The 72089-nt window shown below is 44.4% G+C and overlaps 1 protein-coding gene across 1 annotated transcript; it reads left to right on the top strand.

The window, feature by feature from the left end:
• Positions 1-43438: 43438 nt before the first annotated feature.
• LOC8023601 (cytochrome P450 2H2) lies at positions 43439-70981 on the top strand. Its single transcript, XM_042290262.1, has 9 exons — positions 43439-43450; positions 43572-43789; positions 47877-48007; positions 54739-54845; positions 57007-57308; positions 61284-61399; positions 65634-65892; positions 69235-69425; positions 70803-70981. Exons 1-9 carry the CDS (start codon positions 43439-43441, stop codon positions 70979-70981), a joined length of 1515 nt encoding a protein of 504 aa, XP_042146196.1.
• Positions 70982-72089: the final 1108 nt, after the last annotated feature.

Below are 72089 nucleotides of genomic sequence, written 5' to 3'. Positions count from 1 at the left end.
CTGTTGCCCATTCAGAAGTATGAATAGTATGGAAAAAGCTATGGCTATTCAAATGTTGGCTATTATACTTTGAACTTGAAAATAAATAAACACAATTCTGGTGAGGCGGGCTAGCTCTGGGTATCGGGACAGATAGTCGACAACTACCAAGTAGTCAGCACCGTCGATTTGGCACAAATTGACACCAACCTTCTGCCAAGGCAGTTTTGGCGTTTCGGTCTCAATCATAGGTTCCGCATTCTGTTCGCGGGATTCCGCGCACACCCGGCAGTTGTTTACCAAAGTGGAAAGGTCCGAGCCCAAACCTGGCCACCACACAGACTCACGTGCCCTCGATCGACATTTTACAATTCCTTGATGGCCGTCATGCAGGTGACGCAGCACCTCGGCCCTTTGACACTGAGGAATGATGAGCCGTGTGTCCTTCATCAGTACTCCATTACAAATGGTGATTGTCGCTCTGGCTTGCCAGTACGGTTGTAAGAAAACCGGCAGCGACTGATAGCTGGACCACCCTTTCCGGCAGAAGCGAACTAGAGTTTGACAGATTTCATCTGCCGCCTGGCCTTGCTTTACTTTTTCGATATGGCTAACTTCGGCCACGCTGGCGATGCAGCCCTCCACGAACTTTGTGAGATCCGATACAGACATTCCGCTCGAATCTGTTCGCCTCTCTCGGAGGGGTGCTCTCGATAGAGCATCCGCAGTGACAAGGTTCTTTCCAGGCACGTAGACAACGCTAAAACTGAAGCGCATGAGCCTCATTCGAAACCGCTGAACTTGCGGAGGAAGCAAGTCAAGTGGAGCTTTCCCCAGCAAGGTCACCAACGGCTTGTGATCCGTTTCAAACTGCACTTCGAGCCCTCTCAGGTATCCCTCAAATCTCTCCGCCGCCCAAGTCAAGGCAAGAGCCTCCTTCTCAATCTGAGCGTAACGCGACTCAGCCGGTGTTAAAGACCTTGAGGCGAACGCCACTGGACGGCGTTCATTCGTTTCTTGCTCTTGGAGCAATACTGCGCCTAGACCAAATGCAGAGGCGTCTGCGGAGAGTATTGTGGGATACCGCGGGTCGTTTTAGCCATGCAGCGGTTTGAACATATCATTTCTTTTATGCTAGCAAGTGCATCTTCCTGGGCTGGACCCCAGGTCCACTCGCGACCCTTTTGCAGTAGTTGCCGCAAGGGAGCACTCGTTTCCGACAGATGCGGGAGAAATCGTGCGAGGCGATTAGCCATGCCAAGAAACCTACGCACATCAGCTACTTTTCGTGGCGTTTCTAAGTTTTTGATAGCAGTTACCTTGTCCGGATCGGGTTTTATTCCATCCCTGCTGACGAGGCAACCCAAAAACGAAATTTCGGTGACCCCGAAACAACATTTGGATTTGTTCAAAGTTACGCCCGCCTGTGCAAGTGTTTCAAGCGTCTGCTGGAGGCGCTTGTCATGCTCAGCCCCTGTGGCACCATAAACCAAGATATCATCCATGAGGTTAACAACGCCCGGTGCACCCGCCAAGATTTCTGACATTCTTTTTTGAAAATATTCGGGGGCCGAAGTAATTCCGAAAGGTAGACGTTCGAAGCAGTACCTTCCGTAGGGAGTTATGAAAGTGGTTAAGAGCTGGCAGTCTTTTGACTGTTTAACTTGATAGAACCCTGAGTTGGCGTCTAGTTTTGAGAAAACTGCTGCCTCACTCAAAAGACCCAGAGTGTCATCGACGGTGGGCAGTACATAACGCTCCCTGAGGACACATCGATTCAGCTGAGTTAGATCGACAAAAATGCGAACATCGCCCGAGGGTTTCAATACTGGGACCATTCCAGCGCACCACTCTGTAGGCCCTCTACCCTTCGTATCACCCCCTGACGTTCCATGTTTTCGAGTTCGCGCTTGACCGCGTCCCTCATCGGAATAGGAACTCGACGTGCCACATGGACTGAGTGCGGAACAGAGCCCGGCTTAAGGCGGATAGCGTACTCTCCGGTGAAAGTTCCTAGCCCCTGGAACAGCTGAGGGTAGCGAGACTCATAAGCTTCGCTAGATCCCACTCCATTCACAAATTTTACTACTCCTAGTTCTTCCACCGCTGGAAGTCCCAAGAGTACTGAGCGCAACGACTCAACAACGTATACCGTCTGCCTTATCGTTGCCTGTTTCCAGCGGATGTTTGCGGTGAACTTTCCCAGAACCTTTAGGCGTTCGTCGCTAGGACCGGTCAAGAGAGCACCTGTTCTTTCTAGTCTCGACGGGATGCCAGGAAATGTAGATGGCACCACGGATACCTCTGCGCCCGTGTCTACCTTCGCGAAAACAGGGGTCCCATTAATGGAAACCTGAATGAACCCGGCTTTCGCGGAATCATTTCCAACAGAACCGAGGAAATGCTCCCCATTGTCCGTTTGAAGCAATGAAAGTCCTACCTTCCTAGGGGTGACGGCTTTCTTGCGGCAGACCACACTGAAGTGTCCTTTCACGTTGCAGTGGTGACACTTCGCTGACTTGGCTGGACAGGCCGACCTTGGATGCGACGCTTTTCCACAGAACAAACACCGCTGGCCACTGCCTTGTCGAGGCGTCGCGACGCCGCGACGGGTTGAGTCTTGCGTCTTGTACCGGCCCTGTGCCGAGCTGGACTTCTTGGCGACGAAGTCCACTTCCGTTTCCGCTGCCGATATGACTGCGTTGTCACCGGCCCCCGGTCGAAGTTCCTGCTGTTGCTGGTGGATAGTTTCCTTGAGTCGCGCTTTGGCAAGCGCGGTCGCCAGCGTGAGGTCTGCATCCATCTGGAGGGTTTCGGAGAGTTTCGCGTCTCGAAGTCCGACGACGAAGCGTTCGCGAATCATCCGCTCCTTGAAGTTTTGGAAGTCGCACCTCTCTGCCACAGTGTGCAGAGCCGTGACAAACTGGTCAACGGTCTCGCCTGGCTTCTGACTGCGGCGGTGGAAGCAAGCACTTTCGTACACAATGTTGCGGGCCGCGACGAAGTGACTGTCGAATCGTTCTTTGACGACCTGGTAGTTCTTCTCGTCGTCGGCTGACAAACCAAAGGTTTTGAATATTGCCCTTGCCTGTCGCCCCATCGTGTACAGCAAAGTTCGTACTTGGGCTTCCTCGCTGCGCTCGTTCAAGCCAGACGCAAACAGGTAGTCGTCGAAAGCTGGCGACCATGTGGGCCATTCCGCCGTCTTGTTGAAATCGAAGGCTGGTGGCTGCTGGACGGCGAACATGCCCGATGAAAGTGGCTTCCGCTCGTCGCCTTCCATGCCTGCTGAAATGCGAAATTAACTGGCCACTTCTGACACCATGTAGCGTTAGGCCGCTGCTCGGGCCTACGACGCCAAAGACCGAGACCCGCTCTCAAGGCCCAACCAGACAACCCCCTTTATTCGTCTTCCTTACGTATATATACATACAGCCGGGAGCCTGGCAACAGGCTGCGATCTTTCTAGAACATTGCGTCATCTTTAGTCGACCCGGCGCAGCCTTGGCCGTGGCCTTGGACTCCGACTCAGCGGCGCCTCCGGCCGCCGGCTAACACGAAACCCCCTGAGGTCTCGAAACGGCCGCGTCCGCTAGGTAACTCGAACCGGTCGCATATGCTGGTAACACCACAGTATGGAAAAAGCTATGGCTATTCAAATGTTGGCTATTATACTTTGAACTTGAAAATAAATAAACACAATCTAAATCTTGATGTCGGTTATTTTTAACTTTGTTTTTTCGTTGATTATATAGCAAAGCACAGCCGTGCAGTCGTTGCACGCCGCTTTCACACGCCGCCAGCGGACACAGCGCTTTGCCAGTCGCCCCAAAGATGGCGCCAGAAGGAAGGCTGGGCCAGAGCCGTATATTGGGGGAGTTTGGCCAGTGGGTGTGGCGACGAAGGCGCCGGAGAGGAGAAAAGTAAATGAAAGGGAGGAGAGCGCCGAAGGAGCGAGAGAGAAAGAAGGGAGCAGAGAGGAGACGACCTCCATTTTTTAGCAACGCTGTCGGAGACTGGTGGGAGAAGAGCACTGCTGAGGCTACGCGTCGTCTGTTACGGGCCGACTTCTTTTTCGCCTGAATAAAAGTTTGTGGCCATACGCCGAAAAATCTTTATTTATTAGCTTTTTAACCCACCGAGGAATAACAGAATGTCATTTTCTTGCCAGAGCCAGCGATATAAAAAGCAATAATCGAGATTTAGATGCCGATCCCATGCATTCCGCGGGGAGAATGATCGAAGATGGCGGCCCTCCCCACTCAGGTGGGAGCAGCCGGGAGTTCACGCGCATGCGCTCATGCGTCTCGCTCTACGCCGCGTGCTGATTGGCTCATTTGGGAGAAGAGCGTTACGGCGGTGAGATCATAGACTGACCAAACTCTCCCCATATACGGCTCTGGGCTGGGCAAATTTTCGTACTGTCTATTCAACTCAACTGGACCGCATTGTGGTGCGAACCTCTCATTAACATGCGGATGGCAACAGAAATCTGGCGGCCTCTGATGTGCATGTCCCAAGCGCTCCTTTGTCCACTGGTTAATGTCGGCTTGAGTGTGGCAGGGAGGCAAATTGGGTCTTGCAAACAAAGCATGGATCGTCAATCGCTGCCACTATAAAAAGGAGATTTTTCGCACCATACCTTAAAGGGATACTGAAGCGAAACTTGAAATACACCTATTATGGTCAGAAATAGGTTCAATATGATCAATGATATTCATAAATCATAATCGCGCGTTTGTATTTTGAACGGATGGCTATATTTTTCACCCTGATGGGCCCGATTGGGCGCGCGCTCAAAAATCGGCCATCGGAGAGCGCGATGCGTCTTGGGATATTGGGCGCATTCGTGACGTCACTTGTGCCGGTCGGGAAAGGCTACGGCGTGAATGTTGTGGTTACGAGCGTTGCCACCTTGTGGCGCGTCGACGATTTACGACCTGTGACAACGTGGCCGTTTGAGATGTGCAAGGGCTGCACGCACGCTGCACCACGGGACCACGGCAAGTCGGCAACCACGGCAGCACTGACAAAACCAGCTCTGAGGCCGGATTCTCAAAGCGAATTCACGACGAAAAAAGTGCGTACGACAAATTTGAGAGAAAACCCGTGCTCTCGAAACGAAATTGTCGTAACCTTTGCGCAAGTTACGACAGAATCCTACGACAGCTCCGGAGCTGTCTTACGCACTTTTTACGATCAAATCAACAAGGCCGACAGCGTCGCTCAGTTACTTGGTATCGGCCACCAACGGACATTTATTTTTCTTCGTGCTCTTCTCGTGCGTCCCGACTTCAACCAGCAAGAAAAAAGGAAGGAGTACTTAAAACAGACCACGACGATCAAGAACGCAGGATTCACGAACACACGAGAAGAGCTACAACAGCCACGATTCTGCCGACCGAGCGAGCTCGGCAGAATATAGTAGGCCTAGCAGCAACATTGACTCGGCGCACGGTTGCTCCGGCGGTCCTTGGCCAAGACCGTCTGTCCATGACCAGCTGGCCTGCTGAATGGAATATGCCCGTGCGACCCTTGTGGACCCTTACCGGATGAGTAGTTTGATCCCTGAACTAAATTTCAGAGCTAGGTCAATATTTTCCCCTTGTCATCTCCATCTCCTTGTTTTCCGAGACAGCGGTGACGAACGCTGTCGTCGAAAAGGGACTCTCATTGATTCTATCTCCTTGTTTTGTGTGATATAGAACTCAAATACACGCCATACGGATTACCTTGGCAACTCGGTATGTACACTCTGTTATTAGTATGCCATTTTTATTCTGACTCGACGCTACGTCAGTGTCGAGCTATAGCAGTTCGTGGGAGCTACGCGATGTCGGTCTAACCTTTCTTTGCCGAGTGTCATGTCAGTATCGAGTTGCAATCGTAAAAGATCGGTCCAGAAGCGCTTACCGAAACGCGGTCTAACAGAGCGAATCCAGCACTTCGATCAAACGCGCGTGTCCGCTCTGAGTGTGAACAGGTATTTGGCATTTGCGTGGCTCCTGCTGACACCCTCGTAGTTCAAACATATCCTTTTTAACGTCGGCTTGCAGCTCGCGACTCGCAGCAACTAATACCGGCCGTGCCAGAAGCATGCTCGGGCCGTGTCGTGCAAAGAGCCGCAACGAGAACGAGCTCACTGTGGCCAACTACGCTTTGGCTTTCTCCGCCAAGGCTTTGCAAACGCGTTCAGGCCTAGGCGAATCCTGCCGGCACGCCGTATTGCCGCAGAACGGCGCTGCTATTTTGGCACAAGTGATGTCACGAGAACTTCCCCCCATCCACCAGATGAGAATTTGAAATCGTTTAATTATGTTTAAAATTAGTTCTCCTGTGTTTTACAGCGCAATATTTATATTTCCGAGGTGGTGCCTGTCCCTAGCTCATATTTATGCAACAAGATCGGCGCTAAAATTTCGTTTCACTACCCCTTTAATATCTGTCATTGAAATTAGAAAACAAAATTATGTTTCCCCAACTCGGGCTGCCCATAGCGTTGCTTTAATCTCACGAAATGCAGAAAATTTATGTTTTGGTATTATATGAATGGCATGATCTCGAGATGAGCTAAAGCGCATATTTTTAGCAAGTGACTCACACAAACATTAGCTCTATTAAAGCTCGAAGTTCATCCACTTAAGCTACAGACATTTAAAATACTCATGAAGTTTACAACTCTTGGAAATTTTGCATTGTTTAGTATACTGCACATTTCATTGCACTAAATGTTTCATCGGCATCGAGTAGAAGAGGCAAGTATTCTAGAGGTACTTCCATAGATCTCGTGGAAGATGTACGTCTAGATTACATGCAAGTTGTCTTGCTGGGTGTTATAAGCAAGCTGCTGCTGTTCTGGACTCGTGACCCAAAGTAAGTAAAGCTCGAAAGCAAAGTGTGCAGCGAGATGTCAAAAAGAAATCTGAAACTAACACAGTTTGTTTCTTGCGATTTGAACAGAAAGTCACGAAATTTGTCCGAGCTGGAGCGCTGGAAAATCACTATATTTCGTTTTGCCAGTATAGACAGACCCGGCACCACTATGGCTCCGGGTCTGTCTATACTGGCAGCCAGTTTGCTTGCCGATATGATTCGGTGTGGCTGGTATGATTTTGCGTCCGATGACGTAGACGACCGCCATCTTTCCAACAAAATTGCTTATACCCCAGGACCACCGGTATAACCAAATCATACATGCAGAAAGACGACCGCCATCTTCCAACTAAAACGTCCATCGTTTACCACCGGTATCTTTACATACACCATACATATCGAAAAAGAACATAAGCCGCGTTTACATTAATGCGACTTAGTCGCATTGAATGCAGCTGCCGCATTCAATATGTAGTCATGTAAACGGCGTAATGCGCAAAGAAAGCACATCGCATTAAAGTCCCTAGGCAGAGGTGGATCCAGACTCGTACCGTACGCATTACAAGTAATCAAATTACTTGTAATCGATTACTTTTTGGAGTAATTTTGTAATCAGGTGATTACTTTTATAAGGCAGTAATCCCAAGAGTAATCTGATTACTTTTTGAAGTAATAAAATTACTTGTAACCGTTACAATTTATCCACGCCCCCCCCCCCCCCCCCCCCGGGCACACGCCTTTTTTTTATGAAATGACAAAAATAAAATTTGCTTTTTTTTTTTTTCAAACGGAAAAAAGAAAGATTTTTGCGGAGCTGTAGGAAACGAGGTCAATCCCTTTCTATGTACAGTTTCTGTGGTATGTCCTTTTTTTGTTTTTTTGTCGAGCTGGGACGGGGAGTGGGAAGCCCCAGGGAAGCCACAGTGCGTGACAAAGGCCATTCAGGGCGAAGTTTGAGGGAGCAGAATGTAGCTTTGTGAGTCCTTCGTTCAAACTAGCCGCCTCACGCACACAGACACAGAAATAAAATAATAAAAAATCCTGCGTAGGGTACCTACCCGCAGCCCGTAGGAGAACCAGAACCGAAGAATGCCTAAAGCGGATGCAAAATATAACAAAGGCAGTTGAAATATTTCCCAATTTCCCCCACGTGGTCTTTGTGACAAACAATGTTTCGAGTTGAGAAGTGGTCGGGGCGATCTCTTCCGCTAATGGATACTACACATGATCCGTTTCACATCCTGGAGCTGCTGCTCTTTTGTATAACGTGCGAGCTCATCCACATGTGAATAATAAAATGAGCGACGCAAACTTTGAGCGACAACGCTTGCTCTAGCTTAACAAGATCTAGAATCCCCCTCCGCTCCCCCCCCCCCCCAACACACACACACACACACATTAACAGTCTTCAAACGAATTCTATGCTTTTGTCCGCATTCTGAAGTTTTTCTTCTTCAATACTTGTGCAAATTTGAAATATAGGTTGGAAGTAGTTCATTGCTATGAGCGCTAAAGATATGTCTTCACACAATAAAGTAATCGGAAAAGTTACGATTACTTCTTTAAGTAATGTCCAATTACTTTTGCCGTCGAGTAATCAAGCAGTGTAATCGAATACTTTTTAGCCAAGAGTAAGAGTAATTGTAATCGATTACTTTTTTTTAGTAACGTGTACAAGACTGGGTAAATCGAGATGGCGAGTGCGCATTCATTCAGCCCATGTATACGGAGGTGGCATCGCATTTTGGAACGGGGAGGATTATCGGAAGGCGCTCGCTGCGGGAGCGGGTGAACAGCTGAGAACATGGCGGCGGCCAACCTCGTCGGCGGCGCGGAGAGCGGTCCCGCAATTTTTTTCCCGAGAACAAACGCAAGCTTTTATTGCGATCATAAGTACGCGGAATATAGCGGAGCTGCTCGGTGAGGGCGGCCCCGTCCAAACCTTTGCGAAGTACGACTTGCGCGTCCGAAGGGGTCACAGAGGCTTCGGTGCAAGCACGAACAACACGGAGAGCTCCGAGCTCTGTAGAGCACTGCATGGTAGCGCAGAACAATCAGCTCCTACCTCAGTGCCGTTCCTGGCTGTGCAAGAGCCTCTCGGACTCGGGGTCCGGTTGGTCCGGTCGCGATCGGCGAGGTCTGACGCGGCGAAACGCAGAGGCTTCCTCAAAGCGTGCGCACACACGTCGCCTCTCGTTCAGAGTGAACCGGCGGCCCGGCCTGGAGTCCTAAACGCCTTGGTTTTGATGCTTCTTCCATCTCGCAACTTCTTCCACAGCACTGAAGACAGCGGGCACGATCTTTACGTTCACTGAATGCGTCGAAAGGCCTCCACGTGCGATGCACCGGAAAACGTGGTGCGGCTGGTGCCGGAACGGAACTGCATAACTTCGAGCTTTGAGTCAACGTGCACGGTAACAAACCGATCGTGACAGCAAGCCGCGGATACCGCATCGCCGGTCGACAGCGGCGAACGGCCCGTTGCTCGTATCGTGAGCCGTGACTCGTACTTGGCCAACTCGGCGTCTTTTCGTGGCCCCTCGCGTCGTCGCAACCAGCCGCAAACCCACCAGCCCGCAACCGTACACTCTAAGAAAGGAGGGGAGTTCGAGGGAGTTAGACGGCGTGACAACACCCACAGCGTGCGCTAGCACCCCTTCGGAAGGAATATCCTCTCTCAAATAGAAAGAGCGAGCAAGGGGAAAGAGAATGGGGTGCTACAGGAGTCCCCTGGGGATTCGAAAGGATTATGGGAAGGGGAAGACTGCCCTCGGGCCAGGCTTCCTTTGCGAAGGGGGAACGTGGATGACTAGCCTTGAGAAAGTTAAATCCGATCCTGGAGTTTATGTTTTTAATTTACTTCTTTTTTTCTTTTTTGCTTCACAGATTCTTTGAAATTGGTGACGTTCCCTTTTTCTTCGTTTTTCTTTTTTACGTTTTCCTATTTACTTCCAAGTTCAAAAAGTTGCCTGACTGTTTCACAGAGGGCGCTGGCGGGCAGCTACGGGAGCCAGAGTTGCGCGTTCATGCATGGCATGTGGATACAGCTCCTCACGTGACTGAATTCGGCGAATAGCAGCGCCGCGCGTTCGAGGCGCGCTCAAAAGCCAGGGAACGTACGCCGGGGCGCGTGCAACGTCTACTTTGCTGCACGACACTTGATACGGCTCCTCACGTGATCGGATCTCGGCGAATAGCGGCGAGGGCGGCACGCGGCACGTGGAATCAAACGCGCAACTCTGGCTCCTGTAGGGAGCCTATACAGGAACTCTAGATCGACAGACCGACACACCATGCCGTGGCTTACATTTTGCGAGATCGAGTTTTTACAAGCTTACGGTTGAGCATGTAACCTTCAAAGGAGGTTTAGATTGGTCTTGTTTACGCTTCTGACACAAATGTCTTTGTCGCTGGTCTGATCCGGTAAGATAGAGGACACAAACCAATGTGGGACAATCTGGGTAGCTAAAACGACAATAAAAATATCTCGCCATTAATTTGTTTAGCGGTGGGAGACACTGAAAGGTGCATTCCGGTGACAACCAATTTAGTCAGCTGCACGCGCTGGCGACCGAAAAACTTTTAACTTAGGAAATATATAGCAAAAAGTTAAAATCGTGGAGAAAGCGTGAAGACAGCATTTATTCTAGATTTGAAGTTCCGCGGGCACGACGTTTTTGCGAACTCTCGAAGCTTACCCGATATTAATTTATGCCGCGTTTTATATATCGTACAAATAAATTGTGAAATAAAAAGCCCGCGACCATACTCATTCAGGGCACAACTTTTCACAAAGTTTTTGTTACACAGCGCCCTACCTCGCCCAACCGAAGTTATTAGTGCTGAGGAGTCAGGACATCGTCGGAATTTTTCACTTGGTACGATGACCCTCTCTGTTCGCGTTAGGATATTTTAGGGTAAAACCTTCTGGGAGCCATCCTTTTTTTTATTTTGTCAGTTTGAGAAGTTTCTTGACTGCTTCATGTACGGCGCTGGCGCACTGCCTGGTGGGCCTAGACGCCATTCCGTAAATTACATTTTGTGTGTTCCAGTTTCGACAAGCTTACGGCCCTGGCGTAAACTGCGAGCGGATTTTAGGTCGTTTTCGTTTATTATCTCCCTGTTATACGAGGGTTCCGACCGAATAGAGGTAACATTACAACGTGAGACGGGCTGTGCGGTGGATCGAAAACAAGAATATTTAAAGGGGCGATGGAATGGTTTTAATGCTGAAGGAATTCGCAGCATGTAATTTTTGTATCGTTTACCTTAAAAAAAAAAAAGATAGAAATCACGTCTATTTTTTTTAATAAATATCGCGATTCCGTTTCGTAAAAATGCAAAGCAAAAAACGGTAATATCTCGGGTCTTTAAACCACGCGCGGCGGCTGGAGTGACGGATATTTGGGTACATCTGGGTGAGTTTTCGCGACGCCATCTGCATGAGGCGCACAAAACCATTCTATATATGATGCTGTGGTGAAAGAATGCGAACACGCACACGTTCAGACACAAAAGGGACGATGAAAGGGGGCTCGACCTTAAAAAGACTATTTACAGAACCCAGACACACAGGTTAAACCTGTGCTCCTGCTTTTATGAGAATGACTTTGGTATAGATAGGTGTGTCTATTTCCGCTTTCAAGTCCAACAGGATGGCGCCATTCCACGCGGGTACGAATGAGTGCAAAAGGGTCATCTTGAAAAATCAGTTTGTTGGAACAGTGTCGTGTATGAAATATCTCTAGCTTGCGGGTCTACGCATGTAGGTCAAACATAAAGACGCATTAACGACAGATTAAATGAGCATAAAAGGAATGCCAAGACCAATACAACGACCTCTGAAATAGCTAAACGTGTTCGTGAGCAACTCTGAAGTTGTGGTTGGGGCCCTTTTTAGGGAATAAAATGTACAAAATGCAAAACATTACCTTTTTTTTTTATTTCTTTTTTGCAGGGTTGTGTTTTTATATTTTGCTTCACGATTCCGGGGTCTGTTAGGGATTGTCTCTCTAAGTTTTCGATGAGTCACGGTTAGAAAATTGGCTTACAACGTGTTGTACTAGCTTTAGGGTTTCATGACGCAAGTTATCGGGAAGGGGCGCGGCATGGGCAGCACAGGGAGGCCGCTCCTCAACGATAGATGGTGGCCTGCAGGCGGACATTCCCCAAGAGAAGCAAAGGTCACGAGCCCCGCAAGTTCACTTTTCCCCTCTTCTCTGGCGTTCATGTCCGCCCATCGTCTTTTCTGCGTCCCGATCAATATTATAGCGTTAACAGAACGCCCTTCCACATTTCGCTTTAGTGCGATGACCGGCTATTCAGATGCTTGTTTTACAGCAATCTAGGAATCCCACGCATTCATCGAAAGTTCGAAACACATGCTCCAAAAACAAAACGAAAACAGCACCGTGATTAAGTTTAACAAATTCAGTTCATGTTTTCGGGTGTTTGCTGCAATGCACTCTATTTGACATGTCACAAACTCAAAGGTATGTACATATTTTCTGTGAGGAGGTCTAGGCAATCAAAAGTTGTTCTGGATTGAAACTGTTCCTACTGTAGACGGATAGTTTTGCCACCGCAGTGCGGAAGTTAACGTGGGATCTTAACGTTCATCATGCAATAATAATAAATTTTGCCATGAAACGATACTGAATTTAAAGATTAAGCACTTCAAAAAAGAACCCTGACAGAAGTAGGTGAACTTCATGCTCTCATGCAATGCCTCTGAACTGTGCGTTGTTTTTTTTTTTTTTTTTTTGTATAGTTTTAAAAGCACAAGCGAACTCCTCTTGCAGTCGCTCCTACGCAAAGCTTGCTGACGCAGTTTCGGGAAACCACGACGTTGATATACCACGGGTATACCTTCTGAACTGTCGTGACTGATATTTGAATGGGGTTCATGTGTTGGACTCGAGCACTGCGTTGGCACTGCACTTAGGCTTAGCCGCAATTGATGCCTTGCGGGACATTCAAATTTTGGCTCGAGCTCAATCACTGCAGTGACCGCCGGAACAGCCAAATGTACAAAGGGGAGTGCGTACGGAGTGCGGAGTGCGGCGCGTGCACCGTTCATGGACAACCGCTGCGCGCATTGCTGTAATGATCATTCGCGGCACATCATCTGCAAGAAATACATAGGGCAGGCGAGCTGGTTGGAAAAGAACATGCTGTATTTGTAAACCCTGAAACGGAGAGAATTGAAAAAAAAAAAAAAAATAGACAACACAGCTCATTGCCTCAAACTCGTGGCCGCTTTTTCTGCTCAAAGTGCAAGAGCAAGTTGTTTTTATTAAACATTTTCTGCGACTACTCGTGCGCGGCCAGAAGTGCTAATAAGTGTTTGATAGGCTATAAACTGGAGGTATCCGACGATAGTAGGAGAACAGTTTTATTGTCCCTTTATCGCACTCCTGTACGATGATAATCCGAATCCAATGGGGCAGTGGTCGGGATCTAAATCAGTAATTCTACAAAAATTCACAACCTTTTTTCCCATTATATAAGCAATATTACGACTTAAAGTGAGAAACCAAAAATTAATTTTAAAAACTTCCATAAATATTCGTTTCTCAAAGCGGGAGTTTTTTTTTTTTTTTTTTTATGCACAAGACGTGGATACAGGACGTCAGAGCAAGTCTGGACACTGTTTTATTAGTTGTTCTGCTCTCCCATAAAATCACGATGTAGAATACAGAGCGCGGCCTAAAGAAGACGAAGTAATTATGAAAACTAGCGTCAAGGTGATTTCTCCCGAGGCTCTAAAATGTTTTCGCTCAAGGTTTCCCAGCGTACGCTGACAATGGAGGCACGTGCGCCAGCACCCGGCCGCTCCTCTATAATTCCTTACGTCCTCCAACCCGATTTCGCTAAGCTAGGGAAGGACGGACTCGACAGGTTTGTTGTTCCCTTCTGCCCTTGGATGGGCATTGACTTTCCTCTAAAGTCCGGTTCACAGCCGCGTCATCCCGTACCCTTATGGCGTCACCGGCGACGTGGTACGGCTACGGGTGTTGTAAAAAAAGAAAAAACAAAGTTATAAAAAATAAAAAATAAAGCAACAGCTAGGGGTTCAGGGCGAGGGAAAAGTACGCTGGGGAAGGGGAAGCAGGCGGAATGGTGCAGAGAAGGGATGTTCCTTCCTCTCCGCTAGAGCAATCCGTCTGCTTCCTCCTCCCGTCCTACCTTCAACGGCGTGCGCCAGTGTTACTTGTTCGTGACTTACAAGACATCTACAAAAATTATCGTTGTTGGTGGAAGTCGAACAGAGAAAGGAGTGCGCCAAGCGTTTTTAGAATCGGCCCTCAAGGTGTTCGTCAACGAGACTGATGATTCAGGTAAAATGTGGCGCTTCATATTTCTCTTAGTACAAATTGCTTAGAGCGCACTGGTTCCGTCAAATTATATTTAAGGCCATCGGAAGAGTCTGCTGTCGACTGGTGTTATAGTCGAATAATTCGTGCTAGAAAACAAAAGTCGCATAGTCAATGGCTTGCCGAAATTGGCGAGCTCATGTTGTAAGCAGGAATATTCTCGGAATATTTATTTAAGTTCCAAAATGTTAAATACCGAAATATTGACATAGATATTGGCTTGTCTAGAAAATTCTTGCCTAAATAAAAAGACTACAAAATGAAAGAGCTCTCAAGGAAATTCAGTAAACCATTCATGTATTAAAATTTCAAAGCATCTCAATCGCTTGGTTACTAGTAGGGCTAAGCGTCGGTAAAAAACATGTTAGCACGATTAAATATTTTATCTTACTCAATTAACTAATTGATTAATCGGTTTCGTTTATTACCATGAATAATAGACTAAAAAAGTCAAAATGGGATATTTTGCTGTCGCTGAATATTGTTATAAACGGCGCGATATACAATTCAGGACTTTAAATCAACCTTGATGTGTAGTTGAAATCAGCCAAAAGGCATTCACACTCCCAATTCATTACTCCAGCCGCGGAGGCAAAGAGGTTCCTTCATATTCTCCGGCAATAGCGAACTGCTTTGATTATGCGCTAAACGGACTCTCGCCAGGCGTTGAACGTTACTGGGACACGTATACCTTCCACTTGCATTACGGCGAAGACGTGTTTATCGTTGGTGATCTGTTCAGGACTTCGAGGGAATGCAAAGAGATTGTTGTTTTATTCACTAGGTAGTAGGGTCCTTGTTTTATCTATGCTTAACATCTACTATATTCAACCTTTTACGCTTCTTCAGATTTATACTAATTATTTCTAAAAACAATATTAATTTCAGACAATCATTTTTGTTTCCACAGATTCTCAACAAATTTGAGCAGCGCAGTGATAAGATGTTTTATGGAAGCCTCACTGTATTTTTCGAGCCAAAGTCCTAGCATATCCTTGAACTGACATGGAGAAGGTGGGCTCACGAAGGACGCCTCGCTATTCCTCAGACATGCGCAGCTGGAGCAGAGCATAGCTAAAGCAACTGATCAAGAAAACCTACCCATCACAAAACTGCAGCGAAACCCGTGTCGATGTCCTCACAGAATACGCGGTGGGTTAATCACTTTGATCTACAGAGCTCTTCAAACGAATGACGCAGCTCATAACACTGTTTAAATCGAAAACGCGATCTGCGCAGGACAATATTTTCCTTTTCCTTTGCGTGCCTGGCGGGGTTCCTTACGAGTCGTGACAAATTTCGGAGTTAAACTGGCCCAGTTTTCTAGCTTAGTACATGACCAAATCGTGTGCGACGTTTTGAGAATTGGCGTTGCACTAATTGGGTCCAAATTGAGCTAAATTCATATTCGAATTATATGCATCCCCTAAACATGTGCCCGCTTTGTACTAGGCACATGAAGGTCATATGTAGGTTAAAATAATTTAAACACTACGTGTTCACTTCATCTTGTGATATGTGAGCATTTGGTGAAAGGCCTCAACAGTCTATGCAAAGTTAATGGCTGCGAACATTGAAATCATTACGTGACATTAAAAGAAACATTATGCACTCACACAGCATACGGAAGCAGGCAATCTCTGATTATTATATCTAAATATGAAAAATAATAGAACGTATAATCATATGACCCATGTTTGCATACTTTTTTTTTAAGTGTGGTACTTTATTATATTGCAGGTTGCAGGAGAAAGATAAACTCATCTGACGGTCCTATTCTCTACAGAGGACGCCTTCTATTCTGCAGCTGTCCAAGTCCAGGTGGAGGACCTGTCGGTGGATGTTGGCGACGTCATCCATGGCTTCAGCCTCATAATCTATTGAACTTTGGATATTCAATATGCAACGGGGATCAAGTCCGCCTTGGCTCTCTCTGAACGTACGATCGGGCTGAAAGAAACACCACTGGAAAAGGTTGCCCTGAAGCTTCTTGGCAGGCTACAAGCTTTTACTAATTATTTTTTAAGCTTTTGACCTGTATCAAGTTTTTGATTTTACAATAAAAACGTGTTTGACAATATTGTTGGCTGACATGACTGGCAGGACTTTTTTTCAACTGTCTGGATTGTGTGTTTCTAGAAGTTTTCAGTTAAATTTTGATGCCGGCACGTTGCCCGTGGGTATTATTCTCTTATCCCTGAAACCTCCTCGAAGTGCCTCCTTAAGGAACTTGACACGCAAAGAATTCAGAACTATCTCGTATGACAGCAGGCCTTAGGAATCATCGCCCCTCCAGCACACCTGAACAAGCCAGTTAGCTGAGTCTCGGGGTCTGAAAAAGTGCCTTCACTATTTGGAGCTCCGCGAGACCCATGGTGTACAAAAGCGACCCCAAAAGTGGGGAGTCGCGGAAAACCTCGAAGGTTCTGTATAGTGTCTGACAACACTCGCAATTAGGGGGATCACGCGAGTCTGTAGGTATAAAAACGGGCACCACAAAGCACCCAATTTAGGGGCGATCAAGTGATTCCCTGAGAGTTGTTAGCGGTACTAAATAATGCCTGGATTTACGGGTGTCACATGAGTACCTGGGTGTCGCAAAAGGCGCCAAAAAGCACCCTATTTAGAAGGGATTCGTTGACTCCCTGAGAGTTGAAAAATGTTTCATATAATTCCTCTAATTAGCAGTGTAATATAAGTACCCGAATGTCACAGAGGGTGCCAAACAGCACCCGAAGTAAGGGGTGTCGGTTGAGGCCCGTGGACTTTGAGGGGGGTGCTAAGTGATCCCGTATATCTGGGGAGTACTTGAATTCCCCAACTTGAGAGGATACCACAAACACCCCAGGGGAGTCACATATGGGACACGGTCTAACTCCCCTGAGGGGAGTACCCGTATACACCCTTTTTTCTTAGAGTGTAGCCGGCGTCGGAGAAAAGCGAAACCGAAACGTAAAGCTTCCGCCCAGTGGCTTCCGCTGCCGCGGCTTTTTTAACTTCACGGCTTCCACCACAGTGAAATCATAACCAGTGGTCCCACTCAAGGCCACTTCCGGTAATCGCGCATACACAGCGCTCCTCAAGCTGGATGGCGACAACTGAAGGTGTAAATCAAAAACAAACAAAAAAGAGGGTAAAAAAGAATCGCAATTAACTAAATTGAGTGCGTTAATGTTAATATTTTTAGAAAACATTATAAGCTATGTGATAATTATAGACCACCATGGAAACAAAAAATCGAGCAGTTACCGTTAGCTTTAAAAAGTTCATTACCCTAACCGAAGCCATGTTTTTAAACGTTGCCGGTCGCGTTGTCGGCGTCATAGAGTTATTATAATGTACGCTAGAGGTTCAACTGGCGCTAGTGTGCTGCTGCAAATTGAAGCAGACAGCAACCAGTCTGAAATTGACTTCCGGTAATGCATTTCTATGGGAAAAAGCGAGTGCATTTTCTCGCTGTGCTCGATTATAATAGCAAATATCACGAATATTTCGTACGTACTGGTACATTGGAACATTTCTCAGTCACGCAGACAAAATTATTGGTCAGTTACGGCGTTTTTATTTGAAATTCGTGGCATGAAAAACGATGCTAAAACCGCTTCGTACATGTATTTATGTGCACTGTCGGACACTGTTAGCGCGAACACGGCATTGGCGCTTTCCACCATGGGGGATATGCGTGTCAAACGAACGAAGGACACGTGGAAAACCAAGAGAGACGGCAAGAACTACGCAGTAACACTGGATAAGTAACTCGTTGTGCATGCAGGCGATTAAAATAAATTGAAAGCCACGTAATATACTCCGATTTGCAATAAATAAGTACTGCTCTATTCTTTCAGCTCATGAATATGTCCAAAAATGCATGTTTTGGGTTCAAATCATCAACTGCACGCTCTAAATATTTGCAAATAGGGAAAAGTCGGAAAACAGGTGCCCGATAAAAACTGCCCGGCATAGGAGATAATAAAAAGGCACACCTTTCGCAGTCCACGTACTTTATTTCTTACATTCGGATGTTTTTTAACCGTAGTAAAGATGCACGACGGAGTCATTTTCATAGAGTGACCGGACGGGCATATCAGCAATATGTAAGCGCCACCGCATTGCTAGCGAACCTTGAACACACTCTACATTCTCTTCGATCGTTAGTTTGCTTAGAATCGTCGCTTGTTTTTACATACCTGCCATGGAACATAGCTTTGGGCCTGAAATATAGCGAAGCTTAACATCGTTCAGTGGTAATGAAAAATGCTGTAATTAAAGCAATTACACTTTTACAATATTAATAAATGTACATGCTATCCGGTACAACCGAAATAATAAAAGTTATTCATGTTATTTTCCGGCGAAGAGACAAAATGCACGCGCGTTTTCCCATAGGAATGCACAGGAGCACCGCAAAAGTAGACTGGTTGCTGTCTGCTTCAATTTGCCTCCCGGAAGTCGCTTAGACACTAGCGCCAGTTGAACCTCTAGCGTACATTATAATAACTCTATGGTCGGCGTTGCCGGTGTTGCTGTTCTGCGAATTTCTCTTTCCTAGTACATTTCCCTTTCGGTTGGATCCTCGCTTGGCTTTTAATGTCACGTGAGTTACCGAATCACGCTATGAATGTGTTCTAAATGGGCCTGCTCAGGCAAGAAGCCAAAAAGCCGGGGACTCGCTTCGCCGTTCGAAATTCCGGGATTCCGCTTCAAGTTCGTTGCTGGTGAGTGCAAACATTTTAAAGTGCTCGTGCTGTCCTTCGCGTCAGGCCATGGCACGATCGTCTTTTCTCCAACGCAGTGTATGTGACTCGGTTAATTTCTTAGTCGTATGTACGTCGGACGTGACATGTAAAACGGTCGAACGTAATGAATTGCTTGTTCACGCGCAACCTCCACGTATCGAAACTTTCACACCACTTTACTAGAAAAATATAAATATCGTGGCAAATGACGCGGATCAGGACCGTACCTGGGATTTGCTAATCTGTAAAATCATAAAGGAGAAGTTGGCGTCATAGCATAAGATATAAAAAACAAAACAAAAAAAAAAAAACACGCAACTTTATAAAAAGTGTATTTACCAGTTGTTATACATTTGCAAACAGGCTAAGCAAGTTGACTGGGTACATTGAACATAATTCTGAATTAAATAGTCAGATTGATGTCCCTTGAAGGGAATTAACGGGAAGGCACCTCTAAAAAAAGTGTTGCTCAAACATGCCAATTTCCCGGACTCACACTTGTCATCTCTCTCTCCGCAGGATACCCTGTGGGTATGGCAGCATCTGGCACCTGTCGTTCAGCATGCGTCGAGACCCCCCCCCTCCCCCCCCGTCAAGCTCCAGACATCATTTATGTCCACTTGGCACGTCATGCAATAAGACCCACAGTACTTATCTAATTTAGAAGTATAAGCAGGGACGGATCCAAGGGGGAGATCGAAGGGGTGGCGACGGAGGCAGCCGCCCCCCCCAAACAGAGTCGACCCCCCCTCCCCCCTTCTCGGAGGGCAATTTGACATTGCTGGACCCCCCGGTGCACACGAAAGAAGGGGAGAATAGTATCCTTACAAATGTTCTGCCCCCCCCCCCCCCCAAAACGGAATTCTGGATCTGCCCCCCAATATAAGGTGTGTCTCACTTCGTCCATTCACTGTATGCTGTTACTTTCTTGTTCCAGTACGATGGTTCCTCGGAGAATCACAGAGAATACCTCGAGGGCGACAAACGCGTGGAGGCAAGCTGCAAGGGACGGACACCAGAGACAAGGACCATCGGTAACCAGGGGGATGAAGTGAGAAAACTCAAGAGGCAGCTCATCATTTGGGCCACAAGAAGAAAGTCGGAGACCGTACGCTCGGAAATTTGTCGACCCTCATCCTGGTCATATTCTGGTCATATTCGTAATGGTCATATTCGTACGAATATGACCATTTTCTGGTCATATTCGTACGGGAGGTGAACCGTTACTGGAACTAGGTTGACTCATCCTTCTGCAGCTTACAGGGTGTTACCAAAGCTACAGCACCGAGACAACCGGAAGATTTGACTGAGGGACGGGACAACATATTGTCGGAGTATACTCCTCCTACGGAGAGCTCTCACAAAACTTGCTTCATTACTCTGATTAGCTCCAAAGGGCGGCAGTGTTTTTTTCTTTGTAAAGTAGGCTGAAACAGATTATAGCTGTAACGTGGCCACCGAAATTGACATTGCGGCATAACATTCCTCATGAGGGTTCTGGCGTCTATTCAATGGTCTCTTATGCAATTATGAATGTCGCAGGCACAAGTGATCACTTGACAATAATCTGCAACTCGTCATATTACAAACCGCGTAAATGGTTGGGTAAGTGCAGTAACGGCAGTTCTGCATATCTGAGAAAAAACAGTGGCTGGGAGGGCTCTAGCTCTTCCTCATCACGATCTGTCTTAGGGAGGGCTGTCTTGAAAACCCTTTTCAAGTTATTAGTCTGAAAGGGAGTTTCTGGGATACCGCTGACGCATAGTAGTTTCCGGCATCTATGAGGCACTTGAGAAGGAAAACCTTATGGAGTTGCAAGCTGCGAACCAGGTTGCAAACTGTGAGGACGACTTAGATCAAGTCCTGCTTTGTACGAGTGGTCTCAGCATTTGGCATGCAAGCTGTGCAGCAGTTCTGGCAATTGGAACTTCAAGCTCCTGAATACTGGAACTGTTCCCATCAGCACGACAACGACAGCTGGTTGTCGTGCCAGTAGACCTCGTCCTGAAGTCACCTTAAGAAAACAACAATAACCAGTTTCTGCCACCATGTTGTGTTAGCCAGTGGTAAAGAACTAGATTTTTTCTCTTGAGCTTCGACAAAGTGTTCTTCAATTAGTTTTCTCAAAGCCCCTTTGACACGCAATGGCACACATAACCTATCTCGTTGGGCACCCTACCTGTTAGTAGTGTTTCCAGTTTGTGCTAATCACGAAAAGAGCCCTTGAAGAATAAGGTAGTGTTGTGAAGAAGTAAATTTTTTTCCTCATTCTGGAGATTTTTATCTGTTGGAGTTTGGATAGGAGCAAGCTGTGGTCTGCGCTGTTAAAAGCCTTTCTGAAGTCTAACTGGACGATCTCGCACAGAGTTCGGTTGTCGAGGCTGGTGCTGAGCGCATGGGTGAAAGCTGCAAGGGCCGATTCGCAGCTCCTGCCGGGCGGAAACGGTATTGGTGGGGGCTCCATTGTTTGGCATACGATGGAGGTTATGGAGATTGGTCAGTATGAGTGGATGTTAGACTTGAGGGGACACCGTGTCCCTTTTTGAGAGGCGTTACTGACGCAACTTCCCAGGATTTAGGAACAAAGCTGTGGGAGAGAAAATCGTTGAAGGGGCGAGTGAGGACGAAGGAGATACGGCCAACACAGGATTTAAGCAACGCGGGGTGGAGGCTGTCTGGTCCAGGGCTTTGAGAGGAGTTGACACAGGCAAGGGCGTCGTAGGTTTCACTTTGAAGAATGACTATGGAAGAGAGTGTGGTTGCTGGTGTGGCCTTGACTGGCAGAGTTGTGGGTTGGGTGGGACAAAGGTTAGGTACAGTAGGGTCAAGTAATGCTGCAACCTGAGAAAAGTGGTAAGAGAAGAGCTCTGCTATGTCGTCAAGATTAGAATAGGGCCTGCCGTGATGTGTGAAGACCGGCGCATGGAACATTTTTTTTACAGTGAAAACATGCCCAAGAGTTTGGGCTGGCAGGTTGCTTTTGCTCCTATTTGCTGTAGGTAATCGTTATGGAAGATATGGATGAGATACTTGACTTTGGTACGTGCCTGGTGGGCTTGGTTAAGATGAGTGGGATTTAAAGGCGCTTTTTTGAATAGTCAGTGTTTACGTCTGATTAAGACTGCAATCTCCTTTGTCATCCATGGAAGGCTGCCGTGCCTCCTGTTGATTCTTAGGGTGAACACATTTGTGCTGAATTGCTGATACGTTGAGCGAGACGTCGTCGGCCTCGTCAGCCGATGGGTGATCAAACACGATGAACCAGGGAGCGAGGTGGATGAGCTGATTGAGATGAGGGGATTCGGTTTTCTAGAACTGCTGGAACTTCTTGGCTTGATGACCTCGCTTAGGGGCTGAGCAATGGATATTGGTAAGGAGAGCACTGCGATCACTGCCTGGTAGGCTGGATTTCACTGTGGAGCGGTAGGGTAAGGTGGGATTATTGGTGCGGACGAGGTCGAGGAATGTAGCGTTGCTGTTTTGAGAAATGTAGAATAAGGCATCATGAAGTTGGGTGAGGCCAGCAGTTTCCAATACGTCTAAGGCCTCATTCACACAGCCGGCGTTTCTCCCATCCCGTTACCGTCGCGAGAGGCGTTTCCGTCAGGGGAGAGGATTTTCGGCCCAGTTTTTGCCGGAAAGCTGTGCCGCGGCGGGTGCCGGGCGACGTAGGGAGCTGCTCTACGGCACCGGCATCCCGCGTCCCGGCGGATGACGGAGTCCCGCCCTTATCGAAAACCGACCAATAACAAAATAGAAAAGTTTCGCTAAGTTTGGAAGATTTTTCATCGTTCGGTTGCCAACAGTAAGCCAACGCTTGTTGTTGTTTTTCTTGTTTCCTTTCGGCGGAAATGGCTAATAGCACACGCAAATCCTTAATTTACAAAAAAAGAAACGTGCGCACTAGTGTTCAGGCACAATTATCTCTTTATTTTGTAATTTAAGTTCAATAAATATTAAGTTGAATAGATAAGTAATCTGATCCAATCCAATCCTGCCGTCGCGGCCTCCGTCGCTTTGCTTGCGCGGCCTGTTCAGACACCCTGCCGTCGCGTCCCCGCCCCGGCGTGCTCCCGTGACGGTGCCGGAATGGGAGAGGCACCGGCTGTGTGAATGAGGCCTAACAGCATGTCATCAAGTGGATCAGATAAACAGTGCAGAGAACGAGCTAGGGTCGACGCGCTGTAGGCTTTCTTGGAGGAAGGCGTACGATTGTTCACTGAGGGAGGGTGGGCAGTAGGTAGACACCAGAAGAAGCTTTCCATGTTTGCAAAATACCTCGACAAAGATGGCTTCTAGACCCGGAGGGGTGAGGTGTTCAAGACGTTGGCAGGGCAGGTGTTTTGGCATGGCGAAGACGGACGCCTTCGCCCCAAGGAGGGACAGTCTTGCTGGAATAAAGAGAATCGTCCGAGATTGATTAATTCCCCATTAATTACCCACCGAAGACAGGCGTCTAGCCATGTCTCGCACACAGCGAATATTGTATTCGGGAAAGATTACTTCAGCGCTTTAAAGTCAGGAAGGTTGTTCTTTAGGAGGCAAACGTTGGAAAACCCAACATGACTGGTGTCTGTAGACTCCGATCGCGCACTTTTCACACGACAACTATGCCAGACGGGGAGTTGTCGTGCGAACGGTGACCGCTGCTGATGTCGCTGGCCAGAGGCGGGTCGGAGAACTACTTAATAGAGCTGGCGATGATGGTGGGGTACGCAGAGGCTTCGTGCTGCTTAGGGGATGGAAAGAGGTCATCGGCCAGGGGTGGGAGCTGGCACGCCGCACAGAGCCACTCAGTTGATAATGAGGAGAGGCATCTACAAAGCGAGAGATACATCTTCACATTTCTGGTGGGACCACAAATCACAAACGTCTTATTGGAGAGTGGCGACATTGTCGAACACAGGCAGGGAACAGCAGGAGCAGGTGGGACGTGAGCCGGAGTTTGAAAGTACACCCGCGAGCAATATGAAGGTGAACAGTCCTCTTCTTGTTTTTCACTTTTTTGCAAGTTTTGGAACAAGCTCTGTTCCAGAAAAAGGCTAGAACGCAAAGTTTAGACCCCAAGCCACGTACCATTTGAGACGTTGAGAGTTAATATAGCATTAGGGGGCCGTAAAACAGGCAAGAATCCAGGTAAAGTGCTCACCTTCATATTGCCGACGGGTGTGCATCACCAGTGATCAGCAATAACGGGATTAAGTGAGGGTGTTGGCGAGGGCGACGAATGAAGAATGCTCAGCCAGGAGGTTGCTTCCATGGACGACAATGTTCGATGGTGATGCTGCAGTCAGAAAGTGGCATCCTAGGTGCTTGCGGTTTGTCGATGATAAGTGATATTTCTATCGAAGGGCCAGTAGCCCCGTTAGGCAGATCAGGAGACGGAGAGTTGTAAAGGCGTGCTGTCATCGAACCTAACAGCTAAACATTGTGCTGAAGAAATTAACTGGCTAGATTCAACATATCTCATAGAAAACTGACCAGGGGGGCAATGTTCGACAAATGTCTTGTTTCTCCTAAGAAGAAAGGGAAGTGATGGAAGTGACGATATTGCCTCCGATTGGTTAGAGGCTCAAATGACGAAAGAGGGAACTTTCATCATTTGAGCCTCTAACCAATCAGACGCAATATCGTCACTTCCGTTTCCTCTTAGGAGAAATGAAACATTTGTCGAACATAGCCCCCCAGGTGTGTTCAACATTCATCTTGGGGGGAAAAGGACGGGCAGGTCAAATGCACCTCCAAACACAGCTTTATTCTTTACCACATTAGCCTGTAGTTTCTGTTAAAGAAACTTGTTTGTAATCGAACTCGTTATGTAAAACAGTGTCGCGTCTGTGCAGTTTTTTTTTTTTTTTGCATGGTTTATGAATAGCTGTCTTGAAATACCTTTACCGCGATTTTACCTCTACCTGTTTAGACTATGTTTGTTGATCTTAGGTTTATCATTTTTTATGCACATAGCTTGAAGGCTAACATTCAAAGTGTTTGTACTACCGTGTCTGTTCGATAATACCCGTCTGCAACCGCATCATTGCATGTGCTGTTTGTAACGTTTTCGTAATAATTGTACTATGTAGAGTGAAAATAAACATTTGCCTGCTTTAATAACTCTTGTGTGAATAAATTACCTCTGATTGTCGTCCAGTGGTGCGCACGTCACAATAAAGCGAAAACGAAACGCAAGCGGACGCGAGAAGCGGGTACATAAAAATGCCATGGGGGCTGCCATCTTGAAAAGCAAAACAATAAAAACGAAGCATAAAATGTGGTTAGTTACCCCATCCGTGGTGAGAGGGCGCTTTTACGAGTTTAAATAAATGTTTAAGAAACTTTCGCTCTTTTTGACTTATTTGGTTATCAATATAATTTATATTGTGTGAGTAATATGTAATGAGTTTAGTTCTATGATGTACTTTTATTCACACAAGGCCCTCGATCACGTGGTTAGCAATTACCACAGGCTTATTCTACAGTGGGCAAACTGTGTACGATAAACTGTGGCTTCCACGCTTCCGGTCGTCGCGAAAATGGCGGCGTAGCGGTTTTGGCGTCGCTGGCTCGTTCTACGTTTTACGGGACAGATGTTTTAAGGTGCGTTCCTGCTGCGTCTCTGGCTCTCAACTCGACGCCGCCTCTCATAGTTCAACCAGGCGTGGTCAGCCTGGGTCAGCGCAGCGCGGCCGGCTCGACTCGTCCGATCGCCCCACCGCAGGCGACTTCCAAGTTCGGCCGTTATGCCTAGTAGCCAAAGGCGTCTGTCTCCGTGAAGCGTTAAGCGAATCTCGTCCCGTTTTCGTTCTACTTTTAAATTACGTTAGGTGCGCTACAGTCTGCGCATCACTGGCCTAAAAAAAAATACTGCTATCCTATAGGAATGTAGCGCTTGAGATAAATTTGTTAATTTTTACTTTTAGTCCCTGCCCCACCAGATACAACATCTGGCCTAAAGAAGTGTTCCGGATCTCCTTCCAAGACCTCAGGAGGGTCGTCATTCAATCCAGGAGTCAACGGCGTCTCATGGGCGTGTTGCTGGTGCTTCTTACTGGATGGTGCTACCGAGGGAAAAGTGGTCGTGCTTGGGAAAGGCAAGTATGGCCGCCGTAAGTATACATATTGTTTTTGCCTTTGCTCGAATCCATTTTTAAGAAATGCACAGTTCGCATGTGTACATCTCTCAATGCTTCTACAGTCGGCTGTTATTATTTGGAGTGCTCCAACTCTGTCAGCGCTAGTTTCTCTAGATCATGCAAATGGGATGCAACACTAAACCACATATGCTCTCGCAACAAACAGTGCTGTGCTGAAGCACAGTGGAATCTACTCTAGCTTTATAATGCAGCACAAAATAGTTGACGCCAAGTATAGCTACTTTTGTGACTCAGTATTACCAAAAGCTCTGCCGAAACAAACTTGCCATCTTATAGGTAGTGCAAAAGAGCCTCGCGTGCCTAACCTGGAGAAGGGCATTTTGTTTTCATAGGCCAATTTTTTCTTAAACCAATACCTTCAGCCTCCTTGAAATGTTAACATCACGTGACACACGGAAGAACAGTAAACCCCTTAATGTTGGCGAACCTTTAATTTTCGCAGCCTTTAATTTTGCGTAATTCAGTGGTTGCGATTATGTGCTTTGTGACCGATTCGAGAAGAAATAGGGGCCATGAAGATAAGGGGTTTTTCCTGTACATCGGAGAAAAGAGGAAGTCACTTTTGTTTTGTATCCGAGAGTAAAACCAACAACAACAATCATGGTGTCGACACTCTGTGAGCCTATCTGTGTCTATTGAATGTTATCAATTTTGTTTTAGTTTGTTAAACATTGTTGCCTGTACATTGTGGTATGTCGTCTTCAACACGAGCAGTGGTTTTCCTCTGAAGCAGGCAGCATGGACGCGTGCCGCAGCACAACATAGTTTATTTGCAGGTGGTACCGCAGTTTGAAGGATGATTCGCACAATATGGGGGAATCACAATTCAATGTTCTACCTCGGGCGTAGACAAGATTTGCTCATTCTAAATCGTTTTGTCTAGAAATCGGGGATTTGCGACGAGTGGTACCCGCATGGTTGGAAAGGCCAGACAAGCCTTGTGAGCGCTAAATTTAGAGGGAAACTTAACCCGCTAAATTTATTTGGCAGGCTCTGGCAACAAGATGATATAGTGCTATTCCTCGGTGGCTCAAAAACCTAAAGAAAGAAGTTCCTCCATGTTTGACCGCAAACTTTTATTCAGGCAAAAAAAAAAAAAAAACGCTTGTAGCAGACAACGCGTAGCCTCAACAGTGCTCCGTGCCGACAGCTTTGCGTCAAAATGGCGGTCGTCTCCTCTTTGCCTCTTTGCTGCCTTCTCTCTCTCTTCTTCGGCGTTTTCCTCCCTTTCCTCCTCTCCGACGCCTTCGTCGCCACACCCACTGGATAAACTCTCGCACTATACGGCTCTGCATTGCAGTAGTAGTTTTTTTTATAGTCTTTACAGTTGAATGGGAATATTTGACAGAAATCTCTCAGGCTGCGGCGAAAGAGGGTTAAATGAATGCATTTGATCATTCGCCTTAAATCGGTACCCATCATTTTAACGCATACGTGGCCTTGTCCTGGGGGTGACTATGACTAAAATAAGAGGATCTATGTGCTGATCACGAAAGAATATGCTAGCCATTCTAATGTAGCTCTGCCAAGTACTTGATTGTCATTTGTTTTTATTTTCATCTACTAGGGTGCCTCAAGATCTGGAGATCCGAGTGGCTACAAGCTTCGACTCAATCTTCTTCTGTGGTCTGGTTAGGACCATGGGAGAGGTAATCCCAACAACAAGAGCTTCGCAGTATCTCCCTGCCTGTGCCTTTCGATCAGCGTCACGACAGGGGAGTCCTCGTGCCACCAGGTGTTGGGTATGCCACTTGAAACAAGCATTCTTCTTACCTATTAATAGAACAGCAAAAGCACTATTAAGCCTAAAATAAAAAAAAAACATTCAAATCTTGGGTTGGATGGAGTTCCAAATACAAAAGGAGTCTGCAGGCATGATTAACATGTGAACTGAAAGCCCGCGGATGTAGGTTCAATGGTGTCACAGAAATAACTTCCCCCAGATCGCTTTGCTCGTGCTATACCCGAACAAATTCTTAAAATAATCATTCTGTTACGTTGGTGTCATCAATCTTGTGTACCTACCACACCCAGCAGACGGGAGATGTCACATATAAAAAAACAGGAACTTGCACATTGTCAGCTCTGCAAAGATTTATATAGTAAACAGAGCACCCAGCACGTTCAACTTCAGAAAACAATTCAGGTCAGGCCTATATTCATGGTTCACATATGTGTAATTGCTCTACATAATGAAGTGAAAACTGCCTAAGTTGTGGCCCACTACAGGCTTTCTATTAGTGTTAAAAAGTGCTATTGTGTTTTAAGCAGCTCGCACCAAATATTTTCTTGAAATACATAGGTTCATGGAAATGATTATGTAGATGTTTGCAGACAGTCATGGTGAGACCAATCTTTAACGCCAAGTGGTCCACTTATTCAGAGTTGGTTGAGTCTGTAAATATTGTAGGTCGCAAATTAAATTTTTACGGTACGCAATGGGCACAGTCATCCGTAATGACTAGCTCTACCTAGGGGAACTTTATACGTTTACTACGGCAAGATGGTTTCGCAAAACGAAGTATTTCGTTTATTCAACACCTGCACTAACCTTGTCTCTAGAAACTTTTTACATTCTTTACGCCGCTGAGATAAGCTTCTGGAAATAGTTTTTCTAGAACTGCTCTAGATATTTCCAGTTCATCATTTTTCTCGCGAAGCATTCGAGAGAGCCAAACTTTGTAATGTACAGAGGGAACTCACAGAATGACGCGACTGACAGTTTGAAACATTCGGCACTGTAACAGTAATAATGACATGTCACCTATGTAATGCTCATTGTCGCAGATCAAACTGCTTTTTCCGTCTACACTCATTTTCGGTAGACTCATTGAGCGAACTCCCACCTGAGACAGCGGCGCTGGGTTCTGCGAAGTAATTTGAATGAATATAGATGCAACAGGTTTCTTTGAGCGTGCGTCTAACACATATTCTTTATATTGAATCTGCTAACTGTATTCATGACCATATTCATAATTGTATCCACATTCTACCTAATTTTTATTTTGTCACTTGAGTTTTCGACAGTACTTTTTTCAAACATCTGTGCTTGTTCAGCCGTACTCAAGCTCATACGTCTTGTCTTTCGCTATTACATCAATATATAAAACTGTTGATGCCGAGTGAGAATTCAAGGTACCGAATCTGTCGTGCGAGTTAAGTGAGAACCAATAAAAGCTTTACAAAGGAATTTTTTTAAAGGGGGCTGTATGGGCATTAGAATAGCACATGCCGCCCATGCTAAAAAAAATGCAAATTCCTGTTAGGTATGCAAGGCTGAGAATGCTGTACCGTTTCTGATGTGTCACAAAAAAAAAATCTGCCATACAGTGTTCTTTATGGAAGTTCAAACTGTTGAATTCGAAGGCTAGAAGTTTTATTCAACAATGTTCCTCACTACAAATGTATTTAGAGATCTGAGCCACCGACTCATACATGACGATGTGGCAAAAATTCATTTTCATGTGCATTATAGTTCACAAGGTCTAGTCTGTATTGATTCATGGCATTCATGGTGAAACTGGGAAGGGTTCCCTGCAGTGTTGCCAGATTGGGCTATATATAGCCCAATTGGGCTACATTTTTTTCTAGTTGGCGTTGAAATTTCATGGTTGGCTAAGTGGCCATTTTGGGCTATTTCTAGGAATGCGGCGAACTTTTGTCGAACCTCAGGTTCGACTGGTTAATTTTGGAACCTTTAATCAGTTTCGAAAAAAACTGTTTCTCTTTTGGCTAGCCGAGAGGAGAACGAGGAAGAAGAAAGATTTGAAACTTCTACAAACTTCGGGAAGCAAGGCTTGCAGAGCTCAACCGGCCTCCCTACAGCGCAGTGTAGCAAACCAAACGGATTGCACTATTACCGCAGGCCCGGTAGTGCGCCTTCAACCCGGACGCATATGGCTGTGCCCGGACGTAGACTGAACTCTCCAAATGCTGCTTTGGTGCCCATTGTGAAAATCCTGAGGCACCCAAGTTTGTAAAAACGAGAAGTGCGCAGTTTCACCGCTAAACAGATGACTACCTTCAAGTCGTTGCCCACCCCAAGGACGGACAACACAATGAGAAGTAATGTGAACATGAATGGGTCACACTAATATTCTTCTCATAGAAAAAGAGACGGGTGGAATATTGGTAAGGACCTACCTGAGACATTGGGGTTCTGGTTTGAAACACCCAGTGTTCTGACTGCTCTGCTTCTGTATTTTCTTTTTTTCTGTATGATCATATCTCCCTGGCTTCACAATAAAGCTGTCTTCATGTGTTTTGTACTTCTGAAAACCGAAGGAAGGGCCAGTTTTGTACCAATTTTCATTCTCCCAAAGTTTTTTTTTTAATTGATGTCACGTGACATCAATTTCCGCGCTAAATTTAGTGGGAAACTTAACCCGCTAAATTTAGTGGGGAAATTTTCCCGCTAAATTAAAGGGAAATTTCCCGCTGAATGGGAGGGAGCAGAAGAGGAGGAGGGGAGGGGGAGGAGGGGCATACCCTCCCATCCTCCTTTTCAAGATCTGTGCTCTAGTTTCACATTACAGAGAATTGTAAATGTCTCATTTTCCATCTCATGTTTATTCAACTTTTATATTGCAGGTGCGCTCGCAGCACAAATCTGGTCTGTGCTGATCCTCTACGCACAAGTTAGGAACTCCTGAGTGGCAAGAGTGGGAGTTCGGTCTGACAGCTCAAGGGACCCCATTGTTCAGTATTGAATTTATAATTATCTTCTTTTGAGCAAAGTTAAACTTTGCTGCGTGCGATCCTTCTAAAAATAAATACCTGCAACCAAATTTACCAGGCCACTACATTTCGCCTCTGCTTTTAGTGTTCCTGGAGGGCCTCGGATAAGGGCTTACTGGTGTGCAAACATCATGCTTGTTTGAAACCACTCACTGGTGTAGAGACTCGCTGACATCCGGCATTCCAATGAAAGGCTGGATGTCCGCAAGTCCTTCTTGAACGATACAAGCGGGGAAGGAACCATGCAACCGTATCGTATTGGGGGACATTCTGCAGGGTGTTTTTTTTTTGTATGTTTTACAGATTTTTTAAAAAAAGCCGTAAACGCGACATTTACGCGGTCTGTGCACGTGAGTTATATGGCCATGGCGGTATAGTATAAAAGGCTAATTTGTAATGATCAGTCGGCTTATTACAGAGAAGTGCCAGACTTCTTTCAGAAAACTAGATGGAAGTTCATTCTAGCGTAGTTTTATCCCGCGAATCTGAATATCCCATTCGTTTTCCATAAAGATATAATAAAACGTGAGAAAACACAAAAAAACATCCTACCAATAGTGACATCGTAAGAAGACCTTTCGGCCGCCAAGCGTGTGTCGCTTAAAGGCCGCGCGTCCAATCTAAAGTTTTTGTTGTATATTCTCCAGCACTGGCACCAGTCGTGACATAGTTTTCTGCCCTTTTAAAAAATAGCATGTGCGTGCATAGCTTTGATAGGCGCTGAAGATGCGTGAGCAAAGATTTCGAAAGCTGCTTTTGTGATGTCGTTCTCCAGGAAAGTGCCTCCAGCAGTACTTTAAAAATGATTCTATGCAGCCTCGATTAACCGAATTGATATATAATTTTGATATTTGATATCCTGGAGGTCAAAAAATATATTTTAATGTGTTTCCTCAAATGAAAAACCGCTTCAGCTTCCCTTTAAGCATATGTTTCTTAAACTTTTAATTTGTAAAAATAGATCCATGGTTTCAGTTAGAAACTTTCTAAGTATCATCAAAACACACAAAATTAACTTTCTTTGTGAAGATATAAGACAAGAGCAGCATTTTACGGCGTTCTAAAAAAATAGTCGATTTGGTCGCGTTTCCAGACTTTGGTTTCTTACCAGAGCGCATCTTGCGCCTGCGATCCTGCTGCCCGGTGGCCGCAGTGCAAAGCCACCCCCTCGCCTCCCTCGTAGGATGGAGGGAAGCAAGGCGCACGTGTGTTGCGCATCTAAGCCCCTGGGGAACAGGACCGTGGGCGCAGAGATGCGTTCCGAAAAGAAACTGAAACCTAGAAACTCGTCCAAATCAAGCGTTTTTACAGAACGCGTAAAATGCTATCCCTGCATTCTATCCTTCTAAAAATAGTTGATTTTGTGGTTTTCAATGACTCAGCAAGTTGCTAATTGAAACCATATGTTCATTTTCACTAATTAAAAAGTTTATTAACGAATTGTATTTAATTATCCGACTGATCGTACTACGTACGATACGATACTACATACGTACGTAGTATCGTACGCACTACGTACGATACTATCTACGCCTGGCTGTACAACTCTCCTGCACAAACCGCATTAATTTAGCTTTCACGACCTTTCTAAACATATATGTAAAGCTTAAAACTAAATCGCCCTGTACAAGTGAAAAGGCGATACCATCAAGCTGGAGCCATATGGCTCCACCATGCTGGTATCACCTTTTCGCTGGTATAGGATGTCCCATATTACGTTATGCATGTATGGTTCCGTTGGCCTCCATGGTTACGCAATAATCCACTTCGCTGGTATAGGATGTCCCATAATACGACACGCTTGTATGGTTCCGCCCACCTGTATCGTTCCGCCCATATCCACTATACTGGAGCCGCCTTTTCCCTTGTATAGGGTGTCCCATATTACGGTTACGCTTGTATGAGCCTTTCCAACTTCTTTCCATCATCGAGATTTTCCAACAGGGTTCTGCGCTGTGAAGTCAGTAATATTCTCTCCTTTCGGGGATAATTTTGCATCTTCTTTAAGATCCTAGACGTGTGATCATAAAAATGGATTCCGCTACTTATTTCGAATGTTCTACCACAACATAACGCGAGAAACGCGCTAAAACGCGAAGATAAACACGAATAGAACGCCTTCACAATGGCGCGAAGTGGAGAGCGAAGAGACGACATGAAGTCGCCTTACAGCAGCCGTGTCACGTGATTCTAAGTTGACGGCGCCTATGAGACAGGCTGAAAGGTGCATGCTCCAAAAGTACTAGAACCCTCAAGTAGTATTCAATAATTGGGCTGTTTATTTTGTTATATCGAATCATAAAATAAAGGTCTTTTTCCTCTTTAACCGTAAATCAAACAGAACTACAATACAAAATAGTAATATGTTACGTACAGGTCAAATACTGGCGTCCCAATCATCTCACGACTATGTGATCGATGAATATTTTTGTAATTTAACTTTATAGACACCTTTATTTTCTAAATATTCTGCTCGGAATTTTCAGATCACTTCCAGATAAAACTTTTGTATATAAACATGCATGCACATAAATGTCAATATTACCTTCAATAGACCCTTTCCGAAATTCAGTCTGGCCACTTTGATCACTATCATCATCTGTGGAACGGCATCTGTGCCATACCAATGGCGGCCTTCTAGTGACTGGTAAAGGAAGATGTTGAAGATGCTCCTAAGCGGATCTTGCGAGGCCTGTACATTCGGGGGTTCAGTACGACGCAACGTAGAAATGAAACACAAAAGCTGCGTAAGCATTTATTTCTAATAACTCAGATTCATTCAATCTGTGGGCGTCACACAATCGGCTTTAAAGCACTTTAGTGCATGGTATTTTCTCGAGGCATCCGGGTGGGTTGAAGTTTTGTTCTGAATGCAGGTTCTTGGTCACCATCGAACTGAAAGTGATCGAAAAAGAACTCACACTGAACAATTCCTCGCGTGCCGTTGACTTGCGAAAGTGACGGCGCCGATACAAGTTCATTTCCGCCATTGATATGGCAAAACCTAAACTGCTTTATAAACCACTAGATGGCACTGAATTTCGGAAAGGGTCTATTACAAGCTGGATGAAGTGAAATGCTTTAAAGAGTAACTTTTAATTATAAAACAATATAAAATCTCAACTGAGGGGCCGATCGATGAGCAAACAAAAACCTAAGATATTAAAATCAATATTCATTACCAGACTGCAGTACATTGCTACTTCTTCAAACAACCAATAGGTTAACAACCACAAATATTTTGACTTCTTCTATTTTATGAATAATGAAAATGAATGAGACCCAAAGAAGTGGAAATATTGAGTCAAAATTTTTTTAAGTCAAATCATCAAGGGATTAATCTTGAACCGATAAACTAGTAAATAATCTCATTCTACTTGTATATTTTTTTCAAGAACCATTTATTTCAGCAGTACATTTATTTCAGTGTAGAAAATTTAGAGTCATTTCAGTTTTAACAACTTCCTATGATATTTGCGACAGATGCCCCTATTCTAGAAAGATTTAAAAGCAACTGACATTAAAAAAAGGATTTCTCACATATCTACATGTGTGTGGCTGTTGAGCGGATAGAGGCCTTCTTGTAATTGTTTTGTTTCCCAACCGGAGGTAGCTGCCTGGGTCGCTATATTGGCGAGAGTACATCGCCGTTTCCAAACTTTGCCATTTGTACGAACTGAAAAATGTATGTGTTCTTCAGGAGAATGTGTCAACGTGTCGGAGTCTCTTCGACGATATGTTGACCTGAAATGTTTTTCATTAAAGTAAAAATAAGTTAGAAGTTCTTCGGCGGCCTAAATCACAAAACTTCGGTCTCAAAAATGTTAGTAATACTTTGGGACTCGAAAAAAAAAATATTTGTACATTCGCAGTTTTAAAGTTTTGGACGCACCTGCTATTAGTCTTTCCTCGCATTTATCATGTGGGACTTCACTGCCTTCACGCCTTTTCGCAATGCATCCTTCACAAACGTGGTCAACTCAGGTGCAAAGTCGACAAGAACTTCCGTACCCGTAAGCTATGAGATATATAAAACGAATATATGCACTCCGAGCTCCACTGCCAGGTGCTGTGTTTCCGTTGCGTCTCTCTTCTAACGCATATGTGTCAGCTCGGTTCGAGGAAACTCCTTGTAATCCTTAACCACTTGAAACAGAGTTCTTAGCTGACTGACATTCTTAGAATCGGGCATACCGCAAAAGAGCATAACTGTTTGCGGGGAAGGGGGGTGTAAAACCATTGATGGAAGCGACTTGCAACAGGTACTGGAATATTTCTGGCAAAAGAGCAAATTTTTTTTATTTTTCAATATTAAACCGCATTCACGAATGCGCTGGAGTACCTGTTCCACAGCTCGCAGGTGCTCAGCAGTGTTTCTTGTAATGGCAGTGTCGACGTAGATTGTGACTACGTCCGATTCACCGTTAACTTGACATAGTGTCTACCGAAATACTGGAGGACCGAAGGCAACTCTAAGAGGCATCCGGTTCAAGGGAAAAACAGACAATTGTTAGCATGATTACAAGAGTCGTCTCGTCAAAGGTCTGACTAATAATACGCATCTGAAAAATATAGTTTTTTTTCACGAGTTGGTCAGATCCGTTCAACTTGGTGAAAACGTTGTCCCGGACCTGGCAGTGCGTAGCTGGAAGTGCCAAGATATCGTCATCAGTAATACTAAAGTCCCCATAGGTTTGAACTGATTTACCTCACATAGCAACAACAGCGGTTTGGCTTACCCAGTTGTGTAAGGGTGTGAATACATTATCTCTCACCAGCTTGGCCATGTCTCATTCATTGATTCTCGCGTATAGAACTGCATCGTGCAAAAATAAAAGATACTTATTTGTCTATACTGACAGAACTGTAAGGAAACAAAAGCTGAGGTTGGAAACCATGATATTTTGTAGCAAGGATTTCGATTTTTGCTCCGCACCTTAGATGTACTATTCGCTTGAAGCGGTATCCAGCTTGCTCAACAATATCCTTCCAAGCACGTTAGTGGGTTGGGGTCTTGAAATCTACGAAGCTTTGTCTAAGCGGGGATGAAAAAAATCACTGGAGAAATGCATCATTTTTTTTTCAATTGAGAAAGAAAGCAGCACTGGTCATACTTCTGTAGGTTGGCCTTCCCGATTTCTTACCGCGTGCCAGTGCATATTACTTCAAATTCAAAGCCCATGTCAATCTGGAATACAAAATAACATATTGAATTCCTCATATCATCCGCATCTATTTTTGGATGGATAAATTTATTTCCAATAAACATTCCCGGTTGATTGTACATGTTATCAACACAGATCAATACTAAAAACATTTACAAATATCGTCCGTTTCTTGTCTACAATATGCTTGAACTTATTACCACCGATATACATGTTGTTTTGAACAAAATCTCACTACGTCATCAGCGATTGCTGAATTGTTTCCGTTGGCTTTCGCAGAATTAATCCATATGTACAGAATCTGAAATGCTGCCACCAACAAGCTAGGCTTAAGGTTCCAGTTATAAATCACGAGCTTAATTATTACTGCTGTCGTTACCCTAGAGGCTGCAATAGACGGGATGCCAGAGCACGTAAAACTAGGTCATAAAATGAACGCACGTGCTGCGGGCCTTGATGACGGCAGTAGGTGATGAATAAAATGGAGAGCCCGTAAAATCGAAGAAACAGGATGTGTGCGCACGTGGTTCACAGGATGTGCCGTTCAAAGTTTCTGTCATAGTCGGCAGTGATCTAAAAAAAAACAAATCTTTAATCAATTCTGAGAATAGTTCGCGCGGCGGGTGTTGTATGTCGCGACACTTGTATAAAATATCCTCATGTGAATTCGCGGAACACATTCTGTTCACAGACTTTAATCGAGGGCTATTTTAACTTCGATTAGAGACGAATTGTCCTCAATTCCAAGCTCCTAACTTTAAACGCGCCTCACTTTACGAGTCAGTCGTTCATAACGATACCACCATGAACGATAAACTACATCTCCTGCATCACGCTTCTGGGGTCAGTAAAAATTTATTTTTACCTTACTAATATGTATACCTAACTACTCGAAGCCTATTTCACTGTATTATGCAAGATTTCTTTCTTTTCCAACCTACAACTTTAATTGCGAAGAAGTGTACAGCATGCAAATATTATTACGGTATATTTTAATGTAGGCAGTGGCATATTGTAATTAAACGATTCATTGAAACACCACTGTATCTTTTGAACTGAATCTACCAAAAACATGAAGTTTTTTTTTTCATTCTTAGATCAGCACAAAATGAAGACCAGAACGTCTTGAAAAAATATATTTTCTATTTCTTGTTGTTGGTGTTTTTTTTCGTTTTGTTTTTTGTGCTATCTTGACTTCACACAAGCTTAATATTAACCTTCGAGTCGGTTCCGGTGGTTCTTGTTTGAACGAAAATAGTGGCTTTATAAATTGATTTATTCTACTACCGTCGATGTCTACGCTAAAATTGTTGACACAACTCGATACTAGTAGCGGTGATTAATGACGATAATAATCCCTGGAGAAGGGGAACGAGAGGGACAAAGGACAAACCCAAACTCCAAACACAGCTAGGTGACTGGTGAGCGCTCACCAGTCATTTAGCTTTGTTTGGAGATTTCTGTTTGACCTTTGTTCCTCTCATTCCCCTTCTCCAGGGATTATTTTCGCCATTCTCGTCCAGCTCGCTTGCACCTTTGCAGTTAATTGCATTATAATTATAGCGGTGATTGTGTGCTTTCGTTGGCATGTATAGCGAATAGGCGTTTGTACGAAATAGCGGCACGCCAACTTCTAACAAGTGTGCTTTATGGCCCCTTTATATTTATCATCATTTAAGCTCATGCTATCAGGACAGAAATCTACGAGTGGTCGGCGCAATAGTCACTACGAGGATGAGAAAGGCAGGGCTTATACTTCAGAGGACTGGTTTTGTATTCGTGTGCGCACTCGAGGCTTTCGAGACAGCGAACAGTTATTGAAGGTACAAAGCCAGCGTTGCAAGCTAGAGGACTGAAGAATATGCAGGCTGTTCCATTCCTTTCAGTGACTATACAAAGGAACTTCATCGAAAATTGAGCGCGCGCAGGACGGGTGCCAAGATTTGCTCGGGCTGTTGAAAAGGGACACAAGTGAAAAGAAAACAGCGGTTCCAAACTTTTGTCTTCCTCCGCTGAAATATGTAATAATAACACTGTTTTGTTTTGGTTCATTGACAAATTTGTTTAAAAAAAAGTCACGACAGCCACACTTATGTCGTTTGCACAGGTCAGTTACAAGGTCGGGGGGACATAATCCAGGGGGCTAATCGTTACGATAAGTTGGCTAATTGACCCTTTTCAAAACTCAGTGCCATCTGGTGGTTCATATAGCAGTTTAGGTTTTGCCATACCAATGGCCGTAATGAACTTGTATTTTATGGGACACCGTCATTTCCGCAAATCAACGGCACGAGAGGAATTGTTCAATGTGAGTTCTTTCCCGATCACTTTTAGTTCGATGTTGACCAGGAACCTGCAGTGAAAACAAAGCCACAAACCACACAGACGCCTCTATAAAATTCTATGCACCGAAGTGCTTTAAAGCCGAATGTGTGCTGCCCACAGATTGACTGAATCTGAGTTATTAGAAATGAACGCTTACGCAGCTCTTGTGCTCCGTTCATACGTCACGTCGTACTGACCCCCCGAATATTCAGGCCTCGCATCATCCGCTTAGGAGCACCTTCAACGTCTTCCTTTATCAGTCACTAGAAGGCCTCCATTGGTAGGCACAGATCACGTTGCACAGATGATGATAGTGATCAAAGTGGCCAGGCTGAATTTCGGAAAGGGTCTAGTGACTTAAATGTGGTAATTGAATTTTTATTTAGTGAAAATTAACACAAGGTTTCATTGAGAAACTTGCTGAGCGTTGTTGAAGACCACAACTTTGTGAATTTTGACGTGACGTGACACACAGTCGTGACGTCATTGTCCCGCCAAATTTAGCGAGGAAATTGATGTCACGTGACACGAGGTCGCGACGTCACAAAGCCGTGACGTCATTTCTGTTGCCGCACACGAAAAATCCGCGGTACCCTGGACATAAACAGCTAGGCTCTAAGATATCTGATCCAGTTGTTCTCGATGACGCTCAGCAAGTGTCGAACTAAACATTTATGATTATTTTCAGTAATTAAGAAGTTAATTATTATATTGTTGCTAAATATTCTACTTACAGCGGCGATTGTAACACAATATTATACATACTTGGTTGTACAGTTCGCTTAAACAGACCGCTTAGTGTAGCTTTTAAGACTTTTTTTAATACATCTGCAAAGCCTGGGAAAACGCCGTGTATATGTACTAAACTTATCCGGGATCAGGTTCAGAAAGCCGAGTATATAGACATTTATTAATAATATACCCCTTACTTTAATGTTGCACAGGTTCTGCCATTTCATTTCAGTGAAGTGCTAGCCATTTTCAGACCGATTGACGTCAAAGTAAAAAGTAATTGTTTTGTGTATACTGTAAACGACGGAAATTTCGCGTGAACCTAATTTCGCGAACCGCCTCCGATTCGCGAACAATAGATCCCGCGAACAATTCGGGAAAAGTTTCATCGCCTTGAGAGCGGCATTGAGACACCGGGGAAACACGTGTCCAAAAAGCATAACGATATCATTATACGCGATATTTGAATATGATATGGAAAGTATCCTAAAGTAAATAACGCCATAAGTCGGAATCTTACATCATAAGTTCGTCATTGTAAACAGAGTGGGGCCCTCGTTTCCGCTTTCGGAAGTCCACGGCGGTAGAAGCGGCAATAACACTTTGATTGGCCGACGTAAAAAAACGCTTATCACGTGTGGTCGTGCATACCTGTGGGTCAGGCAGTCCCGGCATATGATGATCTTCTGCATTCTCGGCCACTGGCTTGAAGTAACGTAGTAAGGACATCGCGGGACAGCAGATTGACGGGCACAAGAAAACGTACCGCACTGACACAGAGCGTGCTGGCGTCGACGACCACGGTACGCAGCCAAGTTTGATTGGCGCCTAAACCTACTTTGAGTCTGTTTATATACAATCGTTGGACCCCATCGCCCTTTGTCGCTGGCCTTCCATGCAGAGTGTGTGACCTCGAAAAGTGAACCCAAGAAAGGTTAAGGGGACCCAGTTAGTCTGGACCCTTAACTTATTTACACACACTGGTTTGACCCCATTGCCCTTGGCGGTTGTCCTTTCATGCAGAGTGTGTGACCTCGAAAAGTGAACTCAAGAAAGGTTCACATCGAAGAAAACCAATGTGAACACTAACCCAGCCGTCTCGGCGTCTCGAAGCTGCGGGTAACGGCAGTGACTTCCGGACCATTAGTCACACAACCTACCGCCGTCTTCCCTTTTCTAGATTTTGACTGATTGACTGAAGCCGCAGAATCCTAGAAAGATGGAAAGACAACCGGGCAGGAAGGGGGGGTCTGGTGTCAGTCTGGATTCGCGAAAATAAGAACCCGCGAATAATTTTAATCTTTCAACTTCGGCCCGATTCGCGAAAATTTGAGCCCGCGAAAATTCCGTCGTTTACAGTATATACCAGGGGTTGCCATGCTGCGGCTTGCGAGCCGCTTGCGGCTCTTCGTGTGTAAAAGTGCGGCTTCCTCCCCCGCCCCACCACCCTCCCCCCCCTCCCACAAACTCCGCACCCTCCCTCCCGGTCGCACGACCACTTCCCCCAAAAAAGAAATGGAACGCTTTTTAAATCGAAAGGCAGGTTGCGGTTCGGTAGTCTTGTGCTACTGCTACGTTACGTACAGTTGGACTGCTTTGACTCGGATAAATTGAAAGTAGTTCGAGCTTGGTTTATTGCTCCAGACAAAATTTTGCCCCCCCTCCCCCCCCCCCCGCCCCCTCCGCCCTCGGCTCCTAAAAGTTTTGCTGTTTGGTTTGCGGCTCTTAGGCCGGGTCAGCCTGGCCACCCCTGATGTATATGTTTAATCAGCAGGAAGTTAGTAAACCCCCATCGGGGAATCCGGTGTACGAGCTGTACATAATAAAATTCGCCAGTTCTGCGCAACCGCTAGCCTGTAGGTTAACTCCAAAGGGAATCTGGTGTATAAGCTGCAGATAATATAATTCGTCAGTGTTGCACGACTGCTAGCGAGAGGCTTTTAACGTACATCCCACAGCAGCGACACACGACCGCTCGCCGGTACGATGCTCATCCAGCTCAAAACGGGTAGGGGTGAAGATTGAACCCAGGATGTCTGGGTTCTACAAAGCAAGCTTTCGCTCCACGATTGGAGCACCATACTGTTCTCAGTCTCAAGCTCCTAAATTTATATGATATTCACGTTATCAAGCCAGTTGTTGGTAGAAACATGTATCCAGCATTATACTCTAGGACCCACTTAGGAATTTAGTGTTGCCTTCCAAATATATTATCCGAAGCATGACGGCTAATAATTTATCTAAGCTTTTACAGGGCGTGAAAGTACAATTACTCTGAGAGGATTTCATCCGCCGTCGATAAAATTCAAGTATTACAATGGTCATTTCAAAGGTCGGCGCTAACATGTTTCAGTTATTTGATAAATTTGCATATCTTTGTCGTTCAAACTGAACCTGCAAATTAGAAATTTTGAAGTCTTTCATTTTACCACCAACAAAAGTGGTAACGAGTATTCTTTTCTGAGAAGAGCACTCTTGAATATCAAAAACCCTCTGGTTGTCTTGTTAATTAAGCCGCTCTATATCCATATGAATTTCAAAATTAAAGCAGCTATATCAATCGTCATTAGCGCGCTCACGCTAGACACCTCTGTTATACAGCGGTGAAAAGGTGAATAGCGTGCTGGACAAGAATGACGAAAATAATCCCTGGAGAAGGGGAACAAGAGGGACAAAGGACTTCACACCTTAAACCTTTCCTGCGCTCATCGCCCGGGAGAAAGATGCCGATGTCAGACGATTACGAAACTTCTGACAATAGCCAAAAAAATAGTGCTCATGCTCAGAATTCGTTTCTCAGCCCAGTGTACAAAAAAAAAATGGGAGCACCCAAAATACGATTAATGGAATTGGCCATACCCACATCCCTCCTTTCGTGAGGAGACACGTTGCCATTCTTTCAGGAGCGCGAATTTATTAACGGGTTCTATTCTTTGTTGCCCATTTCTAACCTTTACATTCTTCAACTTTGTTTGACGAGGCGAAACGCTTCTGCTTTTGTTTTCTTTCTCTCTGCTCCGTTCGCCTGAAAACCGATATCATCACAATAGATATAATAACGTTAACATGGGCATGACACATCTGAATAGAATTGACTCAACAGAGTGCCGACCGAAGCTTCAGCAATTGGGAAGGGGGTAGAAATGGAACGTCACCGCTGTTTGTCTTATTTACTCTACCTTCCTTGTTACGCGTTGCGTTACCACAGGATCAGGGGCGACAGCGTTAAGTAATCAGTTGGACAGCAAGGGAAGGAGGCACTCTTACCCGGACTTCATTTTCTTTGTAACAGAGGTCAATTTTATCCCCCTCGGCGATTGGCATGCTACCCATAATTCGAACAAAACCTCTCTCCCGCCGGTGGCTTTCACACCACTGCGCGCAACTAGTTTTATTACTTAGTCGAGAGTGGTGGCGATATTTTAACTCCTCGGCAGGCGCTCTGTCGAGTCAGTTAATTTTGCACGGACAATAAAAACACTTCAATATCCAATACTTCCTTTTTTTTCGGAATTAAGAAGCTCACGGAGAAAATACTTGGCTAGTTTATTTTAAGGGCACAATTGTAGGTCAAGGGAATTCGGAAACGTTGCGTGTTTGCAGCTCGTGAGGGTAAGGCTTGTAAGGCACAAAAGAAATATATACATGGCTTTTTTCGGCTGAAGAATAAGCTACGCATCCCCGAGCGCTCATTTTCCGCCCAAATGTAGTGCTAGAGGTCCGAACCAGATGCTGAAGTTTTGAAACTAACCACTATCTTATTCAGAAGTTTTAAGAGATTTTCCGAAAAGTTCAACGTGGAAATGGCGGCCGACGGAGCTGTCAAATACATAAAGCTCTATGGCTCCAGAAACTGAAAACAGGCAAAAATGGGCTCCATTTTTACATTAAAAATTTCATAACATCATTAAAAAATTTTGAATGAGATATCGGTCCGTGCTGAAACTTTGGCATCTAGTACGGACATCTAGAGCTTCATTTGAGTGTAGATTGAGCGTTCGGTGATGCATAGGATTTTGTTTTTTCGCAGTTAAAAATAATTAATATATTTTTCTGTGGACATCCTGTATATTTTACTGCAATGTAACGGAAATTAAGATTACATCTTTAAACATCCGTTACTAAACACGCTTGAACGAAATGCAATGGCGATATAAATGCAGCCTAATCGAAACGAAGATAAATTTTTTTTTTTCTCACATCTTAAGTGTAACAAGATCTGCTTCGCAAATTTAAGCAGAAAACAGATGCGTATAATTCGGGGGAAGAACTGAGGTCTATGAGAGTAAACGGTACATCGCCGCGAATCTTTATGTGCGGAAAATCTGACAAAGCTTGGAATATATATCCTAAATCACACAAACATGACAGAGTGGGTAAAACACACTAAGGCTCAATTTATTATTTTAAAAGCGTGAATGTTGGTCGTGATTTCTGGTGCGCCTTAACATACGTGGTTGGTAATTTATTAATACCTATTTTCTACTAAAATTGCAGAGCTCGGAACTTTCACAATGGGCGTTCAGCATCGTTGCCGCCGCTTTGGTATGCTGGCTGGGTCTAATAAGTCTACGGAGAGTAGTTCGACCCCAAACAAAGAAACAACCTCCTGGACCCTGGGAACTTCCTTTGGTCGGAAGCTTGGGCATCAGCAGCACCGCATCGTTGTTCCGAAGATCTGTGGAGTGGACGAAGCGTTACGGTCCCATATTCAGGTAAAATAGTTTGTGTAATAATAATGATTCCTTTATTTTCCAAAGTACGCAACGCCAAGAGAGAGGAGCTCAAAAAAGGTCTACACTAATAAAAGAAACGAAAAACAATTTTCAAAAAATCATTGGTCTACTTTGTGGAATCGTTCCACCTTTTACTACACCCGATTCTCATGGCCACAGTCCAGTCGTTTCCAAGGAAGTCACTCAACACAGCAAATGCAATCGAACGGCTTAGCAACTCACATTCCGACGCCCCGAACCCCGTTCCCCTCCAGTGGCGGCTGCAGCTGAACGGCTCCCTCCATGAATCGAGACAATCTACTGAAGACTATCTATGGGTCGAGACTCTCTCTATTCAAGACCTCCTATAAAACCTCTCGATAAAGGCCCCATAAGGAGAATCTCTCAATGACTTCTTCCTGCATACCGTCAAATCAAGGCTCTCAAACGAAGAATCCTAGTGAAGACCTTCGGTAAAGACCGCGAGTGAAGACCCCTAGACCCCCGCCTGCTATATCCTTAAATAGCCAGCCCGATCCCTTTGTCTGCCGCCCTCTCTCGCTCCTACCGAGACTCTCATGTCCATATAAGGCCACGGGCGTGCGCTACGGCACCTGTCCGGCAAGAAATCCCGGCTTTGTTCTGCAACGCGAACCTCAACGGAAGTTCACCAGTAGGCAAGCGTGGCAAGCCATCCTCGGCGCTGTTTAGGTGGCGGGGTTAAAAAGGTCCGAAATCGGCGGATAATGTAAATTTCAACATTGGAGACGATTGAGGAGTCAACGAGTGCCCCCATCGGCGGGGAATGGGGGCCTGGGCACCGGACACGCGGAGGCAAAGTCAAAGGTTCGGCAGAGCATATACAAAAAAAAAAAAAATACACTATAGAACCATGTAAACAAAGTGGAAAAAAGCTCGCTTGTGAACAAAGCAAGTTGCTGTTCAAATTATACGAATGCGTTTAAAATTGTCCTGTCCCGTAAGATGCTTCCGCTATATTGTCAATAACAATATTTATTGCGCTAAACTAATTAAAAAATGTTGTAAAAGTGTACGTAGCTGTATGCTGACCGTAAATTTTTCCCAAAGATTTTCACTCAATATGGTTCTACATTTTGTTAAATTACAAAAATTCTGTTCCACATTTATTGGAATCTAAACAAAGGCGTCGGAATATTTATTTCATATGAATATATATTGCAGGTCAATTTATATGAGCAGCGCCTCAAACAAGGTATCCATAATTTATACGAATAATATAAATCATATATTTATTGCTGGACGATGTATCATTTCTTTGAGTCACACCATGAAATATTGCGGACGCCCCTCGAAACGCATACGTATGCGCTAAACCTTAAAGGACACGTACGTCCTTTTCTCCTGAGCGTATCCAAGAGCAAGTTGTAGGACTAGGCGCTAGGTGAGATGTGCCGCAGTCTTAACAATGCCCCACAAAATCGGTGAGCGGATTAAAGAGGCTGATAGCAAACCAGAAGCGAAAAAGAATCAAAGAGACGGCGTGGGAGCAGAAACGACGTCTGGCTTGGGATAGAGCAGATATTTAATCGTCAGTCAACCGCAGAAAAGTCCTTCGCAATTGCACAAAGAAATATAGCCTCCGTAGAAGACAAGCAAAGCTATCGTATATTTAAGTACTGAAAGAATCGTCAAAGTGCAGGCGAGCTGGTGCGTAGAAATCATGATGTTTAATACCTGAGACTGGGAAGGAAACTTGGGGATATACTAGAAGAGGCAGAAGAAAGGGGACAGAACTTGTGGATGACCTTGGCAAAAGGATACAAAAGCGTTCCTTGAACTAAATTTTGCTAGGTGTGTTTTAGACGCTTGTCTGTTATCTTTCTTTTGTCTCTTCTAATATATCTTCATGTTTCCTTCCAGCGTCCGGCCTTAAACATCATGATTGATATCTAATTATTCGGCAGCAAAGCTCCACTGGAACATAAGCAATTGCCCTTATTTTGTTCTTGTTTGAGGGGGCGGGGGGGGGGGGAATTGGGTACTTTGAATAAGTTAGCTTGCGAAACTAGCCTCTATTAAGTATTTTATTTTATTACTCCACGCATGAACTGGAAATGCCCAGCTGGTGACTTGGTAGTTGGAATCCTTGAAGCGCTAGTCTCCTGTCGCGCTTCTCGTGGTTGTCATCAGGGGTCCGATACTGTTTCTCTAATGTGCCACTCCAGTCTCTTTTTCTTCCTAGTTGTAGCGGTTGCTTTAAGTACAATATGATCTCTCATTACGTATTTGCGGTAATATTCAGATTCAACGACTTGGGGTGGAACAGAATCCATATTATTGCGTTTCATCACAATCATGGCTCATTGTGAATTGGAATTTAAAATATAGATATTGTATTGAATTGTATTATTTAATATTCACAATATAAAAGGCGTGATTGTCGTTTTGCTCATTTCAAAATGTTGCGCATTCGGAGCGCTCGTTGTCGAAAAAGCACAAAATGACCAGCTTTTGTGAAAGGATTTTCTTTAACTGCTTCGTTGTTATTTTCTTTTCGGTGCCCCTCGTCCTGTCACACTCACGCGCTCTGTCATATTATTAGAAGACGACGAGACTAGGAGCTCCCGCTGCTCCGTGTGCTTTCAGTCACCCTTGTAGAGGAAACCGAGCTGGTATCGATCAAACCGTCGGCTTTCCTTTCGAGGGTTGTGTGGAGCTATATTTTTCGGACTGGGCGTAAAGCACAGTCGGTTGTCATCACAAATTCATTTCCAAGCCACCAAGCAAAATTCAGAAAAAACTAAATTGCAATAGGATGTAGTAGTCTTGCACCAAAGAATTAACAAATGTGTTTGAACCAGCTCCAATGAGCAAAGGAAGTGTATTCACAGCCCTTCAAGGTTTCAAAGAATGTTTTTTTAGTATGCGAATGCAAGCTAAGCAAACCAAATACGACCTACTCAAACCATTAAAAAATGAATTAATATGCTGATAATAGGTTTAAAGAAATGATGGCAGCATTTTTCTCCCCCTTCCCCACTGAAAAGCGTTCCCAGGCCAATGGTCAGGGCAGGAGGGCCGCACTGAATCAATCGAAATTTTCACAATTGGCTTTATAAAAAAATGAATCGCTTTTATTGGCTTCAAATAAATTGAAATTAAATGACAATAACTCTAATAAAAAGATAATATAGTAATTAGGGTAAAGAGATTTTTAAACTAAGATGTGATGCGACTTGTGCTTCGCTGAGAAGGCAAGTTATGGGACACATTGTGATCGGTGGAATCCTAACAGACAAGAAACGTAAATTCGACAAAGAAAGTTATCGACTCTCGCAACACTTTATATTCGACTTATATGTTCCCTCCGCTCTTTCAGGGCTTCCACGAAGCTTTCAAATTTGACATTCAATGGTGATTGTCAGTAACAATCAAGAAAAAAAAACGTTTTAGATTTAGGAATGCCAAAGCCCGCGTAAGACGCATGACGTGTGACAGTTAACGCCGACGGTGATTCAACAATCTCGAAGTCATCGAGGCAGCTGGAATTCCTTCCGCAGGCCAAGCAATCTGGTCAAGGGGTAAACTGAATTGGATTAAAAGGAAATAACAGAGTCCTAGGAGCACCATGTTGGAAATCACGTAACGGCTTTGTTATACTGTGTACTCTTGAGTCATGTTTTATGGAGGTTACTCAGGTTCACGCTGAGCACATAATTTAAGGTAATCGTGCAGAGAGTATACTATATGGAAAAATGGTTGTCAGAATACTATATGATATCTAAGAAAGTTGAAGGTGAGACCTTGGTTCACCATGAACCTGAACCGCAGTGTATTATGAACACCTTGCTTTATAATGGTCAAGAATTAAGTAAATAATATCAATTAGGTTTAATACGCGCTTACAAGCGTAGTATCAATATTTCAAAAAGTAACATCCAGACTGCCACAGTTTAAAAATTTGCTGTGTTCTAGACGTTGGCTGAGCATCAACAGATTTTCAAAGTCGAAATGGAGCTTTAAACATTCACAGTGAACCTTTATTTTGCATAACAAATTGCCGTCTTTTTTCTAAGTTTTAACATTTAAACGATTTATTTTGCAGAGTAAAAATTGGAACGGCTAACGTAGTCATTCTGAGCGACGTGGACCACATCAAAAAGTTCTACTCTTCAAAGAGTGGCGTGGTCCGCCCTTCGAATGCGATTCTTGAGGAACTCAGACCCAGTACCAAACGTAAGTGCAGGTTAAGTTCTAGCCAATTCATATCAGTAGTCTCGGTCACAAAATGTTCCCTGATACTTACCATTATTACGTATATTACGTATTTGAAGCCTCAAACGCCTAAACTAAACAGTCTCTAATGTTATCGAACCCTCAGGTCTATGAGAGAATTCATAATATTTTCTCAGCATTTCATATTAAGAACTCGCGACACCGGATTTTTAGCAGAATGCTGACCGTTTCTTCATTTCAAAACAGATCGGCAAAATAGTAGTAATCTATTTAACACGTTCCTCTGCCGGTGTAAAATCTGTCATAAGCAAATAGAAATCGTAATCGGAACAATGTTATACCACCTTTGAGCTGTAACAGTGTTTTCTAGAATCGGCTTGAACTCTATCCTTTATGACTCTTGAGTTATACATTTGCTCTTTTTTTTCGTAATCTTTTTGTATGATTTCAACGTATTATCTGTTTTTTTTTTTCATTTTATTGTCGTCCTGGTAATTATCAGTGAGCTGTTGTCTTGATACTGTATTGACCGTTCGTACACACTGCAAGATTGCATTTGAGGCTTTAATCTCGGCCTTGTCTATGATATCCGCAATTTTCGCTTTAACTTGACTTCTTTTTTTTTACTTTTCAAGAAAGCATTACCTTTATTTTCTACTTTACATTGCGGAAGCGGATGTTCCCTCCAGAGTCGAGATTATCTTAGGACGGGTTGGTCACAGAGGCCTGAATTTCTTAGGCGTCATTTCGACATTGTCCATAGCCGCGTCTTCTTTTTTTCTCCCAGGTGTCGGCAACACCTTCTTCTAATAAATTCATTAGGAAGAAGCATACAACAAAGGTGTATACAATGTGTTCACAAAAATATACGTAAGGTTTGATAAAGGGGAAATTGTCCATGAACTTCGTTTTCAAACCTGCGCTGTTGCCGTTGCTGGCAGTCTGGATCCGGTCGTGTTTGTTTTTGTTTCGTTCATCAACGGAGAGCGCGCTTCTCCAGAAAATGTTATATGATGAGATAGTCTCCTCCACATAAGCTGAAGGTCAAATAAAGAAACTACGTAGGACGGGCTAAATTTCGCCATAATCTATACTTATATTGATACTCTTGCGCCTTCTACACTCCGAAACACTTCGGGGTCTTCTGAACACGCACAACAAGCGCGTGTTGTAGGCGAAAGCTCTGGCGCATTCTTGACTGGAAGATATTATGTACTAATGAACAAAATACTATATTTCTTTAGCCCCCTGCCCCTTCCTCTCCGGGCCACGCCTACATGCGGTATGATATGTGAACTGTGAAAACGATTCCCGCGACATCACTTCCTGCCACAGGGCAGAAATCGCATTCATGTCAACATGACAGAAAGTGCATCTTAGTGATTTCGGTTGACGTAATCTCCAAAGTTGGTTACAAAACCCAACGTAAACGATTAGATATAGATTTTTTGAATTATTTTTACTAGATATGTGCGAATAGCGGTTTGAATTAGATTGCACAGTGGCATTCCTAGATTCATCTCTATAGGAGATAAATCTAGGATGTCGTCTCTTTCGCATGCACTGCCAAAGCTATGAAGACGCACCCGAACCATTATTTGCTCACCCCTAATTTTTTACTTATCCAAGTGAAAGTTCCGGGGTGTTTGAGTTTGTCTTTTACACACAGTAAAAAGCGGTAAATATAGCTAAAGAAAGATTATATTCGGTTCTGCCTCCTCCAGTCACGTGACATGTTGCGATCGCTCCAACGCTGTGACAGAATTACAACTCGATGAAAATCTGCCCACTGCGGCAGTGCAATAGATTCCTTTTGAAAGTCACATTTTCATTATTAAAATTTCGGAAGCACTCCACAATGGCCAAACAATTGGCACTGTAGAACGTGCAAGCCATTCCATAAGATAGCTAACATCAGAGCGCGGGAAACGGTACGATCCAACGAACCAATCAAACGACATCGAAAGCGAAACATCACTGTGCTCATCGCATTTTTCTGCGTGTGTCTTTTTGCCTTTTAATCCAACCAAACGCTTCCGATGTGAAGTTACGTTTCGGGTTTAGTTCTCTATTGTGTAGGGATTCTACAGCTGCCATAAGCTTTTGAAAAGAGTCTATAGACCTTTCCATCACTTATCACATGGGCCGAAAATGCCGAGTAACTGAGCTGTGGGGGCATGCGCAGCGTTTGATATTTCGCACTGCAGAGGAACAGTACATGCTCAGAAGGCGTTCCACAGCCCAGAAGACAAAGATGGCAGCGCGCTGAAGGCGGTTTTGCGAGTGTCTATACTCATCGTAGTAGCGAAGCTGAAATCGCTCAGCGCTTGAACAATAGCCGCTGCATGTTGAACTCACTTAATACAGGGATTGATGTGAAGAGTAGACTATACTTTTTTTTCAACCTATGTACAAGGAGTGCACCTACATTCCGCGGCACTCTTAGCGCGAACATGTCATACGGGGAAAAGTTGGGCGAGATGGTGCTACATGTTAACAAAGAAATAAACAGCGCCAAAAATAAAGGAGGGGAAGATAGAGGTGAAACGCTGACACTCAACTGATTTATTATAAAGAAATACAAATCTTCGTTAAATCCGAAACATAACATGCATCTAGTCCCCGTTCCGCGACATGTGTCAAACCTGCTAAACAATGCCAACTCTTTGTTGAACAGTGCAATTGACGCCGAACTGACACATCTGTATTTGTTCTTCGAAATTTAAAAAAAAACTGCGAATTTTATACAGTCATCTGATGACTGGGACGTCCTATAGTTGTTATTTTATCTAATAACGTGCTACAATCAGACCTGTCACAGTTCTGCCCGATGACAATGATTTGATCGATAGAGCATGCTCTCCTAACCTCTCATTAACACATCCGCCAGTTCGGTTTGTATAAACTTTTGCGCAGGACAGTTTAATTTAATGATGTAAACTACACCGACGACACAACGCACGTTCATTATCCTGTGGTTTTTCCACATAACAATCTGCTAGCTCTCCTCCTGTCAGCTTTAACGCATAGACGTTCCAACTTCGAAGGCGCCGAGAAAAACCCTGGCACATCATGACGTTGCGCTACTTTTTGAGGCTGTGCGAAACCTAATGTGCAAATGGCCTTACCAGGGTTTTCCCTTTAGTCTTTCCTAGGGCAACCCGTGCAAGAGTCTCGAAGACATTTTGACAAGCTTCCCGCCACTCTTGCCAGTAAGCCATCCGGATAACCTCCATATGTGACCCTTGTTGCCTCATTAACGAAACTAGTCAACAATCGGCAAGGGCATGGCTCAGCCAATGCCCGTAGGCACACCGCCGCGATCCCCCTCTTGACCAGTTTTGGGTGACTGAAACCAAAAGGAAGTACGCTCTTCTCGCTTCTAGGTTTGTAGCCCCAGCACACATATGCCTCCCGAAAGTGATGTTTAATGTCTAAAAACTCTCAGAATAAATCTACTAGGTCTTCTCTCGATAAGCTTATCTCACCATGGCATTCAATTTTAACGCTCCTAATGTGTTCTTAATAAGAGGAACTCCTCTACTTTGAAAAGAATATTTTTTTTTTGCAAAACAACACCAGGTAAACATCAACGTATCTAAGCACCCTGATCCCATCACTTACAACATCGCCTTCAATAATTCTGTCGCAGCTCCTTGCTTCAGCAAAAACTGAGTACCGTCATAGGCCACGCACGTAGACTTGAAATAAAAACACAACACATCAAAACATTGTCTTCGCTCACACCCCAGGCATTTTGAAATAAAATTGTCCCGTATGCCTCAATGCACCCTGTTACCGCCAAAATCAATTGCTGTTGAGGTACAGAATTAAACAAATTTTCGGAGTTAAAAGACACCGCGTCTCACGTGTCTAGGTTCACGTAATTTAATAACTCAACAAGACTCACCGCACTGTTAACCCGGAAAGGGTCTTCCAGATGGAGGTACGAAGGTTCTTATTTAGGAATGACGCCAAAAGGAAGCGCCAAGATAATTTTTGGGTGATTATGGCCCGATAGGGAATGGATTTTTTGTGCGACTTCACAGTAAAAGTAACATTAAGTTTGAAACCTTTTCTTTTGGATCGCCATCATAAGTTTCTGAAGACCCTTATCCGAACACAACTACAATGCCAAGTTGTTTTACTTTAGTGAATGTCACATTTTCAATCTTTTTATAGATTTTGCAAATGCACTCACCAGCCTTACCCAAAAAACCTCCTTAGGGCACAGGAGCAAACCCTCCTTCTCTATCAGCAAGCAGTAGCTTAAGACCCTCATTCTACGCAACACGATTCAACCCTACTTATATTAGGCATTGCTTTGCGACTGCCCATCATATCCCAGGAGTGTCAAACGCCCTCCAAAAAAATACATAGTTCCTTGTCGGCTTCTTCTGCTCTGGCAGCCCCATTTACAACCAGAGAAAAGATGTTTCTGTGATTGCACAATCACTTCAACGGCAAACTTGGACCTTTTTTCAGAACTTTCACTACATCTGTCTGCAAAAATGCACCCCCCTCTTCCCGCCCCCAACGCCACTGCGGCCCTCCACTTTTCTCTTCCCAGTACTTCCAGGAGACACCCTTGCCCGTTGCTTTAAAAAATCGGTTCTAAAGGTCGCCCTTTCCAGACATCCTTGCCATGACCGAATTGCCGCTTTTTCTTCCTTACGGACGGCGTAGCACTATACCTTCAGTAAGTCCTGTAGAAGTCTGTCCTGCCTCCAAGCCTCAGGGCGTAAAATCTTGGCGACCCGCTTGGCATTTCGGTTCATAACCGGAAAATTGCATTGTTTGATAGAGTTGACATTTTTGACAGGTTTGACATCTGTCGGGAACAGATGGCTTGCCGCATTTTATGGCTTACGTTTCAGGTCGATTTCTGTTACTTCAAAATAAATCAGTTGAAAGTCAGCACCCCGTGTTTGTACTCCATCATCTTGTCCTTCGTTTTAAGCGCTATTTATTTAACCATGAACATAATATCGCCAGTTTTTTGTTTCTCTCTCAGCATTGAAGGGCTGTCATCATAACAACTATAATGGTGGAAAGTACTCAAGTAAATATATATATCTTAAATTGCAAATTTTGTTTCTGCCAGGACCAAGTAAATTTATAAATAAACGGCCGAAGTCGTGTTTGTGCAAACAGCGTCTCAAAGTGTATACAAATCAACTGCTGCATTGCTAAAAAAAAAACAATACAGACACCTGCAACAAATGTGGTGTAACTGAATATCCCCAGCATCTTGACGAGCTCTAGGGATTTAAGCAGCGGCAAGTATCTCGGTTCAGCATTAAAAAAACACTACTGTATTCGGGGACGTTTTTTGGCAATGTAGTCAAAGGTACGGGCGCGCGTGCCCTCCCGTTTTAGGGTCTGATTAAAGCTGTGCGTGCACTTTCCTTCTCTCCTCGGAAATGCCAAAAAAAAAAAATCCGTACCCAAGTATAGTCCCAGAAGACGTGGATGAAACTGTTTCTATTGCTGAAAATGGCTCAAGAAAGCAACCCCAAAATATATTTCGGAACTTCCAGGAAGCCGCAGGAATAAAAGATCAGTCATAAATTACGCATCGTAAAAGTAACGGGATAATGTAATATTTTTCACAAATATTTTTTATCTTCACTTTCACAACTTATGATGTATATCTTACTTTACTCCTTTCCGGGGTTGGGACGATAAATTATGTATGTTTTATTTCAATGTGTTGACTTTAATTCTTATTGAATACGATCCTTCTGACTTTGACTGTGCTGAGTGCGATAGCGCAGTCTGCGGACGTTCCGCAACTTCGTCTGAAGATATTTGATTAAATTGCTCTTCCAGCGTCAATAAGAAAGCTGAAGACTTTCTGTTACTTCACTGGAGATACGTTAGTTAACTATCTATTGGACAGTGCTATGGGATCGTCCGTCGACGTTTTGTTGATTTCATCTTGACATTTTCAGTTGGCATTCTGTAGCTATTTATGAATATAAAAGGTACCTTTTATATTCATAAATAAATAAAAATTCATAAATAACATAAAACATACCTTTTGTGGACTCAGCGTTGAATCTTTTCAGCAAATTGTCTGCAACCAATAGCCCTACCAATGAAATGCTACAAACTAAATATGTGTATATTTATTTTTAATCAGTTTTTATTATTGTAGTAGTTTTTTTTTAATGCAAACTCGTGTGTTTCGATAATACCATAAATGTAACAAAAAATACGTCGAAATAATATTTTAAGCATCTTGCTTAATCAATGTGTTTTTATTGGTTTGTTCAAAATAAGGATCAGTAGGCTATGATATTGAATGTTCCATCTGGTTGTTAGAGCGTTAACTGAAAATACGGATTGGTGCTCAGATTTCTTATATTTTTCGACACTAGCCCTATATGAGAAAAAGCAGTGCCATTAAATTTTATTTATTTTGTGCTGTTGATTGCTACATTATGTGAAAAATATTTTTCATTAGATGCGTACATTTACTATTAGGCTTATTCTTCGACATTCAAGCGTTTGAGCGCTACAGCGTTTACACTGTAATAATAATGATTTTCCATCAACCATTCTAAACCGCTCGCAGACTGCGAAGCGTTTAATACGTACTAGGTAAAGAAGCATTTTGCAACATGGTTTCACTAAAAACCCAACCAAGAATTTCACTAGATTTTGCACACGAATAACTTTGATTCAATGCGATTATTTATATATTAGCGAATCTTTAGTTGTTCCAGGCATTTCTAATCTTAACGGAGAAGCGTGGACGCAGAACAGAACCTTCATCTTGCGTGTATTTGGAGACCTGGGCTTTGGGGAGCCTTCAATGGAAGATCATATCATGGTAAGCGATCGGTAAGACTCCGTTCTTTGCTAGAATGGTAAGAGCGCGCACAATATCACTATCTTAAGTATGATGAGGAACACTTTTTGATGTAATGATCCCGAATTTAAGTCATTACATGTTGCACAGTATACATTCCAGTTCAGAGATCAAGTGTACTTATAGCGATCTCGGCAACGTGCCCAAATCAAGGCAATCACACATTTTGTTAATTGTTCAAATCCACTGTGCTGGAGATGTCTCCTAAATGTTATAGTATATGTGTAAAATTTAAAAAAAAAATCTTCGTTGATGGTGACATTTTTTTTACAAACTTGCTCATTTCAAACTTGTTTCTCCCATTAGATTGAACAATCCCAGTCACATTTATATATAAAGTAGCACACACCTTACAATTCTCATTCCACAAAAAAATAGGCGGTTGATCTGACCTTTGAGGATTAATACAGGGATCACTCGTCAATATAGACACCTACGTTCCCCCAAAAATTCGTCCGTAATGTGAGTTGTCCATAGTAACGATCCATAAATGCACGCATTTTTTCTGTTTGTTCCCAAAAGTTCTGTCTATATAGCGGAGTATCCCTGTTGACGGGGTGCATATACACGAGACATCACTGTTTAGCATAGTTTCTGAATTCGGCTTAAGAAAGCACGTTTGCTGTTAACTAAGGAGCAATGATAGAATTTATTTATATTTTGACAAATCTTAGTGAATCTGACTTGCCGTGCTTGATGTTGCGTATTTATGTGTGAAAACAAGGACACTAAAGAAAAAAGCTGATCAATGTAGCACCGTTACCTTAGAAATAATTCCCTCCAAACAATTATATGACCGTTGACGGGCAGCCAGTTATAACGTAGATCGGCGGTGCATTGCGTAGGATGTAACGTTGCCCCAAGTAATGACGACAAGACCAACTCCTATGTCAGCTCATCTCATTCGTAGAAAATTTTATAAAATATGTAGGACCATCGCAATACCCCCCGGCGGATCATATCATGTAGCATAGTTCGATTTACTTCCGAGACTCTTCGGTGAATTGGCTGTATGCTGCGTGCAAGTGTCGCAAAACGCGTCTTTAGCGCATCAGCACGCAAGGAAGAGCGTGCCTATCAAACGGCAACATAGATAACGCGCATGAAAGGCGCGATGACGAGACGGCCAAGCGAGCGACGTCCTAAGTTAAGGTCGGGGGTAAACAAAAGAGCATGGGAGCGTTTGGGAGGTAAACAAACGCACAAGTTGCTCAAGCAGCGGACAAACTTGCACACTGTTTATTAAAAGCATCACCGAAAGCGTTTTCAAGGAATCTTACATTTCGTGACCCAGAAAAAAATGTATCTTTCATATTGAGTGGCGTCCCAACAAAACTTGCCTCTAAGATCATTTATTTGTATTATTCTTTTCACGAAGCCTGTCTTGGAGCTTTTAAGCTGCGAATAAGTACTGATTTCCTTGTTAAAAATACGAAAAATATTATTTGAAATTATATATCTTGACAGCGTTACCTTTGTATGGACAAAATGGCCACAGTGATTCACTCTTCAGACAAAAAATACTGCAGGTGCAGTGTGATTTTTGTTTCTTCTTGAGCGCAGCTTTTAGGCGGCCTTTTCAAACTTCACTGGCGTCGCCGTCGCCGTCGGCGTAAAAGCGTCGCATTATGGAACGCTTCCCATAATAACGTTACACGTGACGTCACGAGGGTAACGAGTGTCGTCACGAAAAAAGAGGGAGGGGACGGAAGAAGGGAAGGAAGAGGGGTGGAGAATTAGAGGAGGAGGATGGATGAGGGGGAGAGAGAAGAGGAGGGCGAGGAGAGGATAAAGAGGAGGAGGAGAGGCATACTCTCTTCTCCATACCTTCGCCTCCTCCTCCTCCTCAAGAGCTGCGCTCTAATTCGGCATTACAGGGGATTGTTAACGCCTTTCATTTTTTTTTCATTTTCAATAAATTATATTACTGCATGAAAAACAAATGAGACTCCCCAAGTTTTCAAGTTCAACATACGTTTTGTTTTGTGGCTTCTATCTAGACAAAGAGCGGCTGCGTGCTGCTTGATAGCCGCACTCGCGTGAAATATCGCGTTTGTTAGGTTTTACCAGAGATGTAAAAAAATGTTTGTTCATTTCCGTTGCGGTTTTCTTTATTACTCAGGAAGAGTTGCAGGAGCTGGTCAGCCGAATATCTAACACAACGGGGTGCCTGATCAACATCAAGGATTACATCACAGCCAGCGTGTCCAACATCATCGCTGCTGTTATGTTTGGATCCAGATTCAAGATAGGGGACGCCGAGCACGACTACTTAGTAAAGCTTGTTAGAAGCGTCCTGGATGGTTCTGAATCTGGCTTGATGGTAGACAAGAAGCCAAACTGGCTCAGTAGAGTCGCGACCAGTCTTCAAACGAAAGCACAAGTCAATCAGAAATCTCGGTTGATGATGCAAGATTTTGTCAAGTAAGCGCCTAAGTCTCCTCAGAAAATAAAAATAAAAAATAGACGCTCAAAACTGCAACTTCTACACACCTACTCCGGTTTCACGATACATCTCGAATTATTTTAACGTTTGGTGCATCTTTCAAAAAATGCTCGTAGGAAAAAAAAAAGGTTCCGCTGGAACCAATTTGTACCTGTAAAGAGTTACTAACTGTTAACAACAATTCTAGCTAAGTCTAAAACTGATTATACAAATGAACACATTGAGACATAGCAAGAGTATAGAAAGAATTATCTTTTCTAATTGTATGCAAGCTATACTTATTAAACAAATTATAAAGGCAAAGGCAAATTTGTTGTGGAACAAAAATGGCTGTAAATGAGCTATGAGATCATTTTTCTAGTTTTGCTAACTATTACTTAGAATCAGTACCTAACGTTAAAAACTAAGAATACTTTTTTGTTTTCTTAGGCAGGGGCAGTTGCTTAAAATATTCGAGAAATATGAGCATCGCTCATTCCCTCTACACGGAGCCTAAACAAGCGGTCATGTGGCCTTGTTCCTATTCTGTGCGAAACGCCACTACGTCTTCTTCTTTTGCCGGGCGTTTCAGGGAATTCAGAACACCGAGTTTTGATTGGCTCTGATTGAAGGATACTGGGTCGATCACAAATCAACCTGCTTGGAGGTTTACCCACTATCCTGCAATTACAGCCAATGAGAGCTCGGCGTCGTTATGACGTCAACGCAACAAGTGCACAAGAAGCAGACAACTTCCTCTCCGCATACCGCCAACGATAATCATACTCACGCCCTGGGGTAGGCAAAATAGAAAACGCGTGCTGAGCTCCAGGCATTGTTCGGATATTCTCAACACCGCTGTGGTTGGACACCAGCCACAATCCGAGTATGCGCCGAGGCATTGATTGTTACGAGCCGAAGTCGAGTGCTCCCGTAGTTCTCTTGCCCAATCCATGTGCCGCACTCGACTGGCGCGTGGTTTTTATCCCAAAATTACGTCATCCAGCTTCCTGAAGGGAAGATTGAGAGGAAGGCCGTGTTCCAAAATTTACTCGATCGCACTGCAGGGTAAGGGTTTTGTACCCTTGGCGTTCTAAAACGTACCTGCGCCCAGCGTTTTTCAATCTGTGCTGTCACGTGATACGATCCGCCGGAGTAACTCGGATTCATTTGGGTAAGCTTTGGAACACAGCCGAAGAGTCCACATTCATTCTCGCAATTTCACCGCGACAAAAAACTAAGCTTTTGGATCAGTGGTGGTCTGCGCGAGTCTGCTTGGGGCAGTCTAGGACAAGTTCGCTTCTGCATAGTCATAAACTGGACAACCTCATATCGATTGATGGCCCCTTTAACATGGTTCTTTGCCAAAGAAGGCACAGAAATATTCGGTAACCTTGCCTGGTGGCAGTTATCGCATTAATATTTTCTCAACAAGGTAATTCTATTTTAAAATAGCTCAAGTTTGGCCTAGCTACAGACAGTGATTCTTTGGATAATGCCGCACAACATATGACGTATCGACAGACGCCCTCAAGTTGCCCTTGCCCAGAACTTCTTCCGGCCGCTTTATTCATCGGTAGACACACAAATTGAAGAAAACAGCTCGAAATAGAGCAGAAACTACCATAACAGCAGGTTGCTGGCTCGGTCCGCGCACAACGCATTCTCAATTATTTTACTTTGTTAATTTACCGAATTTTTGTATCACCGCCGAATTGAGAATAATGGCTCTTGGCTTTTGACGCCCAACAATGGCGCCCAAAAATTTTTGTTTTTATTAGCGGAGTTTGTTTTAGCTACGTCAAAGTAAAGACGGTTTAGGAATTCCCAAGATATCTTTACTGTTCCCGGCATGATATTTGTTCCCTAAATTCAAGGTAGCTATTGAGAAAACGGTAAAAAAGAGATACGCAGAAACCACCATAAAGATTTTGCCGGGCTTCCTATTGGGGTGAACAAATGGAACCGAGACAACAAGGCGTGCGCCTTTCGCCCCCAAACGTCATCGCTAGTGGATCCACGCAGCGCCACCTAGTAGTTCGCGTCAGCGGCGCCGCCGACGCGTATTTTAGCGCTTCACAACAAACGCGACACTTGAGCACGCGGCGACGCCAAGAGCGTCGGCGATGCTCGTCGAACTTCGTCGTGTGTGCCTGCCGCCTGGGGCGGGTCGGCGCGATTCAAGAACAATGAGTGTCATGCACAGGCCTTGTGTCATAGGTGGTATTGGGAGACGTCACACATTGATTGACTTGCGAAACGAGCAGGAGGTTTAAGAGAAGGGTATTTTGCGAGTGTTTTTGTTTTCTTTCTTTCTCGTGCTGCTGACACGAGTTTTTTTCAGCTTTCATTTAACACCGTCACACTCCTTGTACCACCTGGGAAAAGGCTTCACTGCCGGGTCCCGTATTGCAACATTTCACTTCATGCTTTCAGTACTAACAGTAGATGCTTCTGAGCTTCTCGGGCCAAAAACAAAAATTCAACAACTTAGCAAAAAAAATGTTAATTTGGTTGTAACTTGGGTTGCTAGTTCAGATCTGTCTATTCATGTGTTAAACCAATTTTAAAAAAGTTCCCGTGACTCCATTTGGAGCCATTGAGCTAGTGATTATCGCTCGCACCTTCGCATGAAGCGGCAGTAAATATTCCGGTCGTCCTCATCTCAATAACAGAATTAAAATCCTGGGCTCCCTCCACAAGATTGAACCTCACTGAAGGAGAACGCACTTCCTTGTATGCTTTTTTCTCTATCGATTTACTTCAACCACTTATTAAACAAACAAATGGCACTCGAAATTTTTAACTCTTTTTTTTACCCCCTCTAAATACACCATACTTTTAATAAATATAATATTAGTATGTTACCAAAATTGCATTTACTAGTTTAACCGCAGGTTGTGCTAGTTCGAAAATAGTTAGAAACGCGTTCCGGGAGAAGTTCAGAGAAAGATGGTGCCATCAGTGCACAAGCCCTCAGCTCGCGGCCCTGAGGGCGCCATCTGGCAGAACTGGCAAGCACCTGGTGAGCATCATCTGGCAGAATACTGAACACACTCTGTGGTAAACTTACTTTACTAGGAAGCCGAGCGTTTGGAACAACATCACCGAGATAGGCACGTCATAGTGCTGAAGTTCTAACATCACCCTATAGACGCGAACGTGATTGGACCGAGTGCTGCCTCAGTGTTCGGCTCGGACTCTTGTCCTCACTGAACCGAGACGAGTCTCAGCCGAACACTAAAGCAAATATCGTGCCCAATCACGTTCGTTTCCTTTGGTGACTTTGATAATTCTGCACTACGGCCTTCTTATCTATACTTCGTTTCAGCTTCGGTCCGAGCGCGGCCGATGTCATGAGCCGAAGGGCCAATCAAAAAGCGCAAGAAGCGCAGCGTCATGGCGTGCTCTCTGCGCTTGATAGGACTAGCCGGCGGAAGAGCGCGCACAGAGAGACGGCGAATACCGGCTGGTCCTATCAACTGCAGAGAGCACGCCATGACGTTTGATTGGCCTTTCCGCTCATAACATCGGCGGCACTCAGACGGAAGCTGAAACGAACTATGGTGTGTGTTCTCTGGACCTGCCGGAGAAAGCTCCACACTCGCGGAGGCCACGGTGTTGATTGGTCAGTTTAGTACTTTGGCACCATTATCTTCCAGCAATTTCATAAGCCATGCAACTTGTAAAAAAAAATTTAAAGTGTCTTTAGACTTCCTTGGAGAGGGGTGCTCTCGGAAATGAAGTCGTATACTAATTCAAATCAGTTAATTGAACATATCCTGAATCTTCGTAACAGCACCCTGCTGTCTGACGCGAGCATGTTTCAAGGCACCAGGCTCATTAATTTATATCAAGCGATTGCATTGAAGTTGTCGATAACCGTAAACTTATTTTTAGGCGGCTAGCCGAGTTACTATTTATTCTCCGAAGATACGACAACCTGTGCTTTCCCATTTTTGTTTTATTTTTAGAGAACAAATCACGGAACACAAAAACACGCTGAATCCAGACTTCAATCGGGACTTCATCGATGGCTACCTAAAGAAGATAAAGGAAAGTGATTACAAGTCAGCTTCTCATTTCAATGGTAGGTTGCCACAAACCTTCCTTACAGTTGGCATACTTTCTAAGAAAAAAAAAATATCGGCGAGTTCGCTTTCCTGTAGAACACGAGAAAACCCATCACCACGAACAGTAGAAAAGACCCAAGCAAATGACGAAGCTCAAAATACGATTAGACAAAAAAATACGGCGCGCCCAGGAACAATGTGCACGACGTTTTCCTTTCAACATCGGATTGTGCAAATCAAATCGTATTGTGAGCGTCGCCATTCGCTGGGATCTTTATAACTACACCTTGATTTCTTATCTCGTGTTCTGCAGGAAAGCAGATTCACTGACCTATTTTATGGTGTAAAGAGCTTTATACAGACGCCGGGCGTAGCGAATCTGCGATGCATCCTATTGGCGCTCGTCAGCCAATCATATTGCGGCATTAGCTTACAAGGAGGTCAAAAAATCAATCATGAGGCGAAAAGCCTGAAAGTAATGCGGAGCGGAAGTTCGTCTACTTCTTGCGCAAAGGTTGCGATGATGTCAGAACACCGGGCTCTTATTGGCTGATTGAAAACAAATAGTGGGTGGGCCTCAAGACTTCCAGTATTGAGGTCTACCCACTATCCTTTCAATCAAAACCAATCAAATCTCGGCGTCGTTTTCACGTCACCGCAATTTCGGCGCAAGGAACAGGCGACTTGCTTTCCGTATAGGCCACGCTCTGCTTTTCCTTGGCTGTCAGTGACTATGTGGAGCTCAGGTTTGTCTGCTTATTTTGCAGGGCTTGTGGTAACGTCAGAACTTCGAGCTTTGATTGGCTCTCGCGTCTAAATATAATTCTGATAGTATGAAGGATTAGCACTTCTTGAGGCCATAAATAATGATCCTCATATCGTGTATTACTACCCACTCGAAACGTAACTCTGCTCAGATAAGGTACGTGTTCACTTATTTTACACAACTTTTTTTTATTGATGATTTTTTTTTAAATACCCCCAAAAAATAAATGTTTTTTTTTTTTGCGACTGTGTATATTCCAATGATCAGAAAAGCAAAAATGGTTGCATGAAAACACTTTTTTTTTAGGCATGTTGAGCTTTATTAATTCCCAAGTGAATTGAACGACATTGCCACGACAGCATGTTTTCTCTTTTGTTTTATTGAAAAAATTTAGCGCATTGGTTGGATCGTGGCATTGGTTACCACATCAGACATGAGCCCGAAGTAGTGATGTGAACAATTCAAAGCTAATGATGCCACTGGCAAAACGACGAATTTAAGAAAGCTGAGAGGATCCATCTCTTCTTTAAGAAATATTACGTGGTGTCCCTGAGACACTAGGCTCCTTTGCACCATCGATGTGTTTTTCCTTTTGTTCCATAACATATGCACCTTTTCCCATAGCCCTAAGTTGGCCCTCGACATATCGAGGGCAGGCTACCTGGCCCCCGCACTCGAATGAGTTTAAGACCTGAAGTGATCGATACGGGAGCGAAGTATGACCACCCTTGGGTGTATTGAACAATTCGAGTTCAATACCAAACTTGAATCCGATGTTCTCCTGTTAAATATTAAAGCAAAAACTTTACAAAGTCCACGCTAGGCGCGTGACCGAGTTACCGACGCTATGCGGAGCGCAAATTTGTCAGCTCCTTTTGCAGGAGTTGTGGTGATGTCCGAACGCCGAGCTCTAATTGACTCTGATTGAAGGATAGTGCGTAGACCTCGAAACAGTTTGTCTTGACGTCGACCCACTATCCTTGCAATCGAAGCCAATCAGAGATCGGCGTTCTGCCGGCACCAGAGCCCCTGTAAGAGAAGCAGGCGAACCTGCGCTCTGAATTAACTTGTGGCGCCATCTCCTGATAGGCGCGAGCAATGAGGACAGAACAGAGTACGTCGTCTGCTCGCTGCGTCTATCGGAAGACGGCGCCACAAGTTAATAGCGTCCAGAGCTCTGATAGCGTCGGTAACTTGGTCGTCTGCGAACGCGACGTCAACTTTCGCGAGGTTTTTTGCTTCGATTGTTTACTGGAGGATAACTACCCCTTCAGTATTCGCGCAGTAAAGGCTGACCTGCTCGGTGCACATTCGGGGAAAGTTTGAGCTTCCCATGTGCTTGCGTCGATTTTTCAAGCATTAAAGGGATACTGAACCGAAATTTCGAGCTCACTAAACAAGGCCGGGCGGATAAGGCGGGAAGCTGCAAAACCAAAAAATATCACTCATACGGCGATATATCTAACGGATCGCGTACCTTTTGGAAAAGAAGTGCGCGACTAAACCCGGCCGACGAGGCCGACGTGACAAGGCACGTCACAAAACAATTCCACCCCCCCCCCCCCCCCCAATTCTCTCTACTCCTCACTACGTCCCGTCAAGCTGGTGAACCGAAGCGAGCAGGAGAGAAGCGAGGCCGCTTCTCCTCACTCTCAAATTCTCCCGGAGGACAGTTACGTCAAAGGACTCGCTTGATCGCGCCCTTTTTTTCAAAAGTACGGCCATCCGTTTGAGATATTGATGTACGAGTGATGTTTTAGAGTTCGTAGCGTCCGGTTCAACACGTCTGCAGCCTTACTTTGCGAAATCCAAATTTCGGTTCAGTATCCCTTTAAGGAGGGAAGGTCTGCTTGGGATACCCTATTATTTCGCTCAACTCAACAACTAAACAACTCAACAGCAGAAAAGAAAACTAATGAACTGTCTGCCGAGACTATATGCTCCGTTCTCAACAAACTAAGACTATAAAATCTGCCTTCACTGTGAGCTTTCTGCCCTTGCTAACACAAATGTGAACGCGCAAGCACGCGTAACCAAAGCAGTGCGGAAGCCAGCGAGCAAGCGCTAAAGTAGGCGCATCTAGTCTAAACTTGCGGGTGAACGGAGAATAACAATTTTTTCCCCTTGCCAACCTCTCCTTTCATACTTTATGAAGAATCACCAGCGCCAGTTGGTAACACCCTCCCTAACTCAAAGGTACGGAGGGATTTACTAGTTAAAGGGCTAGGTCAGTTGTAAAGGTCAACATGATTATACGTAGTGCGTGGCCCCATTAACTGATTGCAAACGAGTACGAAATAAACGCTGACGCAGCACTTGTACCCAATTTGTGTTAATATCTCAAATGCACAAGTTTCGAGTTATCCGCCCCAGTTTTGTCCTTCCAATTCGTTTTCCGCCAACCTCTAAAGAGCCGTCATCAGGATGTTACAACTGCCTCCTACACAGACAATGGTAGAGTGATCAAAGTGACCAAACCAAAATATCGATCTCATAAGCCATTTTGGACACGCCCCTCTGCCGCAATGCATTGAGGGTTCTTTTGATCTTCTGTGCGTGCACAACAACCTCAAGCTCTGTGTCGTGCAGTGCACGCGACGGCACGAGCTGTTTCGCGCACTGTCGCCTTCCCTCAGTGAACTAAAGCTATGGCTGCATCACGCACGCGCCGAACGCGTGGTGAGATCGGTGAATTGCAGGAGGGGTCCATCGTGAAGTATCTAAACTTGAAAAAGCTGTCGCATAAATATAACAGCGCACCCCAAGTCACCCAGATCTAGTCTCACCCTGTAGTCCTTGAAATTACCAGTCGTTGTTATAGTAATTGGCAGCTTAAAATACGCGTGGTATGGCGCTTTTGAATGATGTTATTATTGCTGCGCCGCCAATAAAGTTTCCGCCGTAGCCGAAAGGGTTTCTAGAGTGCAGAGTCTGTTGTAACATATCGTTCTAAGAATCGCGTGGTGCCTCTATTTAAATCCAATAAAACCAAGTGTGTCTGTCAAGACACATTTAGGGTGATCTCCCTCGGGCTCAACAAGACGATAACGAAGACGTACCCCGTCGGCAGTGAAAATAAACCTAAGGAGGCGTCAGGCATGAGGGGTCAGCAGAACAGCCTGACTTTTAAGGTACTGCAAAACCCTTAATGTTCGCGAGCCCTTAAGTTTCGCGAATATTGCGAACTGACAAATTCGCGACATTTAAGGGCATGCAAAAATTTCGGACCTGAAGAGTTTCAATGCAGGCGTATCGAATTCGAGAAATTTAATGGCCGTGATTATGTCCTCTGTGACCGAGTTGCGAAGAATAGGGGCTGCGAAAATAAAGAGTTTTAAAGTATCTTCCTATTTCCGTTCACTGGTCACTCAAAAAAACTTGAACTTTTGAGTAGACAGACGTTAACACGTCCATCTTGTAGCTTGTTCCAAGTCTAGTCAGCGCTTCGAAATATTTAAGCCATTGCGGTATACATCTTTCTACAGAAAATAACCTCCTGGGAAATGCCGCGGAATTCCTTCTGACCGGAACCGGCCCTTCTTCGACTCGGATCTTCTGGTTTCTTCACATTTGTGCCCAGAATCCGAACTCGGTGCAGAACAGAATCCAGAGGGAAATTGATGATGTCGTCGGACCTCACAGGCAGCCTACATGGGAGGACCGCAAGAAGATGCCCTTCACCATGGCCAGCTTGAAAGAGGGACTGCGATGGAAGACGATAGGACCCATCGGGGGCTCCAGAGGGTAGGTATACGCCCCTTTATTGCCAAGCTTCCTTCTTGGAAGGGCTGTGAAACTCATAAAACTAATTACGGTCCTTGCCGTGCTCCAGGAAGTGAATTTCGGTAGCAGCCGAGACGCTACCCACTCCTCCAAAGTTAGGGGGAAAGTCGCCATTTGCTAGCGTCCTTGGACAAAGTCTTGAAACGTGCTCACGACGTACGGCAGGAAGTAGCCACTCACGCACTCCACTGAATGTTGTCAATGCCTCTCATGTTGAGATCATTCCCCAACCTCCAGAAAACGGGGAAGGGAATAGACGACAGCGTGGAGACGACGAGGAAAGCGTGGTTGATAAAAACGCACGAACGGGCCAAAACATTCACGTTTTTCTTTTTTTTTTAATGTGGTTTCTTTTTTGTTTTGTTTCTTGTTTGTGTGTGTGCGTGTGCACAGCAGAAGGGTTTTCTGTTTGGACAGTCCTTTACATTGTCGCGTGTGAACTTAGCAGAACGTTAGGACCCTTAATTTTAAGCTTAGTGGACTTACGTCCCGCTGAATTTGGCGGACGGTATCCATCTGAGACTATAGCATCACGTGACGCCATGACAGCACTTGACACGGACGTTAGGCGGCACCATGACGACATGAGACACTAAACTTAGCGGATACATTCCCCTAAGTTTAGCAGAAATTTTATAGACTAACTTTAGCGAGCAACTGTGACGTCATGTGGCATGACCTCACGTGACACGGTGACATAACAATGTCTCGACGCTGCGCTTTTGAAACAAAGCGCTTTGACACTTTTTAGGTTATGGTGTTTTAAATACCCTATACTGTAAAACTAGCTACTTTATTAGCATTTTGTTTTGCCCATGCTATGTGCTAGCAAGCGTAGTCGCATTGTCTCGACCTCATGTGAACCGCAACGTTGCACTTCATATTCTAAATTTTACGCGACCGAAGCTTACAGAGAAACCTTGTTGGTTTTCAAAGATACTGGGAAAGTCCATAAGGAAGTAAAAGGTTCTAAATGCCGTATCAGAGAATATTCGAAGGCGTCAAGATCTGACGCTGTTGCCCTAAGTGCCATGAGAACCTTGCTTCTATAGGGGGATTATGACAATGGTCAGCCATTTTAATTGGTTGCGACTTTCTTGCTCTTTAAGTGGGCATATACTGTTGCGATGCTTTCAAATGCGCAGCACAGCCTGAAATTCGTATCGTAGATCCAAGAAGGAGATTTTTTGTGGCGCTCTAAAACTAACAAAAATTGCACGACATTCGGATGCTCCGACGTAGGGGCCATGCAACGCTATTGGATTTAATTGTGTCTCACTTTACGCAATCATATGAGTACTAGTCTGACCCAAGTATGCTCGCACTTCACGACGGTAACCCAGAAAACTCTTTGTCGGGATGTAATAGGAAAAACGAAAACTATACCTTTCCCTAAGTTTATTTTTAGATTGATGGCGTAGCTGCGATGGTCCCAGTGTTGACGTATGCAGAGAGAAACTGAAAGATGAGATGAGAGCATTCGCTGACGTCAGAGTGATTGGAAGGATTAGTGAGTGGATGCTAACGCTGTCTGGCGTTGTCTTCATACTTACTGTCTCCCTCCAATCAGAGCAAACAATAACGATCGTCTGCTCCTCTTATAGGGTCTGGCGTTCGAACGTCGAACGCCGGCGTCTAGAGTCCCAACACAAGGCCGTTGGAAAGAATCAGACAAAGTTCTTGTTCGCTCTGATTGGAGGGAGACAGCAGTTATAGAGACAATGGCAGCTAGCCTTTGCGTCTGCCCAGTAATGCTTCAAATCAGAACTAAGCACTCTGACGTCACAGCAAGCTTTCCTTTTCTTCTCTCCCTCAGTTTACCTCCCCGCAGACCTTTTTTAGAGCGCAGCTCTTAGGCGCCCGTTTCCGGCTTGAGCGGCGTCGGCGTCGCCGTCGGCGTAACCAAGGTCACCCCAAGGTCATGCCAAGGTCACGTGACCCCCAGGTCACCCCAAGGTCACGTGACCTGGGGGTCACGTGACCCCCAGGTCACGCCCCTCTAAGGTCACCTCAAGGTCACGTGACCCCCAAGGTGACCCCCACGTGACCCCCAGGACACGTGACCCCTCCCAAGTTCACGTGACCCCCTGAGGTCACGTGACCCCCAAGGTCACGTGACCCCCGAGGTCGCGTGACCCCTTCCAAGGTCACCTCAAGGTAACGTGACCCCCCTCCCCATGGTCACGTGACCCCCACCCCTCCCCCCCCCCGAAGTCACGCGAGACCTCCCTTCCCCCCCGATGTCACGTGGCCTCCTCCCCCCGAGGTCAGGTGACCCCCCGGAGCATATTAAAAAATGAGGGGAGGAGGAGGAGAAGGAGGGGGAGGGGTCTACCCTCCCTTCAGTACCGTTCTCTCCTCCTCCTCAAGAGCTGCGCTCCAATTCGGCGTTACAGGGAGTTGTAAGCGGCTTTCACTTTTTTTTTACTCACTTACTATTGCCCACGCTGCTCGCGGATACAGTATGAAAGACGAAAGAAAGAAAATATTTTAATCTCGAGAAAGTTCGCCACCTTCCAATGCTCTGATGAAAGCAAAACTATGCTCTCAACAATACAGACGTTATGCCATTCATGACGACGACTACCCCGTAAAAATAAAACAAAATGTAAACCTCACTTGCACTGGACGTAATTGTCAAATGCTGGAAAAAGCGCCTTTTCATTCTTGCCGAAGTCAACGAATTTCATCATTTTTTTTTTCAAAGTGGGCTGCGAAAGTCATGGGCTCAGCAGCTAAGCTATGCCAATGACAGCTCATTTTACGCCAAGGCTTACAAAATACATCTGCATTCATCATGTGACCACGTCGCTTGACGTCAGGCAATATGGCATCACGGTGTCACGTAACATACTGCCACGTGACATGACGTCATTTCAGACCGTGCCGTTAGGGACGTCACGGAGTAACGTTACTTTGCACTATGTAACAACGTCCCTTGACGTCTTTTACTTCAAGTGACACCACCAGTGGTGTCACTTCATCACATCGTGTCAGGTCGGGTCATGTGACATAGTCACGATTTCACATGACACTGTTTCACGTGATGTGATGTTGATTCTACCGTGACGTCCCGTGCTTTATCAAGTTGTTCCAACAGCGATGATACAAACAACGCACCGTTCCTCGCACAATGTGATTGAGCATATGATATGATGGTATAATCAGAACTGTCAATCTTTGAATAAACAGTTGTTGTTCTTTAGATAACTACTAATATTCTTCAAAAGTTGAATTTGTAACGTCATCGCTTCGAATTCTTTTTTTTTTATGATTGAACATGCTTTTCTATCTACTTTTCAGAACTTTAAAAGACACCTTTATCGGCGAATACTTCATTCCTAAGGGAACTATCGTTTTGTTAAATTTGAGGGCGGTGCACAGAAATCCGGCTTACTGGGACAATCCCGACGAATTTGATCCCACAAGATTCATGACGAGTGACGGCAAATTGCTCGAAAAGAACGAGGATTACTTCATACCGTTCGGAGTCGGTAAGTGGATTTTGGAGATGTTATTTTTGAAAAATTTGTGATGAGCAAGCTAAGTCATGCTACTTATCCTAGAAATGTTTTCAAAACAGTCTCTACACGAAAAATACATTTTGACAAATTACAAAGGAATTTAACCAAGCTGTAAAGGCGGTATGTCCTGACTGATTTCTTAAATGGTATTTTAGGATTTCCTCTTATTAATATGCCGTAATTTCAGATACAAAAAAAAAATCGAAAAGTCTATTCACGTTCTAGACATTTGTGATACGATGACAAAATAGGCTGTTAACATTGATGTTCCAACATTTCCTATGAAATATTTATTCACGTCAAAGCGACTATATGTTACATTGCAAACGCCTAGAATTTTACAATTCTACATGACTATCAAGTTCTTTATTCACGAACAAATCAAAATTCAAAAAGAGTCAGCCATGGGTGATCGTCTTTATATTTCCATTAAAGAAATTATTCTCCTCTTAATAAAACCAAAAAGCATGCTTCACCTAATCTGTTAGTTTTAGGGCGAGCATTTCTTTTAGAAGATGGCATCTTTCAAATGCGCTCGTTCTGCCAAAAAGCGGTTGCTGAAAAATAACGTTTTACATAATTTTGTCAGGCCATTTGCTGAATTGCTTTCTTTCCTATAACAAAAGGAGCCTTCATACACAAGGATAATTCCAAATATTATTTTTTTGTAATAAAAGCTATTTTTAAAATAAATGCACGCTGTACGTACTATCGTTTTTTATAAAACTATGCGTAGCCGTTAGTGTTTTACAATGTGCAATATAAAAATAAATAGAACGCGTGTGCGTACGTGACTCGTATAACTCGCCTGCGTCGTATCGTGTACAGTTCTCTATTGAAAGAGAAATGTTAAAATAAATATTAAACTCGACATTACGATCTCGATACATTTTAAAGATTAATATCCCTAGTGAAAAACAAATTTAGCTGCAGTATAAAAAAGTCCAAGAGCGGTTAATGTACTAAACACTCCTTACTAATTGAAATTTCGATGTTTGAGTGCCATCAACCCTGATATGAAAAGTAGACTATTAATGACGGCTCCAAAATGATTCACGTCATGGATGTTTTGAACGCTGTATTCTAGGCTCAGACGACGATGGCTTTTAGTTCCATACCGCCGCGGCTTTGTCTATAATAGATCCCCACCTACATTCTATGTTCTTGTGAAAATGCACCAGAAAACTAACAGGTTATTGTATTTAGTCTACTGGCTTGACAATGGAACACGCAGCAGCCAGTATGCAGCATTTTTTATGACTAAGCAGAGTGATTGCATTTCGTTGATTGTTTACGTTCATTTAAACGCTGTTATTCCTCCGGTTATACTTTACTTATTTTTTCTAGGTAGAAGAAATTGTCCGGGCCAGGTTTTAGGCAATGCCCAGATGTTCCTGTACACCACAACACTGCTTCAGAAGTTCAACATTTTTCCTGAATACCAGGACCAGCTGGAGAGCATCGGTTCCCCAGACCTAGCGACGGCTGATCCCCGTGTTCAAAAATTGCGCTTTGTCCCGCGATAATTTCCCGGCCAAGAAGCAAAATATGCAGCTGTCTTATACGTGAGGACGAAATAAAATCAAGTATTACGATATCTCACTATGTTTGAAGATTATGGACACGCTTGGTGTAGAGGCTTTTCGGGTGTTGTGTATGGGCGCCGCCATAACTGACCTTCATTTATGTTTTCTTTCATTCTGTTCACTTGGCTTCATCACTTTGGTTCCGTGAGAAGTTGTTTACCTTTTTGACGCCACCATGATGTTAACCTCATAGAGCGTTTTCTTTTTTATATAGATTTGTTTCTGCTAATTTTTCTGGTTGGTCATCTGGGCGAGGCAGTAATAGGCCAACTGTGGCGGCGCGAATCTGGTACAGGTGAAAATGGTCTGTAGCTCATTCCTGTAACAAAGAGGACAAAACGAGGTTCTGGTGGCTGGGGCAAATTAGTGCCAGACATTGATTTGGCTTCCGCTTTTATGTTCCCAATACGTGCCACTTGGTTTTTAAGGAGCCTTCACATGTCTCCACAACCTTCATCTTTTTTTCTCCCGCTCTCGCTATGTGACATTGTCCAAATGTCATGACATTTCTAGTATATTAAAACGAATCAATACTTGGTGTGTGATCAAAGTGCATTCGGATAAACACAACAGGTGTATAAAACAGTCAGTTGCCTGCTCGTTAGCGAGGTGTAGCTTAGTGACCTAAGTCCCCGTCCTCCTCCCACATTGCCCTTCCCCACCCCCCCCCCCCCTCAAAAAGGACATTCACATTTCTTTTTAACTTTACGTTTCAGAAAGTGTAACAAGTTTGCTTTATACTACAGCAAAAACTAATCTTGCTGGGAACATTCTTTTCTACGCAGGGATTAAACCTTGTCTGTAAAAAATATCATTGAAATAATTAAAGACGATTACAATTCCTTGTAAAGAAGAATTAGAGCACAGCACTTGAGGAGAAGGAAGGGAGGGTATGGAGGAGGAGGCATCCCTTCGTCGTGACCTTCATGAATGACCGTGATGTCACGCGTGACGTCATTATGAGAAACGTTCAATAATGCAACGCGCGGGACCCCCGTGACGACACGTGTGACGTCATTAAGGGAAATGTCCCATACTGCAACGCGCA

Source organism: Ixodes scapularis, unplaced genomic scaffold, assembly GCF_016920785.2.
Source record: "Ixodes scapularis isolate PalLabHiFi unplaced genomic scaffold, ASM1692078v2 PGA_scaffold1__304_contigs__length_218370807, whole genome shotgun sequence".
In the NCBI taxonomy this organism is placed as follows: domain Eukaryota; kingdom Metazoa; phylum Arthropoda; class Arachnida; order Ixodida; family Ixodidae; genus Ixodes; species Ixodes scapularis.
The sequence above is the reverse complement of the archived record's forward strand: the minus strand, read 5'-3'. Positions and strand labels throughout refer to the sequence as shown.

Coding starts and splice junctions, on each gene's coding strand:
- LOC8023601 (XM_042290262.1), top strand. Junction 57,309..61,283: donor ATGATGCAAGATTTTGTCAA/GTAAGCGCCTAA, acceptor TTTTATTTTTAG/AGAACAAATCACGGAACACA. Junction 69,426..70,802: donor CTTCATACCGTTCGGAGTCG/GTAAGTGGATTT, acceptor TATTTTTTCTAG/GTAGAAGAAATTGTCCGGGC.